This window comes from Grampus griseus, assembly GCF_964374135.1.
Source record: "Grampus griseus genome assembly, chromosome: 4".
In the NCBI taxonomy this organism is placed as follows: domain Eukaryota; kingdom Metazoa; phylum Chordata; class Mammalia; order Artiodactyla; family Delphinidae; genus Grampus; species Grampus griseus.
The window spans coordinates 58,306,343-58,378,431 of record NC_138997.1 but is presented as its reverse complement, the minus strand read 5'-3'; the positions used below and the strand labels follow the sequence as shown (position 1 = coordinate 58,378,431).

General features: G+C 36.8%; 1 protein-coding gene across 2 annotated transcripts; it reads left to right on the top strand.

Moving 5' to 3' along the window:
- The first annotated feature begins 36,762 nt into the window (after positions 1–36,762).
- On the top strand, positions 36,763–71,447 carry YTHDC1 (YTH N6-methyladenosine RNA binding protein C1). Of its 2 annotated transcripts, XM_082653226.1 has the most exons (17): positions 36,763–37,140; positions 46,951–47,052; positions 47,420–47,748; positions 47,868–48,300; positions 52,834–52,923; positions 53,384–53,437; positions 54,007–54,101; positions 55,606–55,714; positions 55,796–55,913; positions 61,901–61,985; positions 62,972–63,138; positions 65,648–65,730; positions 66,957–66,993; positions 67,066–67,129; positions 67,233–67,295; positions 68,801–68,935; positions 70,459–71,447. In XM_082653226.1, the coding sequence occupies exons 1-17, from the start codon at positions 37,113–37,115 to the stop codon at positions 70,681–70,683; spliced, it is 2,217 nt and encodes a 738-aa protein (XP_082509352.1). In that variant the 5' UTR covers positions 36,763–37,112; the 3' UTR covers positions 70,684–71,447. The 2 variants fall into 2 exon arrangements, with proteins under 2 accessions (XP_082509352.1, XP_082509353.1); XM_082653227.1 differs by lacking the exon at positions 53,384–53,437.
- The last annotated feature ends 642 nt before the right edge of the window (positions 71,448–72,089 follow it).

Below are 72,089 nucleotides of genomic sequence, written 5' to 3'. Positions count from 1 at the left end.
TGTACTTTCCTTAGCTATAGCACCTATTATGTTGTATTAGCATTTTTAATATATGTTTTATTGTTTTTATTATTAAAAAATGATACTGATCCACTGTGAAAATTTCAAAAAAATATAGAAAACCAGTTTAAAGAGAATCAAATTAGTCAAATCTGTTACTATCCCAGATATTCACTTTGTGCCCACAAGTGAACACATTTTGCTATATATCCTCCTCCCTATGTGTGTTTGTGCCCCTTCTTACTTTCCACAATGCGGGCAATTATCTTTTTTAAACTATAGATTATTCAAACCTTTCTTCTCCTTAATAGTCTTTTAAAATTTCACATTGCCTTTAGGGAAAGATTTTATGCCCTTACTATAACCTGTAAAGCCAGGAAAGATCTGGTCACTACTTACCTTTCCATATTTACTATATGCCACTCTCCCCACCTCTTCCTCCTAATGCCACATTGGAGTTCTCACCTTTTTATACATACCATGGTCTGTCCACCTTAGAGTTTGTCATTCTATTCGCTCCGCTGTGAACACTTTTACTCCAGCGCTTCATGGAAGTACCTTGTATTTATCATTCAAATCTCACTTTAGAAGTTACATTTTCAGAGAAGTGATTTTCTAATCTACTTTAGCTCTGGAAAAGCTGGTATAGCATTTCTTACATTTACTTCATAGCAGGCATACTACTTGGAATTATGTGTTCAGTACCAGTTTCCCCACCACCAAATTTATGAACTCCATATGTATGTCTGTCTTACTCACCTCTGTATTCCCAGTACCTACCATGTACTTGAAGTATTTCAGGTGCTCAGCATTGCTTAGAGGAAAAATAATAGAATATGTAATAAAAATGGGTTTTTATCTATTTTTTATTTAACAATATTTTATGGATATCTTTCCATATCAGTAAATCTAGGTCCAATGTCAATTTTGGTGGTTCATTGTATGTATTTCTCATCTCACATCATTATTATTTTCTCTTTCCCTGTATATTTTCCTAACTAGACTATGATCTTCTTTAACACAGGGACTAGACCCCTTTCTCTATAGCTCCAGTGCCTAGCATGTAGTAGGAATTCAATACATATTACTGAACAAATGAATGAGAAAAATTTACAACCACAGCAATAATGGTTTCCAATTGCTGAGAACTTTCTATAGTGTGCTGAGCACTATACTAAGTTCTTTATATGTTTAGCTCACTTAACACTCACAACAAGTATTAGCCCAATTTACAGATAAAGAAACAGAAGCCTAGAGAAGATAAATAATATACCACAAGTCTCCCGGTTGGTAAATAGCGTAGCTGGATTAGGACACAGGCCGTCTGGCTACAGATCTGAGTCCATAAAGGGAATCAGAAAGAGATTGCTGGATCAGGCTAAGGGGACATTAGCAGTGACTTTCAAGACAGAAGATCTGTGAGGCAGAGGTTGTTTTGGGAGTATGCTGAGGACAAAAGTAGGTTTTAAACAATGGTTCAAAAAATCAGAACCACTGTATCAGGGATGAGCATAGGGAACAAATGAGAAATTAGTGAAAGGAATGGCTGAGGATGCAGCAGGGCAGCATTCCCGAGAACCATGGAGGATCGGAGTAAGAGGTCTAAGTAAAAGAGAAGCCTGATTGAACTTGGTCTTGTATGTAAGAAAAAGGCATAAGTCCCACCAAACAAGGACTTTCCATGAATACCCATGGAGCCATAATGACAGTGAGTGGTCCCTTCTATAAACCGGTCTGAGATTTGAAATCCTTTCCTTTAGGCTAGTTATCAAAATATTCAAGGCACAAGAAATACAAATCCCTAAGAACTTTTTCTGGGAACTCTTTTTGTGTGTTCTCCATTATTCCATATTGTTTGTCAATTCTTGATATCATACCCATAAAAAGCTAATTCTTCTTACCAGTAGTAGACATTTTATCTAGGGTATGGTATACTTAAGGATTTGAGACAGTTGTCAAATGATAAACGTTTTCATTTTCCTTACTTTGAGAGGTAAAAGATAAAAGCTGTAACAAGGTACTTACTTGGATGTAGAATAATAACTATGAGGATAGATACAATACAAATACAATTTATTTTCTAAAATAAAAGCCTCTTTCAGTCAGTTAATAAAAACTCAGAATACATGCACATGCAGAGTCTATTTCTCACTTGCTTTTGATATGTAAGAACTGAAGAAAACTTAGAAATAAAATTGCACAAATGCAGGAACAAATCAACAGGGTTGAATACAGCTAAACTCTCCATGCCAAATACCTACAGTTAAAAACAAATGTTTTAATAAGAGATCTAGTCTATTAATAACTTTTAAAGTGATTTTTTTTTTTTTTTTTTTTTTTTTTATACGGTACGCGGGCCTCTCACTGTTGTGGTCTCTCCTGTTGCGGAGCACAGGCTCCGGACGCGCAAACTCAGCGGCCACGGCTCGCGGGCCCAGCCGCTCCGCGGCATGTGGGATATTCCCGGACCAGGGCACGAACCCACGTCCCCTGCATCGACAGGCGGACTCTCAACAACTGCGCCACCAGGGAAGCCCAGGGACGATTCTTGATTAGGCTCCAATTATGTTTTCTGGGGAGAACTCCATTATCCAATGTTCTCAACCTCTGGAAGGCTCCTCCTTGTCTGTTATCCTCCTCGACTGCAAATGGACAGATCAGGGCCTGCAGGCGAGAGGGGCAGAGAGGGGTCAGAGGGCTCTGGGCCCTCAGCAAGCAGGGGCAGTGGGGAGCTCCTGGACCCTGATGGGAGTGGGGCCCCTAATGTCGAAACCAAGGAGGGTCAGAAGGCCCCAGGGTGGGAGTGCTGATAATCATAGCCCATTTCATGCATGGGGGAATCCGGAGACCCAGAAATGCCAGAGTGCCCCAGGAGCCTGTAGTCCCCCTGGGGCCGTGGTGGATGGTGGCAGAGGCTCACTCATTCAGGGCCTCTTCCAGGTCCTAGAGGCACCACCTAAGCCTCCTCTAGGTCCTCCTGCACCCGCAGCTCATACTGCCTCTGCAGCTCCTCTGGCAGGGACTGTAGCTCTGTGGATGCAGCACCACCGGCGGGCAGGGCACCGAGCTGAGAGGCAGGCAGGTGCCGGGTCTCCCAGCCCTTTGCTCTTCAAGCAGCCCTGGCTCCAGCTCCACTACCCCCCCCACCCCGCCCCCCTACTCACTTGGACAGCCACTCACTTTTGGCAACCAGACACCATATGCCATACCGGTTCTACTTTCACTGGTGCCCTGCCACAGGTTATTACTTACATACTGCTAGCACTATCAGAGTAGGTTCTCCACTAGCTCCCAATGTAAAGTTGAGTGGGTTCAGCAGATTGGTTGAGCCCTGGTCATGTTCCTGCGCCCTAGTTGAAAAGGAAGTTGGGATACAGAGCATATGGACTCTGGGCCTTCTGTCAAAGATGCCTAAGGTGGAGAATTCCCCAAATATACAAAGAGAGTTTGTACTCTGGGCAAAAAGAACAACAAAAGACAAACATTTACTTCAGGCGCTTAGTGAGCTATGCCTGGTAATTTCTGGGTTCCAGGGAAAGACGTCAATGAAATAGTTCTTGCCTCCAAAAAGCTATAAAAGAAAGTATTTTACCTGACTCTATTCAAAGATATAGGAGCCTAGATATCTGACCTCATATGCACAGTATCATTTTTAACCAATAGCTTTTCATGAATATCAGCAGATAGCAACTCCAAAGTTACAAAAATACAGTACATGTGGATGAGTTTCTGTGATTTCTCTTTAACTACTGAAGCTCTGGTTCCTGATCTAGCAGAAGCATCACCTGTTTTCATATACAGTCATGTCAAACAATTTTAGAAAAAAGGGTCAATGAAATAAAGACTAATGTTATTCATTTTCCATTAAATAGAGACTGGAATTTCAGATGTTTCATAAAAGAATATATTACCTTTTCTACATTATGATATAAAAGAACTGTGGATCTCTGAAGAATATATCTTCCTACAGAGAATAACAAAGGAAATGTCCTTCTCCAGGGTTAAATTAGTAATTAACATTCAGTGAGTTGAATGATTGATCTTCTGAAAGAAAGTACTATAGGTCATTCTCAGTTACCCTGCTTATTGTGGCAATGAATCAGGGAGTTCGTGACTTAGCCTGTTTGTAGGGATGGATCAAAATCAGAAGCGGAGGAACCAGGTCTCACAGATCCTACCTCTTTGGGGAGCAGATCATGAGGAATGGTAACAATAATCAGCAACCAGAAGACAAATGCTAAGAAAAATAAGCGGGACCTCATAGTTCCAACACAGTCAGATCCCAAAGGGTTAGCTTGTTCATCTGTCTATAGATTTCAAAATAGTCATTTTTGCAACTACAAAATCATTTTGAAATGCAATATGTATAAACATTCACATGAAATAACCAGAAAAGAAAGCATAATTATGATGAAAATAAAGAGGAAAGCCACATCACCACCCATTTACAGAGTGAATATAAATCAATTCACCACAATTATCAGTTTCCTTAGGTAATCTTTCTGAACCTATGCCTTCTCAATTCACCTAGTCAAAGAAATAAGTAACCTAACCTTCACTAGTTAGATGAAAAAAACAGATGACAGCTGAATTGTAATCATCAACTGAGTGATATAACAAGCTTTTTCTTTCTCAAATGGTAATGTCTATCATTCCTCACCACAAAAAACAAACACACACACTCTTCTTTTAAAACTTTTTGAAGCATTTTAATCAGGAAGCAAGGACATTCTTCAGATTCCCTGAGATGTAAAGTTGGCATTTTTCCACATGACAAACGTTCCCTACACCATCAACTAAGGAGCAGTCAGTGATGCTAAAACACACTGAATATAATTAAATGTTCTACATGGAAGCATAATATCCTCTTAATATTCACATTCAACAGTTAAGAAACTATTATTTCAGCTATTTCCTCTAACAGGCTGTGCTGTATACTCCACTGCCTTCTTTTCCTTTTGTGATTTTTCAAAGGAAGCAAGACAATAAATAGAATATAGAAAAGAGGGTAAGTGCAAGACAAATAATTTTTAGAGGCACTGAGTTCCAAAGATATTCCTCATTCAAGGTCATGAATGATAACTAAAGAAAGATAAAATGGTAGTTACAATTGAAGTAATTTCTAATGATAACATATTAAAATCTGAGAATGCAATTTAAGCTTCATGTTATACCAGTTAATGAGATAATTGCAAAAGAATTCCCACTATGAAAAAAATCACCATAATTGTCACATGGAAAGGTGAAGTTTTTGATGATCATGGTACATCATCTTCTTTTTAAATATATTTTCTACATTTATGTTTGCTAGTATACATAGATGCATCAATTAGAGCTTTATAGCTTATCTCGTTATTATCATTTGCCAAAACAGAATTAAAGTACAACTGCTATGATATTTATTATCTTTCCCTTAGCCCAGAAAGAATATAAGAGAAGGGAATCATTAGAAGCCTGAGAATTCAACACGCTCATGCTCAGATAGCACTGACTTTCATATGCTCTCAAATTACCCCAGAACCCATACTCCAGGTTGTACTATGTATTATTACTTTTAGATGATCAAGTGCACAAAGTTGAATTAATCACTTTCCCCCATTTCACCGTACATTATCAGCATCTGTCCAATTTCTCTTATTTTTCCTCCTTTCATTTCACTATTTTTTCCATGCATCCATCATCTCTCTTCCACCCTTGTGTAAAAATACATGTATTAAAATATATGCTCTTCCATGTTTATTTAGATACACGTGTATCCTTAGAAATAAGTGTAGGGTTGTTTTCTGAGTGTGTGTGTTTAATCTCCTTGAAAGATATTCTTTTATAAATCTCATATTGTTTCTTTTTTTTTGTACTTGCCAAAATATTTTAAGATCCACCTAGCTATATATTAATCTAGAACATTAATTCTGATTACTTCATATAACTTTATTATGTGTCTATCTCTCACTTTACTTCTCATTTCTCTCCTGATGGGCATCTAGGCTTCTTCCATTCTTATTACCACACCCAGTGCTGTAAAAAATATTCTTAGGGACATGTGCAGAAGACCTAGGATATAATTGCTACATCCTATAGAGAGTATAAGTAGAGTTAATGTACCAAGTACTTGCAGGTTGCTCTCTGGAATGGTTGCACTTACTTTCTTTTAAGCTTTATGGGAGATTTCTTTTTTTTTAAATTTGATTAATTAATTAATTTTGTGGCTGCATTGCATCTCCGTTGCTGTACGTGGGCTTTCTCTAGTTGTGGCAATCGGGGGCTACTCTTCCTTGTAGTGCGCGGGTTTCTCGTTGCGGTGGCTTCTCTTGTTGTGGAGCACAGGCTCTAGGCGCATGGGCTTCAGTAATTGTGGCACGTGGGCTCAGTAGTTGTGGCTCACGGGCTCTAGAGTGCAGGCTCAGTAGTTGTGGCGCTCGGGCTTAGTTGCCCCGCAGCATGTGGGATCTTCCTGGACCAGGGCTCGAACGCATGTCCCCTGCATTGACAGGCAGATTCTTAACCACTGCGCCATCAGGGAAGTCCCTGGGAGATTTCTTATTTCCCAACATTCTCACCTCTACTTGATATAAGACTTTCTAATTGATGCTTTAATTTGCATTTCTCTGATTACTAGTAATGGTAAATAACTCTTATCAGCCATTTGGGTTTCCATGTTTAGTTGTGTATTTTCTGTTTCAATAGCAGAATGCAAACTTCATGGGTGCTGTTATTTATTGCATCTTCTTCCCTTTTTCCTCATTAGTTTTACCAGAAACTGGCCTAATCAATCTTTTACAAGAAAAACCAGCTTTAGATTTTTACAGTAATACCTAGCACACATGAATGATGAATACATTAATAAGTGACAAAGGAATGTCTTTTGCTATGTAACAAACAACTGAACAATTCAATGAATAAATGACGTTTATTTCTCACTCATGGGTGTGCAGACTGGTCTGAAGGAAGTTGTGACTCTGCTCAGATCTCCTGGGCTTGGCACTAGCCTGCAGTTTGGTTTAGGTATGCAATGAGAGGAAACTATCCTGAAGTTTTTTTTAAAAACTTAGCTTAATAGGTTTCATGTCTTAAGTCACCTTTCTTTAAACTATAGGAAAGAAAATGGTACATGATATTTATAACCCAGAAACACTTAGTGAAAACCCAAGCAAGCTGACTTGTCAGGAAAATATCTTGAGTAAGATTATTTGATTATTCTCTCTTCTTTATTATAACTTAATATCCCTTATTTATTTTTTCTTACTTGCCATGTAAAGAAGATAAGGCACTCCAATATACCAAATCGTTTTACTTCAGGAACTGTCATCATCTCTCAGGAATATAACATCTACCCAAGGTTTGTTTTAAAAAACAAGTAGGGCCTTCCCGGGTGGCGCAGTGGTTGGGGGGTCCGCCTGCCGATGCGGGGGACGCGGGTTCGTGCCCCGGTCCGGGAGGATCCCACATGCCGCGGAGCGGCTGGGCCCGTGAGCCATGGCCACTGGGCCTGCGCATCTGGAGCCTGTGCTCCGCAACGGGAGAGGCCGCAGTGGTGAGAGGCCCGCGTACCGCAAAAAAAAAAAAAAGTAAAGTATGTTTTAGAAAACTGCATTACATCATCAAACATGAAGGCACATTGCTATTCTGCCAGTATACGTGACCATACCAACTGTTAAAGTTTTGAACAATTCTATATCTGTTCGTAAATAGAAGCTACCCTGAGCCCCATCCTTGTGCCTCCCACTGCCCCAGCCTGTCCCAAATCTACCCCTAATCCCCAGGTGAAGGACCAAGCAGGAGCCTCCCGGAATCTACTCTAGCCCTTTGACTGACATCTGCTCTGATGGGTCAGTGCCCCATGCTGTACTACATGTTATATATTTTAAATATCACCTCTGATCATAGGAAATAGTACATATATATTCACATGTACAACTTGTAAATAAACTCATGGGAGGTTTTTTTGGCCTTTGTTCCTCCAGCAAATATACACACATACCAATGACATATGTCACACATATGTATACTCTATGAAATCTCTGGGGTAAAGGAAGCAGTCCAATCTTGTCTCTCCCTGAAGCTGTTTGAATTAAAGATGCTCCAGCAGCTTCTGATCCAAGCACAAGTCCTTCTCCCACACTTTCTACATCTCCTAGTTACCTCTTGGATTCATTCCTTTCCTTGCTCAGACACTTCATCCCACAATGTTTTCAAATAGGATCTTTCTGTGTCAGCCTTCTCAGGCCTTGTGCACCTTACAATAACTTATTTGGGCCTTACATATAATTAATTAGATTTTAAAATGCTACCTTGAAATTTCTCCTATTTCAACACTTTCTCTGCACTCTTTCCATCTAGATACTAATATCATTCTTTAATCTTGCAAAATTCTGTCACTATGTCTTAACTTTTCTCTCAGTTTTTTTAGTACCACTTTGTCCCTTCCTAATTCCTTCAGAAATGTTAATTGACCTGATCTTTCAGTTTACTAATTTGTTTTTCAAGTATATTCATTCTGATAAACAGTATCCACAAAACAGTGGTAAGGTGTTTCTGATACAATTCTCACTATACTATTTCATCTGGTAGAGTTTTCATATTCAATATCTCCAATTGGTCCTTCATAACTGATTTTCTTATTTCCTGTTTCCAGTTTCCTCCTTTAGCTTTCTAAGGTTATTTATTATGCTTTTAAAACTTCTTATTTGTGGCTTCCCTGGTGGCGCAGTGGTTGAGAGTCCGCCTGCCGATGCAGGGGACGCAGGTTTGTGCCCCGGTCCGGGAAGATCCCACATGCCGCGGAGCGGCTGCGGCCGTCAGCCATGGCCGCTGAGCCTGCGCGTCCAGAGCCTGTGCTCCACAACGGGAGAGGCCACAACAATGAGAGGCCCACATACCGCAAAAAAGAAAAAAATTCTTGTTTGGTCTGGTCCATTCACTTGGCTTCCTCTAAAGATTTCTCAATGTTTACTTTCTTTTCATACTATTGGCATTACTCCTAGTTTGTTATTTTTTCTTGTGTCCCTTAGGATCTGGAGTAATACCCAAATGATTTAATAACTAGATGGCATGAACTAATCCTAATAGAATGTTGAACACATTGGAGCAGGTAGATGCCCACTGTAACCACCCCATATGGGCTCAATATTGAATGTCAGCTTAATCTGGGACTATCAGCTACCTTTGCTAATTATATGTACTATCATATTCTGATTAACACCTCCAGATTACAAAGTTCTTGCACCAAAAATATCCTGCCAGTGACCCAATTCTGATTTTGATTTGCTCTAAATTGCTTGGCAACATATTTTCTAAATCTTCTCCTTGCAACAATTAAAATATAATTTGGCATTTTCTTAAGAACAATAAGATTTTTAAGATCATAAAATGTTTAAAGTGTTAAGAAGAAATGCTTTCAAGAAAAGGCCTGTGGTTGTTATCATCCAGCAAGGGTTTTCATTTCCAAATTAGATGACTTGACACAATATCAAATTACAATCATGGATTATTTTACATAAAGTATTTTAAAACTTTTTTATTTTTGGCTGCGCTGGGTCTTCATTGCTTGTCACGGGCTTTCTTTAGTTGCAGCAAACGGGGGCTACTTTTCATGGTGGCGTGCAGGCTTCTCATTGCGGTGGCTTCTCTTGTTGCGGAGCACGGGCTCTAGGTGCGCGGGCTTCAGTAGTTGTGGCATGCGGGCTCAGTAGTTGTGGCTCGAGGGCTCTAGAGCGCAGGCTCAGTGGTTGTGATGCATGGGTTTAGTTGCTACGCAGCATGTGGGATCTTCCCGGACCAGGGCTCAAACCCATTTCCCCTGCATTGGCAGGCAGATTCTTAATCACTGTGCCACTAGGGAAGCCCCTACGTAGAGTTTTTATTTATATCAAAATTTAACAGAAGAGGGGTGAGGTTTATTCCATGCTATAATACTTACTGTTCTATTTTTAAATATTTGGCTCTAGTACTCGAGTGTCAGAATTTTTCTTGCTTTCAGGTAACCTATCTTGCCACTAGATGGAGAGTAATGACAGTTTATGGTCTTGTGGTAAACTCAGCTTTTAAAGATAGCTGTTTAAGTATAATACATATGTATGGGGTCTTAATCTGGTGAAAAATCAATATTCTAGTTTCAAAGGTGAATTTAGAACAAGTTCTTTCTCCTCTAAATCACTAAATATGAATAAAACAAACAATTCATTAAGGCCTTCTCTAAATCTCCTTATGCTTATTTTGGTAAGAAAATAGAGGATCTTTAACCTCAAGAATAGTAAAAAATCAATCAATCAATCAATCAATCAATCTCTTACCATTTCAGAGTAGATGCTTCACATGATGCCTACTAGAAGAAAATGATTGGGGAACTGTTGTCCTGACAGCCCAGGGGTTCCCTGGGAATTCATGGAGCCGCATTAAATCAGGGAGGCCTAGTGATTCTGTCAGTGGATTCAAGCAGATGTAATGACAGCTCTATGTTTGTACCTTTCAGACTTCCCCAAGCTATAGAGCTCTTCCTCACAGAGCAGCTTTCCTTCCATGGCTCTTACTGTGAGTGGCAAGAAATTCAGAGCCTGGACCCGTGCACATGTAACCCACAAATCTCATAAAGTTATACCTATAGATATTCAGATGCTTATGATTCAAGTCTAGTATTTGCACCTAAATTAAAGTGATGGCATCATAATCAAGTTACATAATCTTACTTCTAAGTTATGGTCTACAGGCTTTAATTAAGTTAAATTCATTTTTTAATTAATTTAATTTTGGAGACAGTAAAAGAAGAAAGTTTCCTTGGTGTTTACTTGAAAGACCTAAAGAGGATGGTTTACCTACCAACACAGAGCTGTAGTAAGCGGTCACTAGATCTTAAAGTTACTTATTTAACTAATAGTAATTATATATGGATGATATATATGGATATATATATCCATATATATATATATGGATGATTACCATCATTTGAGATAATGCATATGAATGCATTGCTGAGAAATACTGGGGAAATGGGTAGTCTAAGGACTTGATGGTACTTCACCTACAGTGAGAATTAAACTGTTCAAATTTACTAGCAAAATAAATTAGAAGTTTTTAAATGATGTGTCATTTTCCTTTTTAAAAGTATGAGCAAATGCATTAATCATGATTGACAATATGGAACAGGATGGCCAGAAGGAATATAAACTGGTATAAGTTTTTAAGAGGGGAGTTTTGCAATAATTATTAAAAACTTGAAAAGTATTCATACTGTTTGACTAAGATTCCACTTTTAGGAATTTATTTTATTTATTTATCATAGAGAAAAATATGTAACAACCTAAAAATCTAACGAATGGTTAAGTAAATTATAACAATGTTCTACTTGCATTCCAGTCGGCTTCTAGTATTCTTTCTGTGCCTTTGAGGTTGGAAAGTAAAAACTATATTTCCCAGATGCCCTAGCTGTTAGGGTTGAGAGTGGGTTCCACCACACAGGGACAAGAGATCCGTGGACACGGGACCGGGACCGCAGCAGAGGCGGGTTTTGATGCTGTGAACCCAGGCGGAGCCAGTATTGTTCTGTCCGCCGAAACCTCTTGGTTTGATGACTTCCTAGTGGCAGTGCTGCTTCGGAAGTGAGGGTTGGCGGTGTGATTTTGGCGAGTGGAAGTCGTTCCCGGAAGCTCCTTAGCGCCTGCCATTACAAGGAGTTTAAGCCATCTAATACCGGGTAATAAATTCCTTCCTGCTGGAGCTAGATACAATGGTGTGCAACTGGACCGTAGCCAATAGCTCATTCATACGATGGAATATGACACATCAATTTAAAAATCCATGGTCAAAGTTAATATTTAATGATATAGGAGTAAATTCTGTAACTTTATTTTTACTGGCTCATTTTTTCACTTATTTATAATTTAATCATTTACGCCAAAAACTGTTTTCTTAAAGAGCCTCTATATCTTTCAGAGCTAACAATTGAACACATGTGAGTAGTTCAACCTGGTTGTAGGGAAAATTAAAAATGATGTTTTAACACAGCACTTAAAAAGATTTCCCTTATACACTAATATGTATAAAATAGATAACTAAGAACCTACTGTATAAAAATATAAAAAAAGATAAATTAAATTAAAAAAATTTAGCTTCAGATTTTGAGATTAAAAAAAAAAAGATTTCCCTTCTGTCTTCAGGTAGGCCACAATTCTGTTGCTACACTACCCAGTTTCCCTCAAAGGCATTTGTTTTTAGGTGTAATCCAGTCATCAACTAAAGTAGTCTGTTCTGTATTGTTTAAATTTGGCTCAAACCCACATAAATGGTAGAAATCCTGCATTCCTCCGTGTTTCTATTCCTCAGCTAATTCTTGGTAAAGGGGGAAGGTGGGAGGGTAGGTTTGACTTTTTTCTGAACAATTAATCTAGTGGTTTTCTGCTTGTTCCCTTAGTTGTGTTAAATTAATTAAACAAGGAAGCCATTAGACTGAGGTGGCTCTAAATGCCATGTCAGTCTATGTAAGCAAACCAAAACCTAACCCAGTAAATGCCAAGGTTACCAAATCAAAACCTAAGGACAGTCAGTCACAAATAGCCAATTAGGCCTTATGCTATAGCCAATCAGTTATTTCCTTACTTTGCACTCAGCCTTCACTTTCTTTCCCCCAGCTCGTGTGGATGGAGCTCTCCTAACTACTTCTGGATTGGTACTGGCTTATTTGATTTTTGCTGAAATAAACTCGTAAAATGTTTACTATGCCTCAGTTTATCTTTTAACAGAACTTAAAAGCAGAAGAGTCAATTTTAATTTTAAATGATTTTTCTACTTCCATTCTGCAAGACTTCTAAATCACCATATTTTCACTTGCAAACACTTTTGTAAACCTGAGGACACACCCATATGTTCTGCATATGTACTGTCCTCATAGGGTGATTATGAAGAATCAATAAGATAATGTATGCAATTAAATTTAGCATTTAAGAATATAAGACCCTAGGTGTATGTAAGTGGTGAAGAAATTGACCCAAACTGAACTTATCTTCTTTACAATCCTGATTCTTCTTTTATATTCCTTATCTCTGTTAATGACATCTTTTAGGTGTGTGTCAAGAGCAGATGATATTTCCTTCTCTGGGCTAGGTATAATTTCAGTTCTTTTAAATTAAACAATGAGAAGAAATTTTCAGAGCAGCAATAATGGTAGAAAATACTATCCAGGGATTTAATAAGTAAATACATGGAAATTGTAAAATAAAATTCTTTCTAACACAATCATCTCTGCCTTATTTCTAGATAATAGAATCAGTCAGAACCATTTTCTCTTTTGAAGCAATCATCTGTCTAGTCATGCCCCAGGAGCCCAACTAATTATTGGGGCAAAAACTGTATGTCCTACTATTCTTCCCTCTTAAAAAATAAAGCTGTGGTAAAACTACTATCAATAACAACAACGATAATGACTTCCATTTTTTAAGTGCTTACTGCTGTATACCAGGTGGCATACATGCTTTACTTGCTAAATCTGCAAGGTAACTCTTTGAGGCAGCTATTCTGATTCCCACATACCCTCAGATTAGGATGCAGAGCTGAAAGAGGTTAATTTGATCAATAGCTTCTAAGTGGCAGAGTCTGGATTAGAACAGAGAGCCTGATTCTAGAGTTCTTAAAGAGAGACAAAAACTTGCAGAGTCAGGCTTGTCGCAAATGAAATTACTAGATGCATAGAGAACTTGATAGAGTTATCGTATTAAAACGATCCAATCATGTTATTCCCTCCAGTCACTCAAGATGCCTGTTAAAATAGCAGGTTTGGGACTTCCCTGGTGGCGCAGTGGTTAAGAATCCACCTGCCAATGCAGGGGACACAGGTTTGAACCCTGGTCCGGGAAGATCCCACATGCCGCGGAGCAACTAAGCCCGTGTGCCACAACTACTGAGTCTGTGTGCCACAACTACTGAGCCCGTGTGCCTAGAGCTCGTTCTCTTGCTCTGCAACAAGAGAAGTCACCGCAATGAGAAGCCCGTGCATCGCACTGAAGAGTAGCCCCCGCTCTCTGTAACTAGAGAAAGCCCGGGCACAGCAACAAAAGACCCAATGCAGCCAAAAATAAATAAATTATTTTTTAAAAAAAATTAGCAGGTTCCCAGCCTTATAACAAACCCCTGAATCTTATTTCTGGGTTCAAGACCAGGAATCTACATTTTCAATAAATTTTCCTTATGAATCTTGTGCACAGTATACTTTGAGAACTACAGATCAAGAGGGTCAAGTTCAGACTCCTTATTTTGGCACAAAAAACAGTGTCTTGGGCAGTATCTACCATGTAATGGATGTACAATAAATACTTGTGGGAAAAAACCCAAGGAGGCAAGAAGGGGAGGAAGGTGGGGAAGTAGGTTCGGCTACTTAAGTTTTGGATAAAATTAAGGCTTAATATGGAGATAAGGAAGATAGACTAGATTCTTTACAGAAATCCTGCACATATTAATTCCAACATTCAATCTGTTTTCTGCCTTGTTTTTCTTTCTCCAAAAGATTGTAGCCCTTGAAAAACAAATGCAATGATTAACTAAGTGTAATTTTAACTATTCAACTTTTAAATGCCTTTCATTCTTTTCCTCTTTTTATTATACCTTTCTCTCCTTGCACTGGCAGGTGAACTTGTTGTTCTGGTCAAATGAGTCCGTTTAGATGGAAGCACTGATGTATAGGAGCACAGCTTGTGTTGACGTCCTAGTCACACATTCACAAAAGTAGTGGCTGCACATCTGTGTTCCACTTAGCCCACAGAATTTCTAAAATGTTCCTGGAAATTTGACCTGAAACTGTTTCAGAAAGTCTGGAACAATTTAAGTCCAAACTTACCCAAGTAAAAAGTGTCCTAATGATATTAAGACTTTATTTTTTTAGAATAGTATTAGGTTCATAGCAAAATTGAGAGGAAGATATAGAGATTTCCCATATAAACCTTGCCAACACATATGCATAGGCTTTCCCATTATCAGCATTCCCCACTAGAGTTGTACATTTGTTATAATCGATGAACCTAAATTGACGCATCATAATCACCCAAAGTCCACAGTTTATCTTGGGTAATCCTTTGGTGTTGTACATTCTTTGGGTTTGGACAAATGCATAATGACATGTATCCATCATTACAGTTTCATACAGAGTAGTTTCACTGCCCTAAAAATCCTCTGTGATCCACCTATTCATCCTTTCCCCACTTTCAACCCATGACAACCACTGATCTTTTTACTGTCTCCACAGTTTTCTTTTCCCGAATGTATTTGGGGTCACACAGTATGTAGCCTTTTCGGATTAGCTTCTTTTACTTACTAAAATGCGTTTAAGATTCCTCTGCATCTTTTCATGCTTAATAGCTCATCTCTTTGTAATGCTGATTAATAGTCCATTGTCTGGATGCACCACAGTTTATTCATTTACTTACTGAGGAATATCTTGGTTGCTTCCAAACTTTGGCAATTATGAATAAAGCTACTATAAACATCCATGTGCAGGTTTTTCTGTGGGCATAAATTCTCAACTCCTTTGGGTAAAAACCAAGAAGGATGATTGGTGGATCCTGTAGTAAGAGTATGTCTGATTTGTAAGAAATAGCCAAACTGCCTTCTAATGGCTGTACCATTTTGCATTGTCACCAGTGTCAAAAGATAAACTGAGGCATATTAAAATTTTTTAGTTTATTTGAGCAAAAATGAGCAAAAATGGATTCAAACTGGAAGCGGTTAGGATCACTCTCCTGACAAGAGTCCGGGGAAAGACGTTATATAAGAAAGCATAAAAACAAAGAAAGGAATATATTTGACTGGCTATAACTTCAAGCCTAGTTGGCTATTTGTGATGGGTTGTCCTTAGTGGTTTGATTTCATAGCCTTGAGGCATTTACAGGCTTAGGTTTTGGTTTGCTTACATCAGCCGCCATGGCATTAGAGCCATCACAGTATAATGGCCTCCTTGATTAATTAATTCCACAGAATGTCCAAATCCAGGGATAAAATGCAGCCAAGTCTCAGAAAAAATTGCAGCTGAAAACTATTGACAATAGAATACTGTAAGAAAACCAAGATTGGTGTTTTCCTTTGCTTTCCCTTTGCATTTCTTCTTCTTTACTGGAAGATCAGTCTTATTTGCTACTCAGTCTACATTATGGTCGAAAAGTGATTAGCTCAAATATTCACGTGTTAATTATAGCTTCAGTCACACATAGAAAATGATTCTCGGTCTTAATTCACATCTAAATTCCGCATTACTCTCATTAGCTGTGGCCAGGAAAGACAATGATGTTGTACAGATTTGGCCACTGGGAGCAGTGTATCTGAGGGCAGTGGTTTGCTGGAAGTGGCTTATAATGACTTACGAGAGTCAATTGTGAGATTTTTAGAAATTTTGCAAACTGGTTGTTAAACACAGGGATTATTAAAAATTAGATTATATGAAACTGTAGTTAAGTAAACTATATCAAAAACAAAAGTAATAAATTTCAAAACTCAACACTTTCTAATTCTTTCAACTAAAATTTAATACTATCTATGTTCTTTTATAAAAATTTAATTTATTTATTTATACAGCAGGTTCTTTTTTAAATAAATTTATTTATTTATTTAATTTATTTTTGACTGTGTTGGGTCATTGTTGCTGTGATTGAGCTTCCTCTAGCTGTGGTGAGCTGGGGCTACTCTTCATTGCAGAGCACAGGCTCTAAACGCACGGGTTTCAGTAGCTGTGGCACACAGGCTTAGTTGCTCCATGGCATGTGGGATCTTTCCGGATCAGGGATTGAACCTGAGAACCCTGTTTTGGCAGGTGGATTCTTAACCACTGCACCACCAGGGAAGTCCCAACAGCAGGTTCTTATTAGTTATCTGTTTTATACATATTAGTGTATATATGACAATCTCCCAATTCATCCCACCACCACCACCACACCCTGCCCCTGGCTTTTCCCCCTTGGTGTCAATATGTTTGTTCTCTACTTCTACTTTGCAAATCAGTTCATCTGTACCATTTTTCTAGATTCCACATATATGTGTTAGTATATATTTGTTTTTCTGACTTACTTCACTCTGTATGACAGTCTATACAAATGACCCCATTTTGTTCCTTTTTATGGCTGAGTAATATTCCATTTATACATGTACCAAATCTTCTTTATCCATTCGTCTGTCAATGGGCACTTAGGTTGCTTCCATGACCTGGCTATTATAATAGTGCTGCAATGAACATTGGGGTGCATTTGTCTTTTTGAATTATGGTTTTCTCTGAGTATATGCCCAGTAGTGGGATTGCTGGGTCATATGGTACTTCTATTTTTAGTTTTTTAAGGGACCTCCATACTGTTCTCCATAGTGACTGTATCAATTTACATTCCCACCAAAAATGCAAGAGGGTCCCCTTTTCTCCACACCCTCTCCAGCATTTGTTGTTGTAGATTTTCTTTCTTTCTTTTTTTTTTTTTTGCGGTACACGGGCCTCTCACTGCTGTGGCCTCTCCCGTCGTGGAGCACAGGCTCTGGACGCGCAGGCCCAGTGGTCATGGCTCACGGGCCCAGCCGCTCCGCGGCATGTGGGATCTTCCCGGACCGGGGCACGAACCCGTGTCCCCTGCATCGGCAGGTGGTCTCTCAACCACTGCGCCACCAGGGAAGCCCTGTTTGTAGATTTTCTGATGATGCCTATTCAAATTGGTGTGAGGTGATACCTCATTGTAGGTTTGATTTGCATTTCTCTAATAATTAGTGATGTCGAGCAGCTTTTCATGTGCTTCTTGGCCATCTGCATGTCTTCTTTAGAGAAATGTCTATTTAGATCTTCTGCCCATTTTTTGACTAGGTTGTTTGTTTTTTTGATATTGAGCTGCATGAGCTGTTTGTATATTTTGGAGATTAATCCTTTGTCCATTGATTCATTTGCAAATATTCTCTCCTATTCAGAGGGTTGTCTTTTCATCTGTTTATAGTTTCCTTTGCTGTGCAAAAGCTTTTAAGTTTCATTTGGTCCCATTTGTTTATTTTTATTTCCATTTCTCTAGGAGGTGGGTCAAAAAAGATCTTGCTGTGATTTATATCAAAGAGTGTTCTTCCTATGTTTTCCTCTAAGAGTTTTATAGTGTCCGGTCTTATGTTTAGGTCTTTAATCCATTTTGAGTTTATCTTTGTGTATGGTGTTAGGGAGTGTTCTAATTTCATTCTTTTACATGTAGCTTTCCAGTTTTCCCAGCACCACTTATTGAAGAGACTGTCTTTTGTCCATTGTATATCCTTGCCTCCTTTGTCATAGATTAGCTGACCATAGGTGCATGGGTTTATCTCTGGGCTTTCTATTCTGTTCCATTGATCTATATTTCTGTTTTTGTACCAGTACCATATTGTCTTGATTACTGTAGCATTGCAGTATAGTCTGAAGTCAGGGAGTCTACTTCCTCTGGCTCCATTTTTTTCCCTCAAGATCGCTTTGGCTATTCAGGATCTTTTGTGTCTCCACGTAAATTTTAAGACTTTTTTTGTTCTAGTTCTGTAAAAAATGCCATTGGAAATTTGATAGGGATTGCATTGAAACTGTAGATTGCTTTGAGTAGAATAGTCATTTTCACAACACTGATTCTTCCAATCCAAGAACATGTTATATCTCTCCATCTGTTTGTGTCATCTTTGATTTCTTTCATCAGTGTCTTATAGTTTTCTGCATACAGGTTTTTTACTTCCTTAGGTAGGTTTATTCCTAGGTATTTTATTCTTTTTGTTGCAGTGGTGAATGGGAGTGTTTCCTTAATTTCTCTTTCTGATCTTTCATTGTTAGTGTATAGGAATGCCAGAGATTTCTGTGCATTAATTTTGTATCCTGCAACTTTACCAAATTCATTGATTAGCTCTAGTAGTTTTCTGGTGGCATTTTTAGGATTCTCTATGTATAGTATCATGTCCTCTGCAAGCAATGACAGTTTTACTTCTTCTTTTCCAGTTTGGATTCCTTTTATTTCTTTTTCTTCTTTGTTTGCCATGGCTAGGACTTCCAAAACTCTGTTGAATAATAGTGGTGAGCGTGGACATCTTTGTCTTGTTCCTAATCTTAGAGGAAATGCTTTCAGTTTTTCACCATTGAGAATGATGTATGCTGTGGGTTTGTCACATATGACCTTTATTATGTTGAGGTAGCTTCCCTCTATGCCCACTTTCTGGAGAGTTTTTGTTATAGATGGGTGTTGAATTTTGTCAGAAGCTTTTTCTGCATCTATTGAGATGATCATATGGTTTTTATTCTTCAGTTTGTTATTATGGTGTACCACATTGATTGATTTGCATGTATTGAAGAAACCTTGCATCTCGGGGATAAATCCCACTTGATCATGGTGTATGAGCCTTTTAATGTGTTGTTGGATTTTGTTTGCTAGTATTTTGTTGAGGATTTTTGCATCTATATTCATCAGTGATATTGGTCTGTATTTTTCTTTTTTTGTAGTATCTTTGTCTGGTTTTGGTATCAGGGTGATGGTGGCCTCGTAGAATGAATTTGGGAGTGTTCCTTCTTCTGCAATATTTTGGAAGAGTTTGAGAAGGATGGGTGTTGGCTTTTCTCTAAATGTTTGATTGAAGTTACCTGTGAAGCCATCTGGTCCTGGACTTTTGTTTGTTGGACGATTTTTAATCACAGTTTCAATTTCATTACTTGTGATTGGTCTGGTCATATTTTCTATTTCTTCCTGGTTCAACCTTGGAACTTTACACCTTTCTAAGAATTTGTCCATTTATTTCAAGTTGTCCCTTTTATTGGCATAGAGTTGCTTGTAGTAGTCTCTTAGGATGCTTTGTATTTCTGTAGTGTCCATTGTGACTTCTCCTTTCTCATTTCTAATTTTATTGATTTGAGTCCTCTCCCTCTTTTTCTTGATGAGTCTGGCTAATGGTTTATCAATTTTGTTTATCTTCTCAAATAACCAGCTTTTAGTTTTATTGATCTTTGCTGTTGTTTTCTTTGTTTCTATTTCATTTATTTATGCTCTGATCTTTATGACTTATTTCTTTCTACTAACTTTGGGTTTTGTTCGTGCTTTTTTCTCTAGTTCCTTTACGTGTAAGGTTAGATAATTTATTTGAGATTTTTCTTGTTTCTTGAGGTAGGATTGTATTGCTCTAAGCTTCCCTCTTAAAACTGCTTTTGCTGCATCCCATAGGTTTTGGATAATCGTGTTTTTGTTGTCATTTGTTTCTAGGTATTTTTTGATTCCCTCTTTGATTTCTTCAGTGATCTCTTGGTTATTTAGTAATGTATTGTTTAGCCTCCATGTGTTTGTGTTTTTTACTTTTCTTCCCTGTAATTTTTTTCTAATCTCATAGCGTTATAAGCAGAAAAGGTGCTTGATATGATTTCAATTTTCTTAAATTTACCAAGGCTTAATTTGTGACCCAAGATGTGATCTATCCTGAAGAGTGTTCCATGTGCACTTGAGAAGAAAGTGTAATCTGCTGTTTTCGGATGGAATGTCCTATAAATATCAATTAAATCTATCTGGTCTCTTGTGTCATTTAAAGCTTGTGTTTCCTTATTAATTTTCATTTTGGATGATCTGTCCATTGGTGTAATGAGGTGTTAAAGTCCCCCACTATTATTGTGTCACTGTCGATTTCTTCTTTTATAGCTGTTAACAGTTGCCTTATGTATTGAGGTGCTCCTATGTTGGGTGCATATATATTTGTAATTGTTATATCTTCTTCTTGGAATAATCCCTTTATCATTATGTATTGTCCTTCCTTATCTCTTGTAATATCCTTTATTTTAAAGTCTATTTTACTGATATGAGTATTGTTACTGCACTTTCTTTTGATTTCCATTTGCATGTAATATCTTTTTCCATCCCCTCACTTTCAGTCTGTATGTGTCTCTAGGTCTGATGTGGGTCTCTTATAGATAGCATATATATGGGTCTTGTTTTTTATCCATTCAGCCAGCCTGTGTCTTTTGGTTGGAGCATTTAATCCATTCATGTTTAAGGTAATTATTGATATGCATGTTCCTGTTACCATTTTCTTAATTGTTTTGGGTTTGTTTTTGTAGGTCCTTTTCTTCTCTTGTATTTTCCACTTAGAGAAGTTTCTTCAGCATTTGTTGTAGAGCTGGTTTTGGTGGCGCTGTCTTCTCTCAGCTTTTGCTTGTCTGTGAAAAGGTTCTTCCCTTTCATCACTTTAAATATATCGTGCCACTCCCTTCTGGGTTGTAGAGTTTCTGCTGAGAAATCAGCTGTTAACCTTATGGGAGTTCCTTTTTATATTATTTGTTGTTTTTCCCTTGTTGCTTGTAATAATTTTTCTTTGTCTTTAATTTTTGTCAATTTGACTACTACATGTCTTTGCGTGTTTCTCCTTGGGTTTATCTTGCCTGGAACACTCTGCACTTCCTGGACTTGGGTGGCTATTTCCTTTCCCATGTTAGGGAAGTTTTCGACTGTAATCTCTTCAAATATTTTCTCAGGTCCTTTCTCTCTCTCTTCTCCTTCTGGGACCCCTATAATGCGAATGTTGGTGAGTTTAATGTTGTCCCAGAGGTCTCATAGGCTGTCTTCATTTCTTTTCATTCTTTTTTCTTTATTCCCTTCTATGGCAGTGAATTCCACCATTCTGTCTTCCAGGTCACTTATCCATTCTTCTGCCTCAGTTATTCTGCTATTGACTCCTTGTAGTGTATTTTTCATTTCAGTTATTGTATTGTTCATCTCTGTTTGTTCTTTAATTCTTCTAGGTCTTTGTTGAACATTTCTTTCATCTTCTCTATCTTTGCCTCCATTCTTTTTCAAAGGTCCTGCATCATCTTCACTATCATTATTCTGAATTCTTTTTCTGGAAGGTTGCCTATCTCCACTTCATTTAGTTGTTTTTTTTGGCGTTTTATCTTTTTCCTTCATCTGGTATATAGTCCTTTGCCTTTTCATTTTGTTTTTCTTTCTGTGAATGTGGTTTTTGTTCCACAGGCTGCAGGATTGTAGTTCTTGCTTCTGCTGTCTTGCCCTCTGGTGGATGAAGCTATCTAAAAGGCTTGTGCAAGCTTCCTGATGGGAGGGACTGGTGGTGGGTAGAGCTGGGTGTTGGTCTGGTTGGCAGAGCTCAGTAAAACTTTAATCCTCTTGTCTTCTGATGGGTGTGGCTGAGTTCCCTCCCTGTTGGTTGTTTGGCCTGAGCTAACCCAGCCCTGGAGCCTACAGGGCCTTTGGTGAGGCTAATGGCCGACTCCAGGAAGGCCCACAGGAAGGAGTACTTCTCAGTATTTCTGCTGCCAGTGTCCTTGTCCCTGTAGTGAGCCACAGCCACCCATTGCCTCTGCAGGAGCCCCTCCAACACTAGCAGGTAGGTCTGGCTTAGTCTCGTATGGGGTCACTGCTCCTTCCCCCTGGGTCCCATGAGCACACTTCTTTGTGTGTGCCCTCTAAGAGTGGAGTCTCTGTTTCCCCCAGTCCTGTCGAAGTCCTGCAATCAAATTCCACTAGCCTTCAAAGTCTGATTCTTTGGGATTTCCTCCTTCCGTTTCCCAACCCCCGGGTTGGGAAGCCTGACCTGGGGCTCAGAACCTTCAGTCCAGTGGATGGACTTCTGTGGTATAATTTTTCTCCAGTTTGTGAGTCACCCACCCAGTGGTTATGGGATTTGATTTTATTGTGATTGTGCCCCTCGTACTGTCTCATTGCGGCTTCTCCTTTGTCTTTGGATGTGGGGTATTATTTTTGGTGAGTTCCAGTGTCTTCCTGTCATTGATTGTTCAGCAGTTAGTAGTGATTCCAGTGCACTCACAAGAGGGAGTGAGTGCACGTACTTCTACTCCGCCATCTTGAGCCAATCCAATATTATCTATGTTCTTGAGGTTATTTACATTTACATCTATTGCATGTGTGTGGTGAAAATACTATATAATTGTGTGTTACTGCACACTTCTCAACTTTTTTCAGTGATATGGTGTCATATTGGTAGCTTGAAATAGGTCGTGATAATATGGAAGTACTTATACCATAGAAATTGTCAAACACTACAAAGACGGTTTTTCCTTCTGGAGTGCTGGTTGTTATATATCTATCAGCTCACTATCAATTAAAGGAGTCAAAGTACCATTTTCTCTACTATCTATTACTTCTACTGTACTAGAAGATAGGTTCCTTTAAACTAGCTATAACACAATAACAATACAGTTGCCTCTTCTACAATTTTTTAAATTATTTTTAAAATTGAAGTATAGTTGGTTCAAAAAATAGGATGGCAGTTTTAAGGATAAGTTACTGCTAAGAGATGACTGTGAGTTTGGATAGCTACATAGCAGTTTGGATAGCCATGTTCACAAGTAACCACAGTGAGAACAGAAAGTGTCATGGGACTACAGAGCAGGGAGTGGTTAACTGAGGCAGCCTGGATGATATCTCAAAAAAAAAAAGAGAAATATACAAATAAATACATAGTTTTCCTTTATACAAAGTATACACACTTATAGGACATTGATTAAAATTAAATTCTATTAAAGGAAAGTAGAAAGAAAATGTTACATTTGGGAAGTATGTTGGACTCCTTGTAGGGAGTAGCCATTTTCCCAATTTGTAGCCTTTTAGGCAAGTGCCACAAAAAATAAACAACTGGAAGATAATTTAGGATACAAAAATAGCTCTAATTGTTTCACAAGTTATACTGATCTAATAACAATGCTAATAAATACAACTCAGAAGTGGGAATTTCTTATTTCCTTCTCCTGCAATCAGTCCATCATTACAGTGAGTTAGCTTTGATTCATTTTTGCCGTTTATGCCACTAACAGCATACTGTAGTGTTCTGCTCTTGACCCTATGGTTTTTTAAAATTCATGGCCTCTGGCTTCTCTTCCTGTTTCTCTCCACTTCTGCCTACCTTACTATTGTTGTTGTTGTTTTTTAATTGAGACATAACTGACATATAACATTGTATTAGTATTAGGTGTACAACACTATGATTTGATGTATGTATGTATTGTGAAACAATTGTCATGTTAAGTTTAGTTAACATCTATCACCACATATTTCATCTTGTGATGAAAACTTTTAAACTTAGCTTTCTTAGCAACTTTCAAATATACAGTACAGTATTATTAACAATAGTCACTATGCTATACATTATATCTCCATGACTTACTCTTTTTATAACTGGAAGTTTGTACTTTTTGACCCCGTTCACCCATTTTGCCCACTCCACATCCCTCTCCCTACCTCAATCCGTGACCTCAGTTTCTTTGGTTTTGGTTCTGGGTTTTGGGTTTTGGTTTTTTTTTTAGATTCCACATATAAGTGAGATCTTATTGTATTTGTCTTTCTCTGTCTGACTTATTTCACTTAGCATAATGCTCTCAAGGTCCCTACATATCGTTGCCAATGGCAAAATGTCCTTTTTTTTTTTTTTTTTTTTTGTGGTATGTGGGCCTCTCCCGTCGCGGAGCATAGGCTCCGGACGCGCAGGCCCAGCAGCCATGGCTCATGGGCCCAGCCGCTCCGCGGCACGTGGGATCTTCCCAAACCGGGGCACGAACTCGTGTCCCCTGCATTGGCAGGCGGACTCTCAACCACTGCGCCACCAGGGAAGCCCTTCCTTCTTTTTCTATACCACATTTTCTTTATCCATTCACCCACTGATGGACGTTTCAGTTGTTTCCGTGGTTTGGCTATTGTAAATAATGCTGCAATGAACATGGGGGTGCAGATATCTTTTCAAGATAGTGTTTTTTGTTTCCTTTGAATAAATACCCAGAAGTGGAATTGCTGGATTATATGGTAGTTCTGTTTTTAATTTTTTGAAACCCCTCCCTACTCTTCTCTTTTCCATAATGATTGCACCAATTTACATTTCCACCAACAGTGCACTAGGGTTCCCTTTTCACCGCATCCTCTCTAACACATGCTGTTTCTTGTCTTTCTGATAACAGTTACTCTAACAGATCTGAGGTATCTCATTGTGGTTTTGACTTGCTTTCCCTTGATGATTAGTGATGTTGAGTATTTTTCATGTACCTATTGGCCCTTTGTACATCCTCTTTTGGAAAAATGTCTATTCATTTCCTTTATTTTTAATTGAATCGTTTGAGTTTTTTTGCTAATGACTTTTGTGAGTTTGTAAAATATATTTTGAATATTAACCCCTTATCAGATATATGATTATCTCATTCCATAGGTTACCTTTCCATTTGTTGATGGTTTCCTTTGCTGTTTTTTTTTTAATTTAATTATTTTATTTATTTATTTTTGGCTGCATTGGGTCTTCGTTGCTGTGCATGGGCAGAGAGCGGGGGCTACTCTTCGTTGTGGTGCGCAGCTTCTCGTTGCAGTGGCCTCTCTTGTTGTGTAGCATGTGCTCTAGGCGCGCAGGCTCAGTAGTTGTGGCACACAGGCTCAGTAGTCGTGGCTCACGTGGCTTAGTTGCTCTGTGGCATGTGAGATCTTCTCGGACCAGGGCTTGGACCCGTGTCCCCTGCATTAGCAGGTGGATTCTTAGCCACTGCGCCACCAGGGAAGCCCTCCTTTGCTGTTTGATGTAGTCCCATTTGTTTATTTTTGCTTTAGTTGCCAAATCCAAAAAATCATTGACAAGACCAATGTCATGAAGCTTACCCCCTATGTTTTCTGCTAGGAGCTTTATGGTTCAGGTCTTATGTTCAAGACTTCAAACTATTTTGAGTTGATTTTTGTGTATTATGTGAGATAGGGATCCAGTTTCATTCTTTTGTATGTGTATATCCAGTTTCCCCAACACTGTATATATCCTTTTCCCCCTTTTTTTTAGGAGTAACAAATATTTATTCAGAAGTGGATAAGTAACACATAGTCTCCTCCATCCGTTAATGCTGCTTCCTCTCCTTTTAAACAGAAGAGACACAGATGGGGAATGTATTATAGAAGAGAGGGAGTGGAGAGAGAAATAAGGGTCGGCTCACCACCTTCTCTTCCCTGATTTCCACAACATCCTGTAGAGCAGGGGAGGTGAACAGCCTCCACCCTCCAGTGTATCATATGGCTATGCAGCAGACAGCATCCAGATGGCCAGGCAGCTGCAGCTGGGTTCAATAAAACTCTGTGATAACCAGAGCAGTTCACCATGGGAACAGGAGGGGAGAAGGAAAGGGAAAGCCACTCAGGCAGGATATTTACCACCCCTACTCAAAGCAGAGTCCAAGCAGTGATCTGACTGTCCTCAGCACCTGAGAAACCAGGTGCTACTGTCTTGTGGGTACTTTCTTGGGCCAAGAAGGGAAAAGCGTAGGAGGAATGTCTTCCAGCTGCTGAAGAGAACTAAGTTTGTACCCATTCAAACAGGGAGAATGGAACAAAAACAGCATTCTTTAAAGAACCAGAAAGTAGAGCACCGTCAGGCGCATTGGACTTCTCAGACCTGAAGGACTGAGCTGGTTTCCAACCCTGGGTTCTTCCTGCTTGACAGATTTAACTCTGTAAACATGAGTTTCTAAGTTTTTCTTCTTCACTGGGCTAGCCCTAAGCAGGTCAGAGAGGTACTCAGTGCCTTAGGTTCCCTTTACCTTTTTGGCTTGTGTCTTTCACAGCACTTGCTACTGATTTTGTAGAGCTCCCAGAATCCTCCTCAACTTGCTCCAGGTCTGTTAGCCTGGATTCCCATTACAGTCCCCCCCAAAAGAGCAGAAGACTAAGAGTGACACTGGAACAATTCTGTCTTGGTATTCAGGGGCTGTCCCTGGGTTCTACAGGATCTATCTCCAAATACAGTCACATTGGGAGTTTGGGCTTCAACATAAGGGTCCTGGGGAGACACAGTTCAGTCCAGAGTAGTACCCTAAGCCAGGATGAGCAAATGAAGGTTGGAGTTACTAGAGCCAAGTTAGGATAACTGTACAGATAGTGTTGACTGCTAGGAACTGGGGCCATGGATAAAAGGACAGAGCCAACCTCTGGTAACCCTGCATGGATGTAGTCACGAAAATAAATGTTTCAACTCTTACTCTACTCTCAGGTCTTCTGTTTGTGCCTTCCGTTGACTGCACTCAAACAAAACCAAGGAAGGGAGCCAATTGGCCAGTCTCTATGGATCAGCTTTCTAAGGTACAGAGCAGGATACAGTGTATGAAAAATGGATCAGGGCAGCCAGAGAGATCCAGCACACCCCTGTGCCAAGATGCTACCAAGAAAAGAGAAGAGGAAAAGAAGGAAAACCCTGAAAGCTTAAGCGTTTACTCAAAAGAAATTTACATCCTCAGTAAAATAAATATAACAATAAGGTCTCATGGGGGTGTTAGATGGATTAAGGGAAGTAAAATACAGGCAGAGTTCAGAGTAGACTCCATATAGTGAGTACTCAGTAAATGTCAGCTATCAACGTTGTTAAAAAGGAAGCAGAACAACTTTGAAATTCCAGAATTCTTTAAATATCCCAGGATTAGATACTTTTTTAAAAAGCTGAGCAAAATTATATTCTTTTTTGGAAGTACTTATATTTTGAAAATTTATTTCCTATTAAAAGGCTTAAACCAATAGAATTTCTGTTAAAGAATGCAAGGCTGCCTACTGTGGTACACTTAAAAACTAAATGAAAACTTGACATTAACATCTTAGTGTAGAAGAACAGTTTCAGGTACCTGGTTTCAAATCAAAAGATTAATACATTTCCAAATTTAAAAATACCCTGTAATATTTAAACAGCCCTATTTTTATTGATTTTTTAAATTAAAACTATAATTGCTGTTAGGATAAATGTTTATTGAATCTAACTCAGAAGCTGGTTGTGAAGTTTAAATGGGATAAGATATGTGAAAGAGAAGTTCTCAGTAAATGTGCTAGTCAAATGTTAGTTATTTTAAGACTACATAATATACTAAATTGTGCAGGCAGCAGTTCAGTGCTATATCAAGGACTCTGCTGCATTATACTCAATAGTTCAGCAATGTTTACTGTGGTATATTTAATGTAATCTTTCCTCATGTTTGGGAAGTTCTGGAAGAGCTTCAGGCAAGTCCAATACCAGAAAGGACCAAGTCCTTACTAGGAGCCAAACATGAATTCAGTCAGATTCCAGAAGGTGGGGCAGAATACATATTTAAATATTTTAAATGATTCCTATCGGTGTATCTTTAAGTCTTTATAAACCTATTTCAAGTGGGTTCAGGAAGTTCCCTTCTCTAAGGCTTTCCTTCAGACTCTCTTTTCTAGCCTTCTGCTCTCCTCCTCAGGATTTTGAGCACTTTGGCCTCTTTTTCTCCTAGAGAAAAAGCCTAGAGAGACCCACTTGCCCTTAAGAGGCCTAGGTCCTTCACGAATGTTTTTTTCAGAGTGGAGCAGCTACAGTACAAACAACTCCTCTCCTTTTTTTTTCTACTTTATTTTTTTCCCAACTCTATTGAGGTATCATTGACAAGTAAAAATTGTATATGTTTAAGATCTAAAATGTACTTTAGAAATACAAAGTATTTGTATTTGTACATGTACAAAGTACATGTACTTTGTGAAATGATTCCCACAATCAAGTTAATATACACATCCGTCACTTCACATAGTTATAATTACCTTTTTATTTTCCTTTGATGTGGTGAGAACACTTAAGATCTACTCTCTAAGCAATGGCAAGCATGTATACAATACAGTACTGTTAACTATAGTCACCATGCTGTACGTTAGATCCTAGAATTTAGTCACCTTAAAGCTGAAAGTTTATATCTCTCTTAATAATGTATTCCGTTATTATGTTAAACTTCTTGATGTGCTATTTTATAAAAACACCTCATCCTTACAAGGCATGGGTGAAGATGGGAAAATATAGTGTCAGGAGCAGCAAATCAGGCCCTAGCACATTAGCTCACATAGCAGCTTACAGAGGCACTCAGGCAGGCAATAGAAGAGGGGCTGGGCTGTGAAGGCAAGCTAGGCTTTATGCATCTGGAGATCCAGATAGCCATTTCAGTAAAGGATATGAGTCCTATCTGGTGCTCTCCTCTCACCTACACATACTTGGTTAGGAATAGGAAATGCTGTCAAGTCTGCATCAAGCTAGAATGAGCAGAAACAAGGACTCTAGTGGAGAAGGCCAAGAGACAAAGGAGGCTCAGTTTCTCTACAGCTTTGAGCAACTATTTTAAACACAATTGCATAATGCAACACGTTCCATTTAAAAATTTGCCTGACATTCCATGTGTAATTTTTTTAAATGAAATATTTCAGACACTGATGACAGTAATGTAATCCTCATGTGCTCACTAATGTTATTGCTTTGCCATGTATTTCAGGTCTTTCTTGTCTTTAAATAAATAAAGCATATCTGATGAGCTTTTAATCCTCTTTGTACCCCTTCTGAGATCTATTCCTTCCTCCCTTCCTAGAAATAAACACTGTTTTGAAGATTACTTCTGGTCTATAATTTTGTATTTTTCATACATATATCTATTTCTATAAAAGAATACATAGTATTTTTGTGTGTGTGTTTTTAACATTTAAACAATATTACCATAGCAATCTGAAAGTTCCTTTTTCACTTAACATTATGTGTTTGAAATCTAACCATGTTGGTACATGTAGCTCTTGTTCATTTTTAATGCTGTATTATGTAACTGTATTTGAATATAACAAATTATCTCTACATTTAATTCTGTATTCCATGCCTAGGTATGATTATATCATACTTTATTGATTTATTGATCTATCTGTCTTACTTTATTTATTTATTTATTTTTTTGCGGTACCCAGGCCTCTCACTGTTGTGGCCTCTCCCGTTGCAGAGCACAGGCTCCGGACGCGCAGCCTCAGCGGCCATATCTAATGGGCCCAGCCGCTCCACGGCCGGGGCACGAACCCGTGTCCCCTGCATCGGCAGGTGGACTCTCAACCACTGTGCCACCAGGGAAGCCCCTGTCTTACTTTAATAAGTACCACACTGTCTTGATTACTATGGCTTTATGATAAGTCTTGAAATCAGGTAATGCTGATGCTCCAAAATTGTTGTTTTCCAAAGTTGTTTTGACTATTCTAGGTCCTTTTCATTTCCCTACAAATTTAAATTCACCTTGTCAATTTCTTTTGTGAAAATCCATTGGGATTTTGAATGAGATTGCTTTGAATCTATAGATCAATTTAGGGAGAAGTGACATCAATATTGAGTCCTTCAATGCATGATGAGTATTTTTTCATTTATTTAGGTCTTCTTTCTGTCAACACTTTTATAGTTTTCAGTATTGCTAAGTATTTTATGTTTTTTAATGCTATTGTAAATGTTTTTAAATTTCATTTTCCAATTGTTTGTTGCTATATTTAGAAATATAATTGATTTTTACGTATGACATTGTGTATTACTTATCTAGTGCTATGAAACAGCACACTCCCAAGTTTAGTGGCTTAAAAATAACCTTTATTATCTTTTGCCATTTCTGTGGGTCGGGTATTTCAGAACCACTCAGCTGGGCAGTTCTGGCTCATGAAGTTGAGGTCAGATTAAGGCTACAGTCATATGAAGGCTAATCACCTTGAACTTGTGTAGATTGTATGTTTATGCTTTATAGGAACAACCCAAGTTTTTAAATCCTTTCTAATATGCAAGATGCAACTTCCACATTTTGTTTCCCCTGTGGGTCTTCCTGGGCCTTGGTTTTAGTCTTTGTCTGAGTAGGTCATGATTAGATTTTACTTTAGGCTAAAGTCCTTATTCTTACGGTGTGACCTTTCTGGTGTCTCAGGTGGCTACCTGGGGTATTAGAAGGTATGAATGAGATTTCTACCCCAGAAGGGCTAGATCTCCAAAGTTCCCTCCCACTGCTCCTCCTCTAGCTTTGCTTGTCCCCTAGTATCTCTGTTCTGATATTAACCCAATAGTAACTGAAATCTGGTAATCCATCCTATCATGGTTCTTCTCTCCATATGTATAGCTCTGGGCACTTTACTGCTATCTAAATTCTGTTAATTTCAATTCACAATTCATTACCATCAGTTTAAAAGGAACTTCCCACTTTGGAAGCTGTATTGTATTTTTTAAATAATATTTTGATGATCCCTGAGATCTGAAGAGAAGTTTTGGCTGTATGTTTTTAGTTTACTGATCTTTACTCAGGAAATCATATGTATACATAGACAGCTAAGCCAAAAATCTATTTAGAGTCATTTGGTGCTACATTTTCTGATTAAGTTCACCAACAACAATTGATAAAACAATCCATCATCCCTGAACTACAGAAATGATAAAAATAACAGTAGTTCCAGCTTATTGAACATTTAACTGCCCTTTTCTAACCATTTTAAACATTATAGCAACTCTGAAAATGATTTCTAAGTTTTCATTCACAGAGACACTAAAGATTAGAGGTTAATTTCTCCTAGATCGCATGCTAGTGAATGGCAGAGCCAGAATTTGTACCAGCTTATTATGACTGCAAAATCTGTGCTTTTAATAAGTACACAATAGTTTACTTGAATGTTCAACAAATCTAGAGTTCAGTCCTTTATAACCCCTATAACTTTTCCTTTTTATTAACATGACTGAAATGAAAACTGCATTTTTTAAACAGTTGTACCCTTGTTCTCACATAAACTTATTTTTTTTATTTTTAAAATTTTTATTTTACATTGTATAGTTGATTAACAATGTTATGTTAGTTTCAGGTGTAAAGCAAAATGACTCAGCTATACACATACATGTATCTATTCTTTTTAAAATTCTTTTCCCATTTAGGTTATTACAGAGTATTGAGCAGAGTTCCCTGTGCCATACAGTAGGTCCTTGTTGTCATTGATCACATAACCTTATTTTAATAGCAAATATTTAAATATAGAATTCTAATTACATTAAAGATTACTTTCAATTACTTCTTAGTTCTGATAGGATAAATATGGATTAGGGAAAATGGCATTTTGATATCGCCTTAACTTTCTTCGTTGGTTTCTCTTGCTCTGCCTTTCTTTAAAATTATTAAAGAAAATCTAAAATATTTTTAAGAAAAGGTAAAGAGAATACGTTTTTCTATGAATGTATACATATCTGCAGCTCATGAGCTGACTTGTATGATGCCACCCAAATCCCCTTGCCCTATACAAGTTTATTTTGAAATAAATCTCAGATAACATGTCATTTCATCTACAGATATTTTAGTATATATCATGAAATTATGAGAACTATTTTTTATTTTTATTATTTTTTTAAAGAAGATGTTGGGGGTAGGAGTTTATTAATTCATTAATTTATTTTTGCTGTGTTGGGTCTTCGTTTCTGTGCAAGGGCTTTCTCTAGTTGTGGCAAGTGGGGGCCACTCTTCATCGCGGTGCGCGGGCCTCTCACTATCGCGGCCTCTCTTGTTGCAGAGCACAGACTCCAGACGCGCAGGCTCAGTAGCTGTGGCTCACGGGCCTAGTTGCTCCGCGGCATGTGGGATCTTCCTAGATCAGGGCTCAAACCCGTGTCCCCTGCATTAGCAGGCGGATTCTCAACCACTACACCACGCAGGGAAGCCCCGAGAGCTATTTTTTAAACTTATTAAACTAAAAATATTAATAGCAATTCTTTCAAAATCATCATTCACTCAATATTAAGTTTGCTGATATGTGTATGACTCTGTATGTGTGTGTGTGTGTGTGTGTGTGTGTGTGTGTGTACGCAAGTGTATTCACGTATTCAAATCAGTATCTAAGTAAGATCCATGGCATTAGTTTCCTGGGCTGCTGTAACAAAGTACCAGAAACTGGGTGGCTTAAAACAACAGAAATTTATTGTCTCACAGTTCTGGAGGCTAGAAGTCTGAAATCAAGATGTCACTAGGGCCATACTCCCTCAGAAATATGCAGGGGAGAGTCTTTATTTGCTTCTCTTAGTTTCTGGTTTTTGCCTGTAACCCTTGGGATTCTTTAGCTGCGTCATTCCAACCTCTGCCTCCATTCGTCACATGGCCAAATTTTCCATGTGTACTTCTGTCTCTGTGTCTCTTTTCCTCTCTTATAAGGACACCAGTCATTGGATTAAGGGCCCACCCTACTCCAGTATACCCGTATCTTAATTAGTTACATATGAAACAAGCCTATATCCAAATAAGGTTGCAATCTGAGGTACTGCAGGTTATGTCTTCAACATATTATTTGGGGGAACACAATTCAACCCATAACATCCACGTACTACAATTGGTTTACATTTTTTATATTTCTTGTAAGTTTATTTTAGTGTATAGATTACTTACTCCTCTCTATTTCTTTCCTTCTTCATTGCAATTTATTTTCGAAGACATCTGCTTGTTTGTTCTGTAGTTTCCTACTGTCTGGATTTTGCTAATAGTATTTGTGGGGGATAGCTTAACACAGTCACCTGTGCTTTGTCTGTGTCCCAGAGCTCGATTTCTCAGCACAAGCACTGTTGGCATTTGGGTCAGATAGTTCTTTGTTAAAGTGGGAGGCTTTCCTGTGCCTTACAGGATGTTTAAAACCATCCCTGGCCTCCATTCATTATATTCTAGCAGCACGCTCTCTGTTGTGGCAACCACATAGTTCTCCAAATACTGCCAAATGTCCCCTGGGGGCAGAATCCCCCCCCCCCCCAACCCCTGCTAGAGAACCACTGACAAAAGTCTTGATGAGATCCAGGTTTAGTTTTTTGGCAAGACTGCTTCATAGACAGAATTAGGTACTTCCATCAGGAGGCACATAACATCTGATTGTCTTTCTGTTATACAAATTAGCAGCCATTAATAACCATTGTCTTGATCTGTTTATTTCATAATGGTTATAAAATGGTGATGTCCTACTTCTATCATTGCTTTGCCCTGGCCACATAGTAGCTGGAATACTTCCCTAAAGAGAAACTTCCCTTCATCAACTATTTGTTTGGTAACCCTGAGATACAGTTCTAATTGGAAAGACGGATAAATGATGATTTCTCTTTACCAGTTTTCAAAATAATGAACTGGTTCCCTAGCATCACCCAAAGGGGAATGATGAATATTTCTGAACTATTATGAATTCAAGGATTTAAACATATTTGATATGTTTCAGTCCAATGCAATTTTATCTTTACAGTTGCTCAAAATGCTCCATAGTTTGATAGGTCTCTGGAATTCTCTGATTACTACTTTCTAATATGAGAAGATGTTCTAGGTTCATATTGCATATTCTCTTCATTGACATTCTCTAAGAGTCTGGACTGAGTCTCCTTTACTCTCCACCCTACATTACCTTCCCGGGGCGACAGAACACAGCTATCAATTTTTTTTTTCTTTTTTCTGAATCCACACACTTCATTGATACATACTTCAATCAGTAATATTGGTCAAAGGTAGGGCAATTGAGAAGGGTGGTGGAGGAAATCTTATTGGAAAGTGCATGCCCTGATTAAAGGCATTAAGCTTCAATAAAAGCACATAAACACTGATGGTTCAAGGAAAGTCTTAGGTCAGCAGGCACCAGTTTGCAACCTGTGCTATATAACCTGGCCCTAGCCTGATGTGATATTAAATATTGTGAAATATATGTTTCAGAGATTTTATATTTTGTTGTCTTCCTCTGAGGAGTGCTGATCATCTTGAACTTGTGTTGGCTTATTTTCACATTTTACAGGTGTGGCTCTTTGGAAAGCCAAAGGTGTTTTCCTTCCTCACGCTCCAGTGGGCTCACCTTTGAAATTCTGTTTCTCTGTAGACCTTATACTGCTTTTGTTTAGGGTTGGGTCCTGATTAGGCCCTTGCTCTCATAAGATGTGGCCTGTCCCTCAAACATTATCTCAGCCACTTGCTCTCTCACTCATTATCTGGGTGGCAGCTCATTGGTGTTCTCCTTAGACCCTTGACCACACCAAGGCCTCTTTCTCCCTCAGAGCCTTTGGGTGTGCTGTCCTCTGCCTGGAAGACCCTTATCTCCACCTCTTACTGGGTATCAGTCTCAACTTCACCTCCTCAGAGAGGACTTTACTAGTTTTTCTATATAAAAAGCCTCCACCCATTCCCCCCCTACCACACCCTTTGCCATATTAACCTCTTGTTTCTTCCATAGAATTTGTCATGACTTTTAATTTGTTTACTTTTGCTTTGTCTCCCTCACTAGAACATAAACTTGAACTCTTTGAAAAGAGAAACCAGATTCTATACCATGTATATTTTTTAACTCTGGAGCCTATTACAACATTTGGGGCAGGATAGGAATTTAATAAATACTAGTTGACTGAAATAATAAATGAGTGGAACATATATAATGCTTTTCTTGATTCAGCTTCTTCTTACATAACCATTGAATATCAACCTGAATTGAACCATGGGTAATTTTGCCACCTAGGACCTTTTTTTTTTTTAACATGAAAACCATTTTTCTGCCCACCACCCTTGTCTTTTCTCCCCTTTACCTAGGTTAGGAGGCTTTTAGATCTCAACTAGGCTTTATTTTCCCTTCTCCAGAAAGCTTTCCTTTACTCTATTCTGTACCCTCCAGCAGTCTGTGTGACATGCCCCTAGAAGTTCCAATAACATTCTGAGCTTACTCCACATAAGGCAATGTTAGGTGGTGGCTGGATCCAAATTGCCTTAATTTGAGTCATGTTACTTACTACTACTCATAACTTTGGGCACTTTAATTTCATATTACTTCACTTTCTTTTTATGTAAAATAGAGCTAGTAATATACTAATCTAATTGTGTTTTCAGAAGATGAAATCAGATTGTGTAGGTCAAGTGCTCAGAACGGTTCCTGCCAGACAGTAAGAACACACAATTTTTAGCTATTATTTTTACACAGTAACTTCCTGTTAACTTGTCTCTTCCTTGTACATACTGAAAATTCCTGAAAGGCAGAAATACTGTCCTATTCATGCTTGATTCCTAAGCATCTGATACAAAGCTGGATTTATATTTACTGAATTGATTTCCTTCTCTCTTCTCCCTTCAAGCCCTCCAGATAGCTCCAAACGAATCTCTATTCGTGTTTTCCCACTACTTAAAATCTTCCCACTGCCTTCAGTTTGGTCTCTACGTTAAAAGGGCAATCAAAGACCAAGACACCATAGATCTGTCCTTCTCTAAACTTGCCATAAGTTTGTAGTTTGTTTTTATGTCTATAACACTGTTACTTTTCTTGTTTTTCTGTTCTTCAAATTTTTTTTCTCTTGTAAACTCAGTTATGGAGCAGTGAAGCAAAATTACATTTTCATTCGTTGGACAATGAACTTTAAGCAAGTTTCCTCGCAGATCTTACCATATCATGTAAAATAATTTTTCGTCACTTCTGTAGTTTTAATTTCTCAATAGTCTGTTTAAATCAACTGTGTACCCCAGGACCTCGATAAATGTTTCAATCAAATTTAGGTGAATTACAAAGCTATTTTAAAATACAATATAATTCCCTTCCCCAGTTAAAAACGAAACTAGTAGGCTTTTGTGACAAGTGAGCTGGTTGTGTCCTGTGCTGCCTTTGGGTAAGCCTGTAGCACCAAACAAGAAAGTACATCCGGTACCTAGAGTAGAAAGTGGTGGCTGCAAAGGGACTGGCCCAGACTTGTCCTAAATAAGTCTCCAATTTCGAGAACTGAATCAGGTGTCCCGCGGAGCGACAGAAAGCATCTTTGCTTTGAGGCTGGAAGCTCCGTTAATAGGCGCTTCAGGTGAGAAACCTGAGCCACCTGGGAATACCCAGCGCAGCTGGCTCCCCGTAAACTTGGGAGACTTTTATCGCTAGAAATAGAACTCATTCCAGGGACTTCCGGGCTGCGGGGGGCGGGGCAACGTGCTGACGTTACGTCACGTTCTTGCCTGACCTGCCACCCCGCCCTCTCCGCACTGTGACGTTCCCAGGGAGGAACGAAGCGTAAACAGCGCAGGGCATTTTGGGAGGGGGATTGTTTCACGCAGGAAGCAGGCTCCATTTTAGCGCCGCCCGCTGTCGCCATCTGTTTCCCTTCCCTCCCCGTTACCGCCTCCCGTTCCTAAGCCCCAACGGGAAGGCTGGGCCTGGGGTGGGGGAGGCAGGAGTGAAAGGAGGAAAGGGGAAAAGGGAGAAAGGGAAGAAGTGGGGAGAAAGGGTGGGTCGGGAAGGGTGAGTGGTAGAGGCTAACGTGCGAAGCGCGCAAGCCCAGCGGACGGACTGACGGACGCGCCTGTGGTTCTGCTGCCGCGGCTGCGGCGCCCGCGCGAGTCGCGTCGAAGCGGCGGTGGCGGCTGCGGCGGCAGCAGCGGAAACAAGAGGGGAGCAATGGCGGCCGACAGCCGAGAGGAGAAAGGTTAGTGCGGAGAAAGGTGATGGGCGGAGGTGGGGCTCGGGAGTGGGTCGACGGAGCCGTGGTCGTCGTTGTGGGTAGGGGAGGTTAGCTTCCTCCGCGCGGAGCCGGTCTCTCCATCGAGACGCTTGGACTCATTGGAAAAGACAAGGCCTGCCCTTTCGTCCTCGGTCTCCACATAACCTAACACTTCATCTAGCCTTGGATTTTCCTTTAATCCTAATTCCCTTTTTCACTTAACGTTTATGTGTCCTGGGCGCGGCAGAGAGAAGGCCTGTTCTGAGTTGCAGGCCCTTAGGTTTATTTCCTGGTAGTGGTATGCGGATGTAATGCGTATCTTCAAAACAGCCTTTTCTGTTAGGCTGAATTTCGAAAACCCTTAATACCCTTAAAGCTGGTAATCTATTAAGTAAGCATATTTAAGAAGTGATATAGGTAGATAATTTCGCGAAATGTCTACGAGTAACTTATGGCTGTTCTGTTAAATAGGCAAAGTGGCAAGAATGGCCTGTTTGGTTCCTCAGATACTTATTTTGGAAAACGTGATGTTTGAAAAGATGATTATGTGATTTAGGCCAGGCAGGAAAAATCCTGGCCACTATTGTGATAGACACACGTTGTGCGTAGTTCCTAGAGGGTACAACCAGGAACAAATGGATACAGTTTGTAGAGAGTCGGAGGGCTACAGTTACTTTAAATATGGGAAGAACTGATGTTGCCAGAATGAAATGTCATGTCTTTTTAAATACCGACCTTCCAAGCCCTGGAAATGTTAATGTAGATCCTGAATCAGTACAAGTCTGGAGAGTGGTCTAGATTGGATGGTACGTTAAGGTTTTTTACAACCCTAAGATTACCATGATAGATTTGGCAAGGTTATGGTTGATAAAAATCTGGCCAGCTGCTGTCCTGTATTTTACGGATCTACTCTTTTGTGTGGCTAATTGATTTGGGGGAGGGAGGATTTGTTAAGTGGGCTGTAGAGTCAAGTTCCATTAGACTTGTGACCTCTCATTTTTCTCCTTGAAAGAGTTTTCATGAATCAGTGAACTGCTCAATAATAGGGACAGGCTTGGGCAACGGAGTGGGTGGGAATATGTTTAAGATATGGCTCCTATCTCAAAGCAACTCGGTGATTAGGTTTTAGTAGTTCAATTTTCCTTCCTTAAACGAATCCTAAAAAGCCTCTCCCTTCCTTTTGAGAAGTCCAGAAGGAATGTGATCATAGGATTACATGGTGTTAGTGAATAAAAGAAACTGCTTTTAATTAGTAGTAAAGTAGTATTAAGTAGATGATTTTAATCAGGAAGAATTAATTCAGTCAACATTTGATTGTTTCAGAGTGTAATCTATGATCTGTGTGTATGGGAGTGGGTGGTGATTGTGGTGGGTGAGATGAACTAGATAAAAAATGAGTAAAAGCTCAGTACTTCTTAAGAGTTCAGTGTCTGTTAAGGTGAACATAGTTGTAAGTCATTTATGGAGTAGACACAATATTGTACACGGAGGAAAAAAGTAGGTGATATTTTATAAATTTTGTTTCAGAAACGGATTTAGTGATGAAAACGTCTAAATGCATAAACTTTGTAACTATTATTGGGAAGTAGTAATGCCACCTATTAGCAATACTCAGGATAAATTGTCCAGCTTCTGAAAGGCCTCCCATTTGTGTAGTTTTTAAAAAATTAATTTTCATAATTCAGCTTCATTTCAGAATTTATGATGTAAGTACTTATAGTTTAAGATTGTCTCTAGTTTACTGGGAAAGCTAGCAGATACATACCTACTGGAATTGCTTATTTAATTTTGGAATGAGCAGATTTCTAGAATAACCCACTTTGCATGTATGGAAACTGAGGCCTAGGGTGTCTCACTTTCTTGATCTTTGTCAAACAGCTAGAATAATAGCCAGAATTAGAATTAATGCTTGACTCTTTCTTTTCATGTTGAACAGGGAAAAATGGGAAGCTAAGTACTTATTGTCATCAGTAGGATGACAGTGAAACACTAGGAAATTGTAAAGGTAAACCCTGTCACAAATCTTAGACATGTCACAAACCTTAAGTCCTTTCTTGAAAGATTCCGTAAGTGGTGTAAGATCTTGATAAGAAATGAGTTTAAGTTGCAGAAATTTGCTATAAATCACAGAGCAGTTACAACACTTCAGTTATAAAGTCCTTGGATTATTGGGCTTTGCACATTAGCTGTGTAATAAGCAGACATTACCTTCTATAAATGCTTCTGTAATACCCATACCTAGAAAGTGAAGCCTATAACTGGAGAATTTGCCAGCTTCCTGATTCCTGTGGTGATTGTCCAGAAAGTAGATGTGGAAGATGTTGGAATGTTGGTGGTATTAACTAGTGTTAATTGCCATTTTTCTGTGTTTTCCATTATAAACACCTGGTTTATATTTTATTTCTTAAGTTCTTAAAAATTTCTCTCTGAAGAACAGTTATACAAGTTTAATGTATCTAAAATGTGGATAATGAGGTACCACTTTTGAAAGTAACATGTTTTCTGCATTACCAGACTGGAAGCTCCATGAAGGCCAGGAGTATGTCTTGTTTACCAGGTTCCTGGTGTACAGTAATTATGTCTCAGTGCCTCGAATAAATGATTTAGAAGATTGTAAATCATTAGCTCAAGGTTGGACTTCATTAATGACTGACTAGTTATGACTAGTTATGTGATATTTGCTATTGATGTCCAAAGTTAAGAGTTTCCCAGTTTAAATTATATACATACACACACTCATGCAGGCAAATACATATAAATATGTATGCATGGTTATATATACACACATATATGTGTATACACACTGTAGCCCTCACTATAGTAAGTCCTTAGGGTTAGATTGACTTGGTCCACTTTAGTTAGGGCTTTGTAAAGCATAGAGTATGTATTTGATATTCCGATATATTTGTTTTACCCATAATAGAAGTAGGAGAAAAAAATTACAAATGCCCTCCTTAGACTTCAATTGTATGCGTTTTGGAAGACAGGAAATTTGGATGGTATAGGAAATCCAAGTCTCTACACTTCTTGAAGAATGACGGTTTTGAGTGACAAAAAAGTAACTGAGAGACTGGTCTAATGTACAACACAACAGAAGGGGAGGCTCCAGGAAATCTTGCTACGTTGCCAAACCCGACTAAAACTACATTAAGTGAATTAAAATAAAAACTGTAATGTATTATGGTGCCCTGTATTGGAAAACAAAATAAGTAGTATATTTAAGTACCCAGTTTTTTGTTTTTGTTTTTTTTTTCTTTAAATATTTCAGGTCTTAGTCTGATGCTGGATCCTGAAATAAATAGTACTTTGTATCTCCTAACCCAGAAGCTTCCTGGGTCAAAAAAATGAACTGCGTCTCAGATAAAGGTTAATTTTCTACACTGATATCCCTGGAGTTAAGGTTTGTGGCCTTCGTGGGCCAGGAATTTCAAGGTTGAGGTGTGATTCTGGTAGAGTGGAAACAGCATTAAATTTGGATTCAGAACTGAGATTTAAGTCACAGTACTTTAATTCTTTGGGCTTCATTTGGGATATTTTTTGTTTCCTTGTTTTGCTTCCTATACCCATGGATCTGTACCTCTTTCCCAAAACTCAGTTTGTTAATAATATCGATAGTTTGTGATAACTAAGATTATGCTTGCTTAACAAGTGATGATAATGAAGTCCGTATAAAAACATCATATATTGTGAATGCAAAACGTTCACAGATTATTGCATTTCCATAGAGGAATCAAGCTAGCAGTAGCCTGCTTTGTTTTGTTTTTAATTGAGGCAGCATTTAAAAGACAATTTCAAATAAAAATCTGAATTTGGGAATCCTCTCGAAAATTTGTAAGATCCGACATAGCACTTGTATTCGGTCAAGGCAGTTAATCCACTTGAGTTGAATAGGCTTGTACCCTTTAGCATTCCTACTCTTCCACAAAGTATCATATATACTAAAACTGAAGTTTGGTGTCCCTGTGCCTCAGTGTCTTGAACCTTAAATTTTCTTGCAGTTATTTAACATCAGTGTTGTTCAGGAGTTGTGGGTTTATATGCATTCTAGGGTCAGGCAGATAAAGTACTTACTTAGTACTGTAGGTAATGGTGAGTGTTAGGTTATAGACAGTAAAGGAGTAAGCATGGTATATGTTCAGGCAATATTAGTAAATACACTGATGTATGGGGCATAAACCCAGATTGTCTCATGCAAAACTATGACGTAAGTTACCTTCTCTGTGTCTTAACAGAAGACTATCAGGACTGCTCCATCTGGTTTTTTTCAGATGGGAGTCTGGGCCCCTAGTGATCAAATAGTCTTTTTTTTTTAAATGTAGGGTCTGGATTTTTATATTAAATCCTTGGCACTTTCAAAAACAAAGCATCCAAGAGCTAGATTCATCCTACAGGCTGTTAGTGTATAACTTTGAATGGATTTGAACTTTAGCTGTAAATGGAAATACTGTTTATTTGTGTTTCATTTGAGTTAATTTGTTGCACTGACATATTGTGGAAAAATTCATTTTGTTGTGGCATCTAAAACACAATTTTCAGGGTTTTAAAAGGATTTTTTTAAAAAGACTGTATAGTTCTTTATATAGACTTCTCAAAAAAAATGAAGTGCTTTAACTGTAGAAATACTGCATTTGAGTTATTTTTTATATAGAATTCTTAACCTGGCATTTGCTAGCCTTTGTTCATTTTATTGCTAATATTCTTAAGGTGCTGCTGTCAAACTACTGTGAAGAAATTGTATATGTACATATCACTATACAGAATAATAATGCTAAATTTCAGGATAAAGTGAGTGATTTAAAACATTAAAGTAGTTTAAAGAGAGTCACCCTAGAGAACCGGTGGATGTTACTTTATCTCTTAAAGACATAGTTATTTCTTTCTAAAAAGGATATGCCAGTGATAGAGAGTCTTTAATAGTAGTAGCTTCTGAGACTACTAAAATAATCTTTCTTTATAACTAATTCATTTTAAATTGAAAACATGAATTAAAATATATACAAACTCCTTTCTCTAGCCAATGAATGAAGTGGTCAGAGGAAGCAGCTTGTTAGCTTTATAACCCAATACTATGAACTCTCTCACCTTTTTAAACCAGATTTTGCTTTTTAAGAGTACTCCTTATATTTATAATTAAAACCCCTAAGTTTAAGCAAAACTAAGCAGGTGGTGGTAGTTTTGAAAACATCTATCAAGTATTTAACATTTCAACCAACAATAGGTGGAGTCCATAGCTCCTCTCTTTGAACCTGAGTAGACTTTTGTGATTGTCTCTGAATAAAATACTGTGGCACTGTTGCTGAGCTTCTGCCTAAACCACCATGAAAGCTCTAAACCACCATGAAAGAGGTCGGCCTACGCTGAAGCTGTCATGGGGGAAAGTGACCATAGAAAGGAGTGCCCTAGGAACCCCAGCTGTTCTGAGACTTCCCAGCCAAGGTATGTGAATAAGCAAGCCTTCAAATGATTCTAGCTAACCCTTAACTGCAGCCACGTGAGAGACCCTAGTTGAGCCTCAGAACCATAAGCAATAATAGTAAATTACTGTATTGTTTTAAGTCACCAAGTTTTTGGGGTAGCATGTTAAACTTACAGCAGTAGATAGTAGGAACATTTATGCATTTGTCTTATTGAGAAAAGAGGATTTTATTTTATGTGCTGGACCAGATTTTGTGTATCATGTACCCTAGTCATTAACAAAAGGTTCAGAAGCATCAAATAACTGCCCTGTCCACCCCCTTCCCTTCCCCAAACACTGATCTTTTTATTCTAAATGCCTCTTTTCAGAGGTGAAGAAACTGGAGCTGAGACTGGGACTTTCCTAAAGATACCTAGCTCTTAAATGATGACCTGGATTTTCTTGCTTCCAAATACAAATCTCTTGCTCCTATGTATCATATTTCAGCAAATATATAAGCGATTTCAGTGGTGGAGAGAAGTAAATTAAAATGTGATCTTTTATATCGGGGTCAGATAGAAAATAATATTTTAGGCTTTGTGGGCCACATAAGGTCTTCGTCATATATTCTTTCCTTTTTTTTAAGACACAACCTTAAAAATGAAGAAACCATTTATATCTTGCCAGTCAAAAATAGGCCATGGGCTGAATTTGTCCTGCAGGTCTTATTAGTTGGCTGATACTGTGATAAAACCACAGTTAGGTTTTTTTTTTTTTCCACAGTTAGGTTTTTGATGTCATAGACTATAATATGGATAAAAATTTGTAGACCATCAAGTGAGGATGTTATGGTTGATCTTAAAGTAAATTTAAGGTGCTATAATGTTGGTAATATGGAGCTTTCTGGTGCACTAATTTGGAATTGATCTACTAGTGCACATGACCTTTCAGTGATACTTTGTAGTTTTGTTTTCTTATATTTTGTTTGAAGATGCTTATTTTATAATAGCCAGGACATGGAAGCAACCTAAGTGTCCATCGACAGATGAATGGATAAAGAAGATGTGGCACATATATACAATGGAATATTACTCAGCCATAAAAAGAAACAAAACTGAGTTATTTGTAGTGAGGTGGATGGACCTAAAGTCTATCATACAGAGTGAAGTAAGTCAGAAAGAGAAAAATAAATACTGTATGCTAACACATATATATATATGGAATCTAAAGAAAAAAAAGGGTTCTGATGAACCTAGGGGCAAGACAGGAATAAAGACGCAGACATAGAGATGGACTTGAGGATACAGGGAGGGGAAAGGGGTAAGCTGAGACAAAGTGAGAGAGTTGACATATATACATTGACATTGACATATATACACTACCAAATGTAAAATAGATAGCTGGGGGGAAGCAGCCGCATAGCACAGGGAGATCAGCTCCTGCTTTGTGACCACCTAGAGGGGTGGGATAGGGAGTGTGGGAGGGAGACGCAAGAGGGAAGAGATATGGGGATATATGTATATATATAGCTTATTCACTTTGTTATACAGTAGCAACTAACACAAAATGTAAAGCAATTATACCTCAATAAAGATGTTAAAAAAAAAAAAGATGATTTTAATGTCCCCCATCTGATTTAACCGTAAATTTAGAAAGCCTGAACTCTAGACGTGTGAATTTGCTCAACTTGAATTTCTGAGCTTCTGTTTCTTTATCTGCAGAGTATTGGATCTAAAACATACCTTGTGTGTGTCATGTATGATATGTGTGAAAGTGATAAAATGTTAGAAAAGCAAGTATTGATTAATATTTTAAAATTTTGTAGATGCTTTCTAAAACTGCAACCAATCTTTGAATTTGACTAATAAAATTATTTGTTAAAGCTTTTTAAGACAGTAATACCCTTTCTATAGGGAAACCATGATTTAGGCATGTCTGAAATTTAAATTGATTAATTAACCTGCACAGTTATTTCATTCTGTGTTTAGCATGTCTGGATTTAGCATGTATAAAAGTTCATGTGAATGTTCAGGCTTTTGAAGTGGATATTTCTAATCAAGAACTAGTATTTCATGAAAAGATTTGTGTAGCACTGTATTTACTTAATTGCGTATTTTGCTGTCCTAGTTGTATGTTTTTTCTTTTGCTTCTACAGATATCTTATTTTTCAAGATCTGTTGGACCCACTTTTTACTGACTAGAGAGCTTTGACCTAAGAATAATTGAATATCTGAAAAACTTGGGTTTTAAAAAATCAAATTGTATGTTTTTATTTTTTATTTACAATATAACGTCCAAAAATTGTGTTTGCCACCATTCAGGCCTTCAGGGAATTTCCTCAGTGAAAACATGAACCCAGAGGATGAGAGAAGCCTTTTTGGTTGGCATATCTTGATTTTCAGTACCATTTAAGAAAATAAGTAAATAAAAATGATAACAGTCTGTATAGTATATATTCATTTTAGAAAAATGGTAAAGTACAGAAAAGCATTCTTACCAAAGAAATCAGTTACGATGCTATTCCAAGCATAGGTAATTTTCAGTGTTTTTTTTTTTAATTTTTATTGGGGTGTAATTGATTTACAATGTTGTGTTAGTTTCAGGTGTACAGCAGAGTGAATCTGTTATACAAATACATATATCCACTCTTTTTTAGATTCTTTTCCCATATAGGCCATTACAGAGAGTTGAGTAGAGTTCCCTGTGCTATACAGTAGGTCCTTATTAGTTATCTATTTTATATATAGTAGTGTGTATGTGTCAGTGTTATTAAGTAGCAGCAGTGACTCCAAGCACAGAGGAAGATACATTGTTACCTTTTCCATATCCTGTGTAACCTTGCTTTCCTTCTTATTATGCCTACATTATCTGTTTTAGTTCTCTTGAGTCACTGATTTCTGTCCCTCTTGGGGGATATTTGAACTCCATCTAACCTGTTCATAGACCTCAGGTTAATAATCCTTGCTACAATTTTAGTGGGCTTTCCTTTTTGGCTGGAGCTGTGATACAATTGTCCTATCTCATCAGTTTTTATGATTTTATACCTCTCTTTACGTCACCTTAGATTTGGAAGATATTTTTTGATGCCAGGATATTTAGTGTCAAAACATTTACCATTAGCTTTAGTGCCTTATTTGAAAAAAAAAATCAGTTTAAAGTAGTAAATACATAGTTGCATGTATTTCTAAGACTTATTTTATCCAGTTGGACTGAGTTGGGGGTAGGGAAGGTGATGGGGTAATAAAACTGAGTTCTAAATTTTCACAATCATTGACTGTATCAATTACAGTCAAGTTTCCTTGTCTGAACAAGTTATACTTTTATAGTCCATGCTAGCAGCCTCAAATGTTTTTGATTGTGTACCCCGTCAGTAATTTTCTTCTTTTAACTTACTTGGACATTATTTCAGACAAACAGGATAGCTGTAAGGATAGTACAAAGAATTCTTTTGCTTTTCAGCCACGTTCCACAAATGTTAACATTTTTACCACATTTGTCTTTCTGACTCATTCTTTCTCCCTCTTTTGTCAGTTGTAGACATGATGCTTCTTTGCCCCTAAATAGTTACGTATGTATTTCCTAAAAAGTAGAATTCTCTTTTACTTAACTGTAGTACTATCAAAATCAGGAAATTGACATTGATACTTGTAATCTACAGATCTTGTTTAGATTTCACTAGTTTTTCAGTTGTCTCAGGTAATGTGCTCTGTCAGTTATTGTATCTTTTAGTCTCCTTTAATCTGAAGTATTTCCTTAGTGTTTGTATTTCATGAATGAACTGTGACATTTTTGGATGCCTCTAAATTTAGGTTGGTTTGATGTTTGTTTACTCATGTATAGGTTTAGGTTTTGCATAGGAATATCACAGAATTTTTCTATTCATAGTGCATCATTCCAGGGGTTCCATGTTGTTGATTTGACCCACTGCTAGTGATGTTAATCTTGATTGCTTGGTTAAGCTGGAGTGTGCCAGATTTCTCGACTGTACAATGGTAATAAGTATTCTGCCCGGAGTACACAATCTTTGATAAATGTATGTTTATTTAAATATTATACACATGTATTTTTATTATTGTGCACATTTTAAAGCAGGTACAAACATTAGACATTAAAGGATGAGCTACAAATACAGAAGGTCTCACTTTTTCTTTTTGTACCCCAGTATATCCTTTCATACCTTATGGATTATATATACTCCTGACTTTGTAGACCAGAGCTGTGCATCATATCCTTTACTTTATATCGTTTTATAGGAATTATTCTTGTGTCTTGATCCTGAAATAAAAGCTCCTTGAAGGTTGTGTTCTCATACTTCCGTAGCCTCAACACAGTAAGTACTCAGAAATAAATGCTTAATGTTAATGATTTTTCCCTGTTACTTTTTAATCTTTTGCTTCCAGATGGAGAACTTAATGTTCTAGATGATATTTTGACTGAAGTACCAGAACAGGACGATGAACTCTATAATCCAGAGAGTGAACAAGATAAAAATGAGAAAAAGGGTATGTAAGATTTCTATTTTTGTTAAAATAGCAAAGTAGAGATCAGTTTCTTAAGAAAGAGTCTTTGCTTTTGTACTTATTCCTTGAGGCACTTACCACCAAAAGCACAATCATGAGAAGCAGTGGTACCCAATTCCATGTGAATGAGAGTAATATGTTTTTTTCCAAACGCGTGAAATGTCTCATGTATTTATTCCAGTGTTTGAAAGCTGTGTTTTCTTTATGATTAACTTTGGAGTAAAGGTATTTCAGAAAACATTTTAAAGAAGTGAGGCTTTTATTCTCTTATGTATTTACCTGTTAAACTTTGGTGAAATAAGTCTAATACCCAAATTCTTATATATATTTTTTTCATTGTATTTTTAAGGTTCAAAAAGAAAAAGTGACCGAATGGAATCTACTGACACAAAGCGACAAAAGCCTTCTGTTCATTCAAGACAATTGATTTCTAAGCCACTGAGCTCATCAGTTAGCAATAACAAAAGAATGGTTAGTACAAAAGGAAAGTCAGTCACAGAGTATAAAAATGAGGAATATCAAAGATCTGAAAGAAACAAACGTCTAGAAGCTGATCGGAAGATTCGTTTGTCAAGCAGTGCCTCCAGAGAATCTTATAAGAGTCAATCTGAGAAAACATGTCTGCGGAAAAGGGATCCTGAAAGGAGGGTCAAATCCCCTACACCAGATGGTTCTGAGGTAGTAAATATTATTGCAGATATAATACAGAAAGCAGTTCTTTTTGAGGCTAGAACTATTTATTCACTCTGACCTTGTCTGTTATATGACTGCTGATTCCCTTTTTCTTTAAACATCAGAGAATTGGGCTTGAAGTGGATAGACGTGCAAGCAGATCCAGCCAGTCTTCCAAGGAGGAAGTGAACTCTGAAGAATATGGCTCTGACCATGAGACTGGCAGCAGTGGTTCTTCTGATGAGCAAGGCAACAACACTGAGAATGAGGAGGAAGGGGTGGAAGATGTGGAGGAAGATGAAGAAGTAGAAGAAGATGCAGAGGAAGATGAAGAGGTGGATGATGATGGAGAGGAGGAAGAGGAGGAAGAAGAAGAGGAAGAGGAGGAGGAGGAGGAAGAGGAGGAGGAGGAAGAAGAAGAATATGAACAGGATGAGAGAGACCAGAAGGAAGAGGGAAATGATTATGACACCCGGAGTGAGGCTAGCGACTCCGATTCTGAATCTGTTTCCTTCACGGATGGGTCTGTCAGATCTGGTTCAGGAACAGATGGATCAGGTACTAATTTTTATATGTAAAGATTTGTCTTTTTTTTTTTAATTGTTTTTTTTCTTGAACATGTTTAAATTGAATTATAAAATTTTTGAGGCAATGGGGGGGATGTTAGTAAGACTGTCCTGTGATTTTTTTTTTAATAGTGTGCTTTTGAGTATTATAAATGCACTTGAATAAGATTTACATATCTTAGTAAAGGCATTTCCCAGCTACAAATTGATTGTATTATAAATACACTAGTCTGATTGTTTCTCTATAAGGAAATGTATTTGAGGTTTTAATGTTATAAATTCTTAGATTTCCATACTAGTCAACAACAGCTTATTTAAACACTGATGTACTTGAAGTATATTCATATGGAACCTGTCTGCTAGCTATTAAAATATTTTCATGTTAAATGCCTCTAGATTTCCATCATGTGGCAACAGAAACCAAAATAACTTTCTTTTTCTCTTGGGAGCACAAACTTTTCTTTCATTTTTGTACCTGTGGGTTGACTGACGGGCAGGGTCTCCAGAGGGCTGGGTGTAAAGGTACCAGATGGAAAATAAGAGTATAAAATTATTGTGGAGAGACTGGGTAAGAGGCATCTTGGGTCATTCCTTCAATGCTACATGCCCTGCCACTTTATCTGACCCATGAGACTTGAATATGAGAATGGTAGGTAGTTGCAGTCATTAGACTGAGGGAGCCCTCTTTTGGGGGAAGTTCAGAGGGTAGAGCAACGAGAGGCCAGGGTACTTAGAGACCGCTGGTCACTCTGTGATGATTATACTCATGGCTGTCTTATGTAAAGATGCAGCCAGATCTCCTACATAGGCCAAATGTACTAAATATTGGAATACAAGAAAAATTCTATTCTTTTGATATATATGATAGTTAAATGTCATTATTATAGAATTTTATCATTTTAGTGTAGTACATTGTTAGTAAATCATATTTTTGGTATAGTGTAAATGATAAGAGCAAATGACCAGGTATTTTCTAATTGGCAGCTGAAGTGCTTCTAGCCTTTTGCTCACTAGAGTTTTAGGTTTGGGAGTTTAGATAGGTTTTGACAGGGGGCTAAAGAGTTAAACTGAATAGATGAGTAGGGTTTGATATAAAAAAAAAACTTGTGGAATCTTTAATTCTACTATCCCATCATACTTTTTGCAAACTGATGGGATATACGTTTTGTAATTTATGATAATGAATAGAGAACAAAAATTGCATTGGCAATATGAATGAATGTTCATTTATTGTGGAGAATGTGTCAAACCTGTAAAAGTAGGGAACATTTTATTATAGGAATCTTCTTTTTGGTGTCCCTGTTAAGAACGATATTTCTTAGACTTGAACGTTTATCCTGTTTAAGTCAAACGAGGGAGACATATAAATACGTAGGGCCTGAAATAATGTATATTTTTAATAAATTCCTAGATGCTGATACTTAACAAGATACTTATTCATACTTTATGTTTTTTGTGGATTAGACATTTCAGATTGAATGGTAGCCAATAGTTTTATAAAACCTGGATATTAAAACTGTTAAGAGACTTACTGTTATAAAAGAGATACCTGCCTGGAACTCTTACTTTCCATGTTAAAGGAAAATTTGTGGCTTTTCTTTGGAAGAGCTCTTATGTGGAACATTTTTTAAAGACTGTATTTAGTATGCAGGACATTATTATTTTTATTTTGGAGTGGTTTCTCTTTATAATAATGTGTGAGAGAAAAACGGGGTGGATCTGGAACTCCACCAGAGGTAAAAAATGTTTTTAAAGATTTTTAAATACAAGGGATCACAGTTTAGTTTTTGTGTCTTGAATTTTCTAGATTCCAGTTTATTTTACCTTATTTTTTCTCAAAATTTCAGTAATTTCCTTATAAAAGTGACATACTTGGTGGTTGTTAAAGGTTTGTTTGTTAGATGACTTTCTTTTTTTTTTTGCGGTATGCGGGCCTCTCACTATTGTGGCCTCTCCTGTTGCGGAGCGCAGGCTCCGGACGTGCAGGCTTAGCGGCCATGGCTTACGGGCCCAGCCGCTCCGTGCCATGTGGGATCTTCCCGGACCAGGGCACGAACCTGTTCCCTGCATTGGCAGGCAGACTCTCAACCACTGCGCCACCAGGGAAGCCCTCAATTGTTATTTTGACCTGAGAATAATAGTCGGGAGAGGAGATCATAAACTTAAGAGCAGTGAAGGTTATTTATACAAAAAAGATAATAAATTCTTGGAGATTTTTCATGGTAATGCTATATTTAACATTACATAAAAATTGTTGGGCGAGATCTTACTTCTGCTTCTATTATATTTCCTGCATCTTTTTTAAAAAAAATAAATTTATTTATTTATTTTTGGCTGTGTTGGGTCTTCATTGCTGTGCGCGGGCTTTCTCTAGTTGCTGCGAGCAGGGACTGCTCTTCATTGCAGTGCATGGGCTTCTCGTTGTGGTGGCTTCTCCTTTTGTGGGGCACGGGCTCTAGGCAAGTGAGCTCGGTGGTGCATGGGTTCTAGAGCGCAGCCTCAGTGGTTGTGGCGCATGGGCTTAGTTGCTCTGCGGCATGTGGGATCTTCCCGGACCAGGGCTTGAACCCGTGTCCCCTGCACTGGCAGGTGGATTATTAACCACTCCACCACCAGGGAAGTCCCTGCATCATCTTGGTGAGAGATTCTTTTAGTACTTAGAACCGTAAAGTATTATTTTTAAACAGCAGCAAGAGATATATTACCTTTGTCATCAATTTATAATGCTTAGATCCCTAACTATTCAAAGAGGAAAAGAATAAAAGAAACATGCTAGAATTTTTGAAAGAAATAATTAAAAAAATTTTTTTTAAAGTTATTTTTCTAATCTCTTTCATGTACATGTCATACTCATTGATTCAGTGAATTCAGTTCCTTCTGTGTGCCAAACACTATATAAGAATGTGTAGTCAGTGAACAAAACAGACATAGATGAGAAAGAGATTTGGAATATGACAAAAACTCCTGTTATCTGTTTGGACGAGATTCTCAGTCATTTTATACTAAAAGGCTTCAGTCTATTCTCTTGAAGTCTTATAGTTTACCCTGAGGGAGAGGATTTTAAAACTTAAAGGTCAGGTATCATTCAAGGCCAACAAACCTGTAAATAAATGCTTTTCTCTATAGCTAGTTATATAAATTTCATTATGTTCCCAAGTTGCTAGCTTTAAATGGGCCTGGCTTTGAAGTTGTGCCAATATGTACTGCTTTGCCTTTCCTTTTTGCCTTAAGTTAGGAAAATCAGCATCATTTACAAGCTTCTTGTTAACATCTATTTGCAGAAGGAATTAGTAGTAAATTACAAAGGGAAAAATGCTTAAACTAAAAGCATTTTTTAAAACTCCTTGGAGTTTTCCATCTTAAACTAGTTTAAACCTAGAATCCCCTTTCAAGAATAGAAGTAAAATATCTTTTCTATTCTCTTGCTCATGGCTTGTACTTTCAAGTTAGAAACTAGGTTCTGCCACTCAGGAACTGTGGGACCCTAGCCAAGTTGCCTAACCACACCACTAAGTTGAGGTTTCCTTTTCTGTAAATGAGAATAATGGGTATTATGTATCTCATGAGTTTGTTATGAGGATTAAAGGAAATAATTTATTTAAAGCTTTTAAAATAGGACTTTGTATGAAAGATCATTGATTATTATTTTTCAACATTCTGTTAACTTTTATAAAAATAAGTATATGCATTTTCTCCCATCATATTCCTTCTAGCTGAAAAGTAAAGGTGCTTATAGTGGTGTAATTAAAATACCAACAGAGACAGGAGAGTCTAATTCCATTTTAGGCCCTCATTTATATGCTTCCAAATTAAGCCTGAAATGGTTCTTATAGGTAATGCAAAAAAACCTCTTCTGTCTACTGAAGATTCCCAGCTTTTTAATAGAAATACATAGACTATCGCTGAGATTTTAGAGATAAATTTTAAATTGAATTTGAAAATAAGCAGTAATTCAGGAAGGAAGTGGTCAGGAAGAATGGAATTGAAGATACAAAAGCAAGCAGTGGCAACCAGAAGGGAGTCGCTAATTTACTATAGTGTAATTTAAAAAAAAAAATTGAAAGGCTTTGGGTTCTGGGGTTCATCAGACATCTAAGATAGAATCAGAGTTGGAATTGTGATGAAGAATGATAGTATACTTTTTAAAAAGAGGACTGAAAACAGTGGTACTTGGTTCATAGAAGGGAACACTGTAAATTTAATTGAAAGAAAAGTTGTGTTTGCTTTGCAGAATTTTTTTCTCTTTTAAAACTTTAAGACCTTTTATATATAGGATAAGTAGTTCTTAATTATAGCTGTGTATTTTTATTTGATTAAAGTTGGTGGGAGAAATAACAAAATGTCCTTAGTATTTGAACAGTGTCTGAATTGGAACATCTTAGGAAATTGAGGGGGTCAGGAAGGATTAGTAATGAATAATACTTAGGGATTATGCAAAATCCAGATGCATGGTGATACATTCTTGTTTGACTAACGGTACCTATATTGTAATGTTTTTAAGAATCTTGTCTGAATTCTTTTTTAGATGAGAAAAAGAAGGAAAGGAAGAGAGCTAGAGGCATATCTCCTATTGTTTTTGATAGAAGTGGAAGCTCTGCATCAGAGTCATATGCAGGTATTCTCATTTTATTTGTGATCATATCTGACTGATTCTAATGTAATCTGCTGTAAAAAGTGTGTGGAGGCTGTAGTTTAGCGTGAACTTGTTAATATTCATTAGTATTGATTTCTGGCATGTTCAGTGTAATAAATCTAGAGGAAACTAAGCTTTTTCTTATTATTTTAATCCTGTTCTGTTACTGCTTAAGTGGAATTTCACTTTTTTTTTTCTTGGAAGATGATGATTCAGTGACTAGTTTTCTGAGTGAGAAACTGTTCAAATATTTTTAAAAACATCCAAACAACCCAAAAAGCAAAACACTCGTACACATTGAGAAGTATTTTTTTTTGTGTGTGTGGGTGCGCCAGGAAGAATAATTTGTCTTGAATGAGAACTTTATGTGACAAGACTGTAGAAATTTTGTCTTATCTCTATTAAAGCTCAATCTGAACAAATGTACTTTGGCTAAATACAGGTTCAGAAAAGAAGCATGAGAAATTATCATCTTCCGTTCGTGCTGTCCGAAAAGGTATCATTTAAATTTGAAATTGTTTTCATTGCATGCTTCCTTAAAAGTCATTATTTTGCCTTATTGGTTCTCCATTAATAGTTGGTTTTAATGTAGTAATGTTCTGATATATTACATTAAGGGAAAAAAAATAATTTAGTCTTACACAGAGCTCCATGTTCACTTCTTACTGGGTATCTTTTAGAACAGTAGCGGACATTTTAGGACATCTTAACAGTTTTTGGACAGAGTGGATGGTATATATATTTTAGTAGCATAATGGTCTATTAGTAAATTTTAAATGATTAATGTGATAAAGATCTATAAAATTTATAGCCATTTTCACACTTAAAAATATGGATCTGATATATTAGAACATTACTATATTAGGTTTGCCTTCTTGCAAAATGCTGGTGTCTTTCTTAGCTTTGCTTTATTATGTGTTGTGGCTTAGCTTTCTAGGTTGAATGGGTGATTATGAATTTAAAAAGTTTAGCTGGGTTTTGGAGGGCTGATTTCAGTTAGTACAACTTATATCCCTCTGTGTGATAATGGCCTCTGTTTAATCAATTTGGATTTCTTTTTTTCAGATCAAACCAGTAAACTCAAATATGTCCTACAGGATGCGAGATTTTTTCTCATAAAGAGTAACAACCATGAGAATGTGTCCCTTGCCAAAGCTAAGGTATTAGCATCAGTTCTGTTGAAATATCCTAATCTTGAAAATTTAAATGTGAAGGTGGACTTGAGTATCACTTGAGTACATGACATACTGTAATTTTCATTAAAGCTTTAGAGATCCATAGTCCAGTTGCCATGTAGGGTCTGCTTTTTTGACTGGTTAGGCAACCTAGTAGTAATTTGAGTTTTCTTTTAAATCTTTTGAAGATGAGTTTAGAAGTAAAAATATTCGGTATTTGAAGAATATATAATTATACGTTGTACTGAAAAAGCCGTGTTTCTTTGGATTTTTGTGTTTCTATACTCAATTGCTAGTTTATTATACTAATAAATTTTATAAAGTTTTTTTAGTTAACCAGTTTTGTTTTATATTGCTGCTTGTTTTACACCTTGAGATTTTCTTGAATTCTTTTCCGGAGAGTTTCTTTTACTTTTAGAAGTAAGATCACTTGGATTTAGAAGAAAAGGGAAGAGTTAGTTTTAGTTTAAAGCCCCATCCTGGGCTTTACAAAAGGGATATGCCCAGTTGCTATAGGATGTCGTAAGGTTAATTTTTTAAAAAATGTTTTTGTTACAAAAATGCATCTACTTTTTATACCAACTATTCTAATATTTTTGTATTTTTGTTTTAAGAGAGTTTCTACTGACTTTGAGAAAGTTAAAATTACGCATTTTTTAAACTGTATTTCTGTCAATATTAATAATCCTATATTTCTAACTTAAGTTGAGGGTTACCCACTAAATTTTACAGATGGAAGGAATAATACACTAAATAGTGGACGTTTATTCTGTTCTTTAGCTGGAGTGGATTTAGGCAGAAGTAGTTAAGCACCTAGTGAGAATGAGGTCTAGTATGTATCAGCAGATTAAACTGAATTAGAGGTTCTGGTTTACATTACCATTCCTGCCTCTTAATCTTTCATGATCAAAGAATTGTTTAAAATGCTTTGGAAATAATAACTATGTTCCAGCTCAACATAAAACACAGGTCTCTTCAGTCAAACTATTGATACATGAAAATTTGAACTTAAATAGAAAGAAGAGAGAAATGCTAGAAACTTGACAGAAATTCTTCACTTATGGATTTATTAACATGATCATTTTTAATTATTTGGTTAGTCACAGTTTTTAAAGAAAAAAATGTACACATTGTGATTCACCTTCAAACAAAATGTTTTTACCACAGTAAATGGTTCTGATTTTAAATTGTAGGTGATTGTTTCTATTATCTAAAATTCTAGCCCATATGATTTGATTGCCCCCTGTCCCCATGTGTTTACTAGTTGTTTTAATGATTTTGTTAAGGTTGGTAATTTTCTCCATATTTTTCCCAAGTTTTTAATAGATTATTCCATTATTTTGACATACATTATTCATAAATGTCCTATGAATAAATAGGACATTTATTCATTATAGCTTATTGGTAACCTTGGTCTTCTGCAAATGTAATTGGAAACATCAAAGATTTACATTAATTTCAATCTTTGATCTTTACATCATTTATATAGGGTGTATGGTCTACACTGCCAGTAAATGAGAAGAAATTAAATGCTGCATTCAGATCTGCAAGGAGTGTTATCTTAATATTTTCTGTGAGAGAGAGTGGAAAATTTCAAGGTAAGAGTAAAAATAATTTGGATATGTAAAAACATTAATTATATTTGCATCTATATATTATGTTGTGATTTATTCCCCTAGGATTTGCAAGACTTTCTTCAGAATCACACCATGGAGGATCTCCTATACATTGGGTGCTTCCAGCAGGAATGAATGCTAAAATGCTGGGAGGCGTCTTTAAAATTGACTGGATTTGCAGGTAAATTACACACTTCAGTGTAGATAATTAAAGTTGCTCTTGTTTTGAATGGGCTACCAGTTGAGAATAATGTTAAAACTCCACAGTTATTTAGTTTTAATTTATTATTCTAATTATTTTCCCCCTTATTTTGGTGTCATTCCTAGGCTGATTGGGATCTATAGAGTTTATTTAACAATGTTAAAAGTAAAAGTAACATTAATATGCTTAGATTGTATTGTTCACCACCTTTATAATGTAATGTAGAATGCATAGGGCAAAGATTTATTTAGTCAAGAGTTTTATGTATTTCATTTGTTCTCTGCATTAGTATTATGGCAGTAAATTTACAAATCAGACAGTTGCTTATGTTATTAGCACATGTTTATGTTTAGTGATTTAACATGCCATTTTATTACTGTGGAGTGGGAAAATAGTCACCCTTTGACTTGGCTAATATAACATTTTGGAGGTGACTAATTTAGTTGTGAACAAGTAGTGTTTAAGGAAGTTAGCAAATCATGTTAGTTGGCATTGTGACCTTTTGAAACTGCAGTAGTTAAGATTTAAATGTTTGTTAGAAAAGTAGACTTACTTTGAAATCTGAGTTATTTACCACTTTTTTTGTCCTTACTGAACGATTGTACATTGTTTTAAAAAATGATTAAAGAAGTCAATTTAGATGATACAGAGAGACTTAACACTTCAGCAAATGGATAGTCTCTTGTCGAGAACTGCAAAATGGGGCAGAAGGCAGAAAGCTTTTATAGGATAAATAATAAAGAATAAGAAACAGACAAGAAAATATCTGATTAGATGGGGCCACACAGTCAACCTTCTTTGGGATGAGGAAGCCCAGAGTTGGCTTGGCGTTTGGGGATTGACTGACTGGATATATTGCATTTCTGGTCAAGTGGAGCATTTACAGGGACATGAAAGTTATCTAAGTTTCAGTTTGCTGGCTTAGCACCTTGGACAGGAGTGGCTCCATCTTGGGCTTAGAAAGCTATTTCAACAATATGAAAAGCTAATTATTTAAGTGAACTTTATATGGCATACACAAATCTACTACCTGTAAAATTAACTTTAGCTAAATAAGAATTACCTGAAAGGGACCATATGGATTTTTTTGTATCATTAAGTCGGCTTAGGTGGATTTTTGATGAGGATAGAGGAATTGGATAAGAAAGAAAAATGCTGTTCATATTCAGAAGGCAAAGTAGCACAAAGAAGAGACATGAAATCAGAAACCATGGGGTGGGGGGTGTGAGTGGGGTGTGTGGATGGGATAGGGAACCACCTTTTTAATAAAGCAGATAGTCATTAAAGAGAAGAACAAAAGGCAAAGATGGGTAGTAATGTGGGCCAGCCTAAGGAGTTAAACCTTTGCTGTGGGACAGTGAGGAACTATGAAAATGGGCAGTGATACAGTAGAGATAGTGTATTAAGTTGATGTTTAATAGAGTAGCAAAAAGCTATATGCGCATATAAATATATCACCATTATTCATCCAGTAATTACTTTTTTTTTAATAAATTTATTTTTACATTTGGCTGTGTTGTGTTTTCGTTGCTGCAGGCGGGCTTTCTCTAGTTGCGGCTAGCAGGGGTTACTCTTTGTTGCGGTGCGCGGGCTCTTCATTGCGGTGGTTTCTCTTGTCATGGAGCGCGGCCTCTAGGCGCGCAGACTTCAATAGATGTGGCACTTGGGCTCAGTAGTTGTGGCTTGCAGGCTCTAGAGCACAGGCTTAGTAGTTGTGGCGCATGGGCTCAGTTTCTCTGCGGCTTGTGGGATCTTCCCAGACCAGGGTTCGAACCCATGTGCCCTGCATTGGCAGGGGGACTCTCAACCACTGTGCCACTAGGGAAGCCCCCTGTCATTACTTTCTATAGGGAAAAATTAGAAGCAATCTAAATTCTCTCATAGGAAATTGGTTAAGTAAATTATGGTTTGTCACTTAAATGTAATACACAAAAATAATTGTCCATGTGATAACATGGAAAGATACAACAAATGAAAGGATACATAATTATAATGTTGGAATGCATTGTTAGGGTGGTGAGACTATAGATGATATTCCCATACTCCACTGTGCCCAGGGTTTTAAAATACAGATTTATAGTTCTTAATTTCTAAAGTTAAATCATAGTCAAAATTATAAAATTTTAAAATCTGGTGGCAGTTTATAGGGAAGACAAGGTGCCAATTATTTCTTAGCAGAGATAGACATTTTTACTTAATTTTTTGGATGGATAACTGTAAAGGCCAAAGGAGAGATTTGTTAAGTCTATGGTTTAATGACTAGAAACATTATTGGTGTCACTGGAAAATATTTGGAAGTGATGCTTTTTTAGGAGAAAAATAATTACCCAGTTTTAGATTGGTGGTAGCAAATTTTATTTTGAATGTTGCTTGTTTTGTGAACCTTCATTTTCAGATTATTGATAAGGAAATTTGTTTCTTAATTTTAGAAGATGAGTTTAATTTATTCACAGATTATCGTCTTAATTTTCTTCTTCATTGACTTACTGGCTCTTTTACTAACTCATTTGAAATATATATAGCTAGCATCAGAAGATAGGTACAAACCCAAATAGTCCATTCTGCTAAGATTTTGTGTAAAATTTTGTGTAGTAATGTTTTTTATTACTGTTAAGTAAGTTTTTGGTTTACCTGGAAAAGAATATTCTTAATTAAAAAAAAAAACTAACTTTATTTTTAAATACTCATAAGTGCGTTAAAGAGTAATATTAAAATACTTCAGAGTTCTGAGGGGGCACGTGTTCTTATTACATTGACATTTCTTTGAGTAAGTCACTTGAACTCTTAGTTTTCTGTGTGAAATGAGAATTACATTTGACCTTCAGTGTTAAAAGGATGAAACTTTAATAAATACAAACCCTGAAGGCTTTGCTATCAGTAATAGTAACTGCTATTAATATATTTTCTTTTCAGATATGATAGTTATTAGAGTTTTATTTAAGCACCTTTTGGATTTAATAATAACTAGCCTTAAGTTTTTTGAGGTGTGGTCCCTGGATCACCTGCATCAGTAGTATCTGATTATTAAAATGCAGAATCGTTACATGCACCTCAAACCTGTAGGCACACCGGAGTTTAAAACTAGATGGTGCATGGTAGCAGATAGGAAAGGAGGCATTAAAAAGTGACTTAAGTTGCTGCTGGGAGTTAGGTCAAAGTAAGGCTAAAATCTATAGAATGTCATTCAACCAGAATTAAATCTACTGACTATATTGTATTTTAACCTCACCCCTTTCTTGTCCATTCCAGATAACCCATTTCTCTTTTCTTTCATGGTTTCTCGATATTATTCCTTTTAGTTTTAATGACCAAAACAGCTGTCAGTACGTAAGAGCCTCTGTACAGTTTCATGTTCTTTTGTTAAATATGCCCCATTTTCTAAGCTCCTTAAGTCAGAGAATCACTGCCATGTTACCTAGGGTACTCACAGTAAAGACAGTCATCTCTAGGCTTTTTCATTACATGTCTGCTCAAAAGCTGATTTTTAGGATGCCTGCTCTATAATTGTGATGACCACAGATGTGCAGTTTCTCTTAGTCTTAATCTGAGCCCTGTTTTTCCTAAGGCCTCATAGTTCTCTGTGCTTTTCAGTCTGGGATTAATTTGTCGAAACAGTGGGCAGAGGTCTCTAGAATCTAGTTAGAACCAGTGCTACCAAAGAATTTTAACCCTAAGTGACTCAAACAGCTCAACATACACCTTTTTTTTTGGACCTAGGGTATTCCATTGCTAATGTTTAAATAACAGTGGTAACTCTGTACAATAATAATTTGTAACCGTCCTGCACTTTCGTAGTTGTAGGTTATTTATTCCTTTCCGTAACCTTTTTTTAACTGGCAACTGAGAGGAAAAATCTGAGAAGCTATTAAAGTACAGTTTTAACTATAGATCTGCATCTGGATATTCTAGGCTTTTGATATGGACTTATTCTAGCTTAATGATAGTCTCTTTCCCCCTGCCTTCCCTGTAAAGGGTGTGTGTGTGTGTGTGTGTGTGTGTGTGTGTGTGTGTGTGTGTGTGTGTGTGTGTGTGTGTGTGTGTGTGTGTGTGTGTGTGTGTATGTAGATACATACACACATGTTTTTATGTATGTATATACACTATTGAACCACTCTCGATGTGTGAGGTAAGATGTCTTTAAGGTGAGGAATCCAGTAGTAGTACCTAGTAGGCATTTCTGTACACTCTGCCCATTTCTCCCATACATTCACATCACCACCACCACAGATCATGCCACCTTGATACTTTAATTTTAGATATATTTCTCTTTTCCTGTAAATGTCGAAATATTTTCTGAGGTTTAAAAATAGTTGTGTAAAATTTGGGAGTTTAATATTCATCTTTAAGAAAATTCACATAAGGTTAGAATAAATGGTTATATAGCTGGTCCACTGGACCAGGTTATTTGCTTGTATTTTTTCTTCTCCATTATGTCTTTGCTCAGGTCCTTTTCATTGCTTCAAATGTAACCCTGCCTTACCTCTCTACATACGGCTTTTCCTGAGTCACTTTTCTTTCAGGCTTATCCCATATGCCACCTTTTCCAGGAAGCATTTTCTGATTGTTTTTCTTTCTTTCCAAAATACATATGACCATGCACATTAAAAATAAAACTTCTGTACTCTATTTATGGTACCCATTCTTTTACAAAATAATTGTGTGTGCTTGTTTACTCTCTGATAAAAGCTGTGGAAGAAAGGTTAGGAATGCAGGCTCTTTATTTTATTCATCTTTGTATGTCTTTTGAGTAGTTTCATTTATATTGTATATATGTGTATATATATATAATCTTTAATTAAAGCATTTACTTAATTTGGTATTACTTTATGCACAAATAGATGAAACCTTATTGAATGATGTTAATTTTCGATTTTTTTTTTGACAAGTTCTTATGTGTCATGTTTGTGTTCAGTGTTGTGCTGGGTTGATAAAGAACTATAAAAATACAGGGTATCTTTTTTTAGCTTGGTGAGACCATTTTGCCCTATGGCTCAGCTTAGAGCCAGAGTTTGTTTAAATTATTTAGGTATAGCACTGTAGTGTAAGTGAAGGGCATAATTAATACATGCAAATATAGGAATTTATGAATAAAAACATTTGTGTTGTCAAGAGCCATTCCATGTGTGGTGGGGAGTATTGCCTTATCAAAAGGTGGGAGGACATTTGAATCTGGGAAAGCAGCCCTGAACCAAGGATAGGGGGCATGTATTTTCATTTGGTATTAACTGCCTGGTTAAGCTTCATCTCTTTGTGATCAGTTATTAAAAAATACAAGATTTTTAGGGGCTTCCCTGGTTGCGCAGTGGTTGAGAATCCGCCTGCCGATGCAGGGGACACGGGTTTGAGCCCTGGACCGGGAAGATTCCACATGCCGCAGAGCAACTAAGCCTGTGCGCTACAACTACTGAAGCCCGCATGCCTGGAGCCTGTGCTCCACAATGAGAGAGGCCACTGCATTGAGAAGCCCGCTCATGGCAACGAACAGTAGCCCCCACTCACCACAACTAGAGAAAAGCCCGCGTGCAGCAACAAAGACCCAACGCAGCCAAAAAAAAAATAAATTTATTAAAAAAAAAACAAAAGATTTTTAGTACACAGAAGCAAGAAATATGCTAAACATTTGATATGTTATTTCATATGTAGACTGCTTAAAACAAGTATGAAGAAGGTGGTGATATCCTTGTTTATAAGATGAAGAAACTCAGGCTCAGAGAAGCTGAGAGATAGCTGGGATTAAACCCCAAACTGTCTTGGTTTCTTAAGCGTATTGTTTAGCTTTTTTAAATTTTGAGAACACCTGAGAATGTGGAAAGAGTGTGTCTCTGAAGGGGGCTCCCTTTCTGGGGAATAAGCTCTATCAGTCTTAAATTTTAGTCATATTTAAATCATGATTAACATAGGAATTCACTACTAAAGTAGTATAAGGATTCTGCAAAGTAATGTAATTAATATTACTTTGTATTTAGGCGTGAATTACCCTTCACTAAGTCGGCTCATCTCACCAATCCTTGGAATGAACATAAGCCAGTAAAGATCGGACGTGATGGACAGGTTTGTTGTTTTAATTGATTCTTTAAAAAACATATTTAATCAACCCTTTTAGAGATCTTTATTGAAGGATATTCTAAAACCATTTTTGATTGAATTTGTGGGAAAGATGAAGGGAAAATATTCTTATTTGGAGTTTGTGATTACTGTGATTTTGATTGATTAATCTGACTTCCGTTAATGTTGAAAGGTAGCTTTATATGGTACTTCATTAATACAATTGAAGGAAAAGTTTTCAAAGAGAATTGGCATGATTTTTACATGCTTTTTCATTATGTTATTACTGTTTGACAGATTCTGAACTTTGTATAATATATTTTAGAAATGCCATTTAATGTCTTTGCTGAAGTTTTCTGAGTAGAAGGAAGCTTTATGAAAAGGAGATAAGTATGTGTAGTCAGGTTTTCAAATCTGCAAATGAAATTAAAAGTGTGCCGTGACTTAAACCCAAACCTGTGAACCTTACGGTTTCTACATGTAATTTTGAACCAGGTTTTCATTGCTCCTAAGTGAAAATATTGGTAATTGAAAATAAAACTTAATTTTAAAAAGTCTGTAGATTAGTCTGTTTTTCTAGTTAATATAATGTATTTAAGTGCATTTAGCAATTTATTATTATGAAAATTGTTGACACACTAACACGTTTTTCCTCCACTGTATTGAGATGGATGACTTTGTCCTGATACTTCTGTGTTTTGCACAAAGAAATATTCCTTTGTTGCAGAGGGAGATTGTCACAGACTTTTTGTATAGTTAACGTTGGAGATTCTACACTTTTAATTTTTCCCCTTATATAAATATGTGAAACACTTTTAAAAGGTTTTTTAGAAACCTTTCAAGGAAATTTATCGGAATCTCATACGATCATCAGCCTTGGGAAGGAAGCCTCCAAGTCAATCTGTTTTTGTTCTTGTACATCAGGAAAATACAAGTCTATTGAAAGTTTCTCCTTTTTTTTCATCTTGTAAATTACTACTTTCCTATTCTAGGAAATTGAACTTGAATGTGGAACCCAGCTTTGTCTTCTATTTCCCCCTGATGAAAGTATTGACTTGTATCAGGTCATTCATAAAATGCGTCACAAGAGAAGAATGCATTCTCAGCCCCGGTCAAGAGGACGTCCATCCCGTCGAGAACCAGTCCGGGATGTGGGAAGGTTAGAAACGTTCTTTGGACTGATAATAGGCACATGTATCAGAATAACATGATGGAGGAATGTGATTCGTCAAAAGTTTGTCCTGCGGTAAAGAAGAAAGAGAAAATCCTCAAATCAAGCTGCATGGACTAGTTTGTGGCTTCATTGAGGATTTCACATGGTCATCTTGGTCTCAGTCATTTTTCAAGAGGAAAATGGGGATCTTTCCTTATGCAGAAAAAATTATCTGCTAAAGAGTGATAACCAGTTTAGATTAGATAATAATCTGATAATACAATGTATACCGAAATGAGGTAGGCCTTTGTTGCTAAGAACAGGCTAGAAAGGAGGAAGAGGAGGAAGTCTTTATTTGCAAAAATTGTTAATATTTTGTAAAAAGCCTTTTCTTTCAGGTGTGTCTCTGGATAAGCCTTATCAGATATGGGACTTTTATAAAGGATCACTAATATTTTTTCAGAAGATGACGCCTCATTTAGAGGATAAAATATTTTAAGTTATTTTGATATTCAAGAGGAGCATTATTGGGACTGTTTCAGATTTTACCATCGTGATGTGTTAACCCCATTGTCAAATATTGTCTAACTTGTACCCAGTGAATTCACACATCTTGCTGAGCTTCTGAAAACAATAGGTTCTTTCCAAAGGGGATCAAGTGGCCCTGGGAGACCCGGCAACAAACCAAAAAGAAGGGCTGTTGCTGTGTCTGTTTACAGCTTTTCCAGATGCTGGCAGTACCTGTGGACTTAAAGTGTTTTTTAGAGGATCGCCATGGTTATTGATCACTACTTATGAACTAAACAGCATTTTCCAGGAAAAGGGGGTTTAACTTGTTACAGAATTGGAGAAGTCTTTGCAAAGGACTGATATATGCCCTTCTACCCAACACCTTCCCCTGTATAGATTTGCATACAGCTAAATCTAAAATATTCTGCTAAAGACTGTTGGATGTGTGGTTGATGGGATGAAACCTTTGGTTAAGTTTCCTTTTGGTGGAAACATCCTGTGGTAGGTACAGATAATCCAACAAGAGTCCCCATTTCTTTGAGCTTAAGAAGGACACTGTCAAGTAGGTAGGAGGAAACCTGGCAGAGCCCCCTTATTTTTGGCCTAAAAGGACTGAGCACCAAGATGTCTTTTGAAGTTTTAAGCTAAGAGGTTTCCAGTGCAATACAGTACATACAAGTGAAGTTTTTACCTCAGTTTTGCAATGGACTGTAAACTATACTTACACTACACCTTCTCTCAAGCCTGCCAGGGCCTCCATATTTGTATGTGGCTTACAGCTTAAAGTCAGTAGTTGGACTACTTTATGAACTGTTACTATCATGTTTTATACCGGTCGTAAATGCACTCCCCAAACTACAAGAAAGCGGTATGTTTATTTTTTTAAACCAGCTTTTAATTTTCTTAGTCTTATTTATTGTAGATGCAACTGTTTTTATTCTGTTGGGGGGCTTGGGTTTGTTGCAGCTTTGTAGTTTGAGTGAACTTGTGTTGCAAAAGTTAATGAAAACAGTTAATATGCAGAGAAATAGCTGGAAAACTAGTGATACCAGGTTATTATGGAGTTTTTTACATTAAGGGTAAAAAGGTGTATTTATTATTACCTTAAAAACTTGGATTTTTGTTTTTCTTTTGTGTAGCTCTTTATTAAATGCTAAGTAAAATGAAGTGTATTTAATGATGTATTTACATTAACCATTGAGATTTATGGAAGATAGTGAAGAGCAGCCCTCTGCAGATAGTAAAGTTGTCACCTTCTAAAGAATACACTTTGAACTCGTTTTATGAACTCTGTTAAAACTCTGCCCCATTACGTGCCAGTTTTATTTTAAGGCATTGTCTCTGGAAAACATTCCCATAATTCCTAAATGTTATTAACTTTAGAAATTGGTTTTTCAAAGTATTAAGATTTTCAAAACTTTTCTGTAAAGTCACGTTTAATTATCAAATTTTCTGTATGATCATGTGAAAAGTGTAATTTTGTGCAAAGCAGAAGAAAAATATTTAAGAAATTCTTAATTTTCTTTAGACTTAGCCTAAAATGACATTAATACGTTTAAATATATAGATTTTAGAATTACCTGTTGTGTAATGATGATAGTTTTTTTTCCCCTTTCTTTTACCTGAATGGAGACTTTATTTGGGAAAGTGTTTTGTTAAACTGGATATTTATATTAGTTTGAGGGCAGCTTATTTACTTTTGTTTAGATTACTAAAATGTGATGTACGTATTTTGAGCAGGTTACTCTTTGCAAGTGCCTCGTCATAGCATGAGGATTACAGAGAATATCTATTCCAGCGATACATCTAAGGATTGGTGTATAGTAATTACTTTGAGGAATTAGAATTTAGGAATTTTAAGGTATTTGCTCACCAAAAATGAGGGTGTTATTTTAAAGGAAATAATGAGCTTTTTTGTGTGCTTATTTCTGTCAGAAACACTTGCTTTGCTGTTTGTTCTCCCAGCAGTTTTTGGTTTAATTTCTAATGTGTCTAATTTGTGTAGGCGTCGACCAGAAGATTATGATATTCATAACAGCAGAAAGAAACCAAGGATTGACTATGCCCCTGAGTTTCATCAGAGACCAGGTTAATATTTTATAATCCTGCAGATATTTGACTTGAAATTATTAAAAACAACAACAACACAAACTTCTATCATGACCCTATAGTTTTAAAAGTGAGAAAACTTTAGGATGCAACTACTTAAACCTTAGGAAATTATTAATCACATAGTAATTCCTCTTCTTTGTTAAGGTTGTTTATTCTAGTGTGACTCATTATCATAATCTGTTAATTATCTGAAATTACTAATTTATCATTATTGCACTTGTGCTTTTAAGATTAAATGTAGTTAGGGAAAGCAGTGATCTTACACTGTATTAAGCTTTTTATTCCCTTTGATACTTAGTATTTCATGTGTATACAGCTTTAAATGGAAACGGAAATAATGCTGTATTTTTCTAAATAAAAATACCTTTGACATCATTTTTTTAGAGAGGAATGGGGAATGCTTGGTTTAATCTAAAAGCAGCTTTTCAGTTAGTCTTTCCCTTACTGGAATTGAAAAAGGCAAAGTGTATTTAAGAGAAGATACTTAAAACAGTCAGTGATACACGTATAAAAATTAGGCAGTTTGGAAGTTGGTGTTAGCGTTACAGCACTGTATGTGGCAAGTGGCTTGATAAGCCTCATTCTTCTCCAAAATGGGATATTCCAGAGAGTAAAATTAAATTTTTCCCCAGTAACTTGGCCACTCAGATTTTTTTACATTTTTATTTTACTGAGTACTTATGAAAAGGAGGGAGAATATTTCTCTTATTACCATGGTTCTTTCACTTATTGATAAAATGTATATATCTTCATTTTTGCAACTTTTGTTAATTTTGCTTTTCTCCCTGTACGTTTGCATTTTTTAAAACTATGGTTGACTTAGCAAGACTTGTGTATACTCAAGGTAGAGGTAAACATTTGTTTTAAGGAAGCCCTATTACGGTGTCCTCAAGATAATTCCTCTGCCCTTACCTTCCTTACGGTGCAGCATGAAGAAATTTCTGTCTAGCAAGAAGTGGGGTGTGAATTTAGAAGATCCATATGAAAATCTCTCTAGCAGTTTATAATTCTGTGATATCAGTAAGTTATTTAGTTACTTTTATCATGTAATCTGAGAAGAAAATCTGAAAATGGAATAATACAATAATAGCATCACTATTATTACATGGGAAGAATTGAATTGAGTGGTAAGGAAGGTTTAATTATAATGCCATAATAAAAAACATATATTTGATATACTAAAATGCTTGATGTTTAAACAGGGTATTTAAAGGATCCACGATACCAGGAAGTAGATAGGTAAGTTGGGTTCACTCTTGCTTAGTTTTGAATTACATTCTTGGAACTGGTTTATGAATTACCTGAATTTAGTTTCACAAATCTTATTCCCAACAGACGGTTTTCAGGAGTTCGCCGAGATGTGTTTTTAAATGGGGTAAGCATCTCACTTTTTAAATTTAATGTACATAAAATCTGTATATGATTTATAACTTCTGGGCATTTTATTTATTTATTAACATTATCATCTTTCATTTTAGTCCTACAATGATTATGTGAGGGAATTTCATAACATGGGACCACCACCACCTTGGCAAGGAATGGTTTGTATTATTCTGTTTTTGCAAGTTATTTAACTTCATTTGCAGTTCCATACATTTTGAGTGCTTACTTGGAATATGATTGTTACAGTTACCCATTAGTAGACTTAAAATACGTATCTTTGGTGATATATACTTGCATGCTGTTTTTAAAACTAAAGGCTAATGAATGATTTGATTTATATTAATAGTACCGGCTTAATTGATGAGTATTATGATCTATTATTGTAGTGGCTAGTAGTGCAAACTCTTCGGGGTTCAAATACCTTCCCTTCTCAACTCTGACCTTGGACAAGTTTCATAATATATTTTTTTCTTATAGCTTTCCTTATCTGTAAAACTCGATAAGCATCCATTCATTCTTTGGCTCATCAAACTAATATTTAGAACCTACTCTTTGCAGGCACTGTGCTTGCTCTGGGTATATGTTGGTGAATAAATTGGGCATTATGTCTATCCTTTTATGGCTTAAAATTTAATGGAATAGTCATTAATATCATTTAATGTCAACCTCAGGATTGTCAAGAAGCTAAATATACAAAATACAAGTTAAGTTTGCCTGACCCTAATATTCAGTAAATTCTCTATATTAAATAAGGTTAATTAAACCCTATTCCTAAACTTTAATTTTTTTTCCTTTCTTTAAGAAAACTGGATATTCTTCTTAGAATATCTCTTAAGGTATTGAGGATAGCTGAAGCATTAATCCCTAAAAAATAAAAAAACTTGGAAATTTAAGTAGTTCTGATTGTTTCTTACCTTTTTTATCTTAAATGCTGCCTGTAATGTGGCATTTCCATCTGACTTTTGTTTCACTTAGTTACTCTGTACAGATAGATGAATTATGAGGTTACTTTCCTTTAGATTCTATGAAATTAAAGAAAATATTTAATAATATTATCTTGGCGCTAATTAGGGGGAGAAGTACCTTTGATTTTCCATTATTTTATAATGGCATTTAAAAGTTCATTAGCCCCTGAGTTTTTTTTTTTTTTAAGAATACATTTGTACATAGTGGTTAAGATGACTGATTCTAGAGCCAGAATGCCTGATGTTGTGTCTAACTTCCACCCCTTTACTAGCAGTGTGATCTTAAGCAGGTTACTTAACCATTTGGTGCCTCAGTTTCCCTTTTGTAAACTAGGATTACGTAATAGTACCTATCTGTAGGGTTGCTGTGAGAATTAAATGAGCCATGTAAAGTGCTTAGGACAGTGCCTGATCCATAGTAATCACTGTGTAGTGAGGGCTCGCTGTTTTTATTAGTATGTAAATGGTATGTATAAATGTTAAATTTTGGAAGATATGTAATTAGAGAGTTTATTACACACATTTTCAACAAGCAAATAAAGAGGGTATTTTGACGAATCCTAATGCCATCAAAGTAAACGGCTTGTACAGAGTAAATTATTTGTTTGGGATGGGTGGTTTGGATAGGGGAATTCTAAGAATGGTTTGTTTACAAGGATGTTTGGTAGATGCTTATGGAAGTGGTTTTCTTTTTTTAGACTCCTTATCCTGGAATGGAACAACCTCCACACCATCCTTACTATCAGCACCATGCTCCACCTCCTCAAGCTCATCCCCCCTACTCAGGACATCACCCAGTACCACATGAAGCAAGATACAGAGATAAACGAGTAGTAAGTGAATGAGAAGGCAGAAGTATGAGGGAACTACTTAGAATTCTGTAGATAATTTGAATGTGAGGGATACCAGATTATGTTGAGTGGTAGACGGTTTCACATTCTTATTGAAGGCTGTTTTTGAAGGAATTCACAACTTGTTTTTATTAAAAATGGCTAGTTTCTTTGATTATTTAAGCAGACTATATTTGAGTTTGAGATTTCTGGGTCTTCAGTATAGTAGTTGGGCTTAGTTTATTAAATGTTATACACACACACACACACGATGACTCTGTGCTGGGCCACATAAACATCCTTTTATCTTCCCACATGATGAAGAGCATGCATATCTGAGAGGACCAGTCAGAGCAGGAGTTTCCTAGCCTATCTTTGAGATACTTTCATCTGTCATTTATTTCCTTATCCTCATAAAGATACTAATCCTTCAAAATAAAGTCATACTAGGATCTTTAATGTTCGGTTAAACAATTTGAGAATACTAATTGACTAATAGACTTTAATTTAATAGTGGTTTTTTTTTTTCAGTCACAGAAGAAGACATATACAGCCTATATGTATGATGAAATCTTAGTTGACTAGCTGGATTGTGTTTTTAAAAATGCCTTTTGTAAATGATCATATTTTCAAAAGAAGTTTTTCTGAGATTGCTTTATCAAAATGTACTTTTAAACAAGTTCTATTTCTGTTGTAGCTTTTTTGTTAGTATATATGTATATATTTCATACTTAGGTAATATTCACATATTTATTATATGTGAAAGGTAGTGTGAATTGTTTTTGAACCTTATATTCTATATATTTAAGCTGACTTTTGAAGAGACCAATTTCAGTAAGTAAAGAATTGAGAACTAAGAGTAGAAATCTAGAGCAGGGGTCAAGTTTAGAAATATCCACGGTAACAACCTTGCACCTCAGTTGCTTATCTTACCCTTCGTTGTCCTCCTCAACCTTTTGTGTATTATTAGCTCTGTGTGGAATAGACTACAATCTTACTGCAGTACATATTTTCTTAAAATTCTGTCAAATTCCACAAATTGTCATTAACAATGATTCAGTCTGAAAAAAATCAGGAATGGAAGAATTCTTAATTTCACCTTTAGAGGGCAGAGTTGGTTTGGTTTAGTTTGTAGACTCAGGAGGAAAAATAAGTAGAGCTCACCTGTTGCAGAAAAACATTGATGACATTTAGCGTAGTTGACAGCATGTATTGATGTATTTATTGATCATGTGGTTGATGGTCATCAGGTGATTATTTTGGCATAAATCTTACTAAAGGGATTGGATGGAGAAATCATCAAAGTTAAATAGAAAACTGCATGAAGTGATTTTTTAATGAGATTTGAATAATCCTCTGTTGTAGGTGTCTAATTAGTAAGACATCAAAATCCTTTCTCTAAACAATGTCAGAATTACATTCTGTGAATTAATAGGGCATTTCTTCAGATTCTTTCTCTACAATGAAGGGACACATAAATTCCATTTGATTTTTGACATACCTTACCCATTTCTTACCTTTTCTAGCATGATTATGATATGAGGGTGGATGATTTCCTTCGTCGAACACAAGCTGTTGTCAGTGGTCGGAGAAGTAGACCTCGTGAAAGAGATCGGGAGCGAGAGCGAGACCGCCCTAGAGATAACAGAAGAGACAGAGAACGAGATAGAGGACGTGATAGAGAAAGAGAAAGAGAGCGATTATGTGATCGGGACAGAGACCGAGGGGAGAGAGGTCGATATAGAAGATAATGTGCTTTTGGAAGCACTGATTGTTTAAAAATAAAAAGAATCTTGTATTTTTCTTTTTGTGTGTGTTTACAAGTAGTAAATTTATTTTCAGCTGTCTACTTAAAGTTCATTGTGTAGAAGGATTTATTATGACCCTCTTTGTTCCAAGCATGCAGTATAATAAGAACTGGAAAAACTCAAATCCTCCAAAAAATGCACAGTTGACAATTTGAGTTGAGACTTTTATTGGGGCAGAATGGAACAGTCCAAGAATGTAGATATTGATTCAGTCTCCATAAATGTTCACCTACATATAGTATGTTCATCCTAGAGTTATTTTTTGTTTTCTTTCTTTTGAATCTTGATGGATGACTGCCACAATATTTTGCTTTGATGTATTTCTAAATGTAGGTGCACACGGTTCAGTAAAAATAATGCTGCTATCAAGTATGCAAATATTGAAATATGATGGTTTGACTGTATGGCAGTGTTGTAGCAGCCTCTTGGTTTTTCCTTTTTTTTAATCTTAAAAAAAGTCACTTTTTATGTTTCTTCTGTCTTCAATGATGACAGCAATATTAAGAAGACATTGCTATCTAATTTTTAGTCTTTTTAGATAAAAAATTCCTATGTTCAGTAGCATGGTTGATGCTATTGTTTAGCCTTCCCCTCCAAACTGTATACATTGGCTTGGAATGTTCACAACTTGCGTGTGTGGCAGCGGAAGATAATTCCCATATTCTACATTGCTACTGTTTTGTATAAAATAAATTGGTAAAGATTGACACTTATGTCTTGTATTTCTTTCTTGTCTGTATGCAAGTTTGTTTCCTTATATATTAGTGGACATAAAAGAATGCTTTGTGTTCAGGAATTGTGGGAACCCCATTTGTCTCTTTTTGCATATTTTATCAGAAATGATTAACTTACGTCAATTATATTAAAAGCTTACTTATATTTCTAATATAAGAACTAATGGTACACAGTGGAGTTTCGTTAGTATTTTGGTTAAGTATTCATCTGATAACATTTTTGGATCTCCTCTGATTACAGGATTGTTTTTTCAGGTTTTGTGTTGGTTTGTGTGTAACTTTGATAAGTTAGCAACTTTAGGTATTTTCTATTTTACTTTTAGAATACACTTTTAAAATTTAGCCCTCTTATAGTTACTTATTTTAAGTTAATCAAGTTAATCATCAATCCCTCTCAGTAATAACAAGCTGTATAAAATACAGTTTATGAGAGTTTTTTTTGTACTTTATTTTGAGTTATACCTATAGTTTTGGCCTTTGTTATGTTGAATATTTAAATATTTGGGATATTTGACCACATTTTTTTGTTTTCATACATTGTCATAATTGTGTTCTGTACCAGATCATGATTACAGTTTTATATTTACTCTATATTAGTCTCAAGAACACAGGAAC

Coding starts and splice junctions, on each gene's coding strand:
- YTHDC1 (XM_082653226.1), top strand. CDS start 37,113: ATGGCGGCCGACAGCCGAGAGGAGAAAG. Junction 52,924..53,383: donor TGCATCAGAGTCATATGCAG/GTATTCTCATTT, acceptor GGCTAAATACAG/GTTCAGAAAAGAAGCATGAG. Junction 63,139..65,647: donor CCAGTCCGGGATGTGGGAAG/GTTAGAAACGTT, acceptor TAATTTGTGTAG/GCGTCGACCAGAAGATTATG.